This window comes from Mercenaria mercenaria, chromosome 16 (assembly GCF_021730395.1).
Source record: "Mercenaria mercenaria strain notata chromosome 16, MADL_Memer_1, whole genome shotgun sequence".
In the NCBI taxonomy this organism is placed as follows: domain Eukaryota; kingdom Metazoa; phylum Mollusca; class Bivalvia; order Venerida; family Veneridae; genus Mercenaria; species Mercenaria mercenaria.
In genome coordinates, this window is record NC_069376.1 from 9,422,406 (window position 1) to 9,494,494 (window position 72,089).

At 35.3% G+C, this 72,089-nt stretch overlaps 2 long non-coding RNA genes across 4 annotated transcripts in view; both read left to right on the forward strand.

The window, feature by feature from the left end:
• LOC128549460 (uncharacterized) overlaps positions 1-7,731 on the forward strand; it is a 10,069-nt gene extending 2,338 nt beyond the window's left edge. Inside the window, exons 3-4 of the long non-coding RNA XR_008367679.1 lie at positions 7,182-7,322; positions 7,678-7,731. This is a non-coding gene — a long non-coding RNA (uncharacterized LOC128549460). The remainder of the gene's footprint in view (positions 1-7,181; positions 7,323-7,677) is intronic.
• Positions 7,732-13,248: 5,517 nt separating this feature from the next.
• LOC128549459 (uncharacterized) lies at positions 13,249-45,961 on the forward strand. Of its 3 annotated transcripts, XR_008367677.1 has the most exons (6): positions 13,249-13,343; positions 23,437-23,528; positions 37,335-37,423; positions 38,583-38,646; positions 41,336-41,451; positions 42,839-45,961. It is a non-coding gene; the product is annotated as an uncharacterized LOC128549459 (long non-coding RNA). The 3 variants fall into 3 exon arrangements; XR_008367676.1 differs by lacking the exons at positions 13,249-13,343; positions 23,437-23,528 and having other exon boundaries at positions 34,518-37,423; XR_008367678.1 differs by lacking the exons at positions 13,249-13,343; positions 23,437-23,528; positions 38,583-38,646 and having other exon boundaries at positions 34,523-37,423.
• The last annotated feature ends 26,128 nt before the right edge of the window (positions 45,962-72,089 follow it).

The following is a 72,089-nucleotide window of genomic DNA, read 5'->3' on the forward strand; positions in this document are numbered from 1 at the left end:
CTCTGTTCGCCATTCAGTCAGTATCTTTTTGGTAAACATCTCTATTAACATTTGCTTAGTATATTCTTACAGTTGACTGTGCTTTACATTGTGTTGCAAATTTTTAAAAACTTTTACCATGCTGTTTTTTATAAAGTTTATATAATTAATGGTTGATTCTGTCTTAGCAATTAGTGTAGATCATGATCAGCCTACACCATCCTTGCAGTCTGATCAAGATCTGCTCTGTTCGCCATTCAGTCAGTATCTTTTTGGTAAACATCTCTATTAACAGTTAATGGTGCTGTCCAAATTGAATGATAGACAAGTGCATTATAAAAACTTAGCAGGGTAAAAATAATTTAAGAGTATCCGTAAACATTTTCATTTTTCCTTTCTGTTCAACAAATTTGCATTACATGCATTGATTTTGTAATTATTCAGATACGCAAAATAACGGGAAATTAATTTCAAGGAAAATCTAAAGTGACATAAATTTTGAACGGCGGTTATTTTAGGTATTGTTTTTAGCTCACCTGTCACATAGTGACAAGGTGAGCTTTTGTGATCACCCTTCGTCCGTCGTCAGCCCGTGCGTGCGTGCGTCCATCCGTGCGTCAACAATTTCGTGTCTGCACGATAGTGGTTTCGTTTATGATTTTATTTTAACCAAACTTGCACACAACTTGTATCACCATAAGATCACGGTTCCTTTCTTGAACTGGCCAGATCCCATTATGGGTTCCAGAGTTATGGCCCCTGAAAGGGCCAAAATTAGCTATTTTGACCTTGTCTGCACAATAGCAGTTTTATTTATGATTTGATTTTTATCAAACTGGCACACAACTTGTATCACCATAAGATCTTGGTTCCTTTCATTGAACTGGCCAGTTTCCATTATGGGTTCCAGAGTTATGGCCCCTGAAAGGGCCAGAATTAGCTATTTTGACCTTGTCTGCACAATAGCAGCTTCATTTATGATTTGAATTTAATCAAACTTGCACACAACTTGTATCACCATAAGATCTCGGTTCCTTTCTTGAACCGGCCAGATTCCTTAATGAGTTCCAGAGTTATGGTCCCTGAAAGGGCCAAAATTAGCTATTTTGACTTGTCTGCACAATAGCAGCTGCATTTATGATTTGATTTTAACCAAACTTGCACACAACTTGTATCACCACAAGATCTTGCTTCCTTTCTTGAACCGGCCAGATTCCTTCATGGGTTCCAGAGTTATGGCCCCTTAAAGGTCCAAAATTGGCTATTTTGACTTTTGCAGCCATATAGAGACTTCATTTATGGTTTTATTTGATACAAACTTTCAAAATATCTTCAACAACAATAAATCTTGGATTCCATGACAAATAAGATCCAATCGTAGGTTCCAGAGTTATTTTATATCTGATTACCTCCCCTGATTGTAATCAAAATGGATTTATATCAGTAAGTACTTATAGGACTTATTTGAAATTTCATTATTGTTATTAGTTGGACTGAGACAATCAGGGTAGATAACTATGGACTGATTTTATGTCAAATTACCTCCCTTTATTTCAAATTAAAATGGGTATATATGAAGATACTGATCTGAAATTTCATTTATGTCAACAGATTTATTTGGCAGATCCTTCTTGTGTTCACTTACAATATTTTTAGCTCACCTGTCACAAAGTGACAAGGTGAGCTTTTGTGATCGCGCGGTGTCCCTCGTCCGTCCGTGCGTCCATAAACTTTTGCTTGTGACCACTCTAGAGGTCACATTTTTCATGGGATCTTTATGAAAGTTGGTCAGAATGTTCATCTTGATGATATCTAGGTCAAGTTCGAAACTGGGTCACGTGCCATCAAAAACTAGGTCAGTAGGTCTAAAAATAGAAAAACCTTGTGACCTCTCTAGAGGCCATATATTTCACAAGATCTTCATGAAAATTGGTCAGAATGTTTATCTTGATGATATCTAGGTCAAGTTTGAAACTGGGTCATGTGCCATCAAAAACTAGGTCAGTAGGTCTAAAAATAGAAAAACCTTGTGACCTCTCTAGAGGCCATATATTTCACAAGATCTTCATGAAAATTGGTCAGAACTTTCACCTTGATGATATCTAGGTCAAGTTCGAAACTGGGTCACGTCCAGTTAAAAACTAGGTCAGTAGGTCAAATAATAGAAAAACCTTGTGACCTCTCTAAAGGCCATATTTTTCATGGGATCTGTATGAAAGTTGGTCTGATTGTTCATCTTGATGATATCTAGGTCAGTTTTGAAACTGGGTCACGTGCAGTTAAAAACTAGGTCAGTAGGTCTAAAAATAGAAAAACCTTGTGACCTCTCTAGAGGCCATATATTTCATGAGATCTTCATGAAAATTGGTCAAAATGTTCGTATTGATGATATCTAGGTCAAGTTCGAAAGTGGGTCACGTGCCATCAAAAACTAGGTCAGTAGGTCAAATAATAGAAAAACCTTGTGACCTCTCTAGAGGCCATATTTTTCATGGGATCTGTATGAAAGTTAGTCTGAATGTTCATCTTGATGATATCTAGGTCGAGTTCGAAAATGGGTCACGTACCTTCAAAAACTAGGTCAGTAGGTCAAATAATAGAAAAACCTTGTGACCTCTCTAAAGGCCATATTTTTCATGGGATCTGTATGAAAATTGGTCTGAATGTTCATCTTGATGATATCTAGGTCAAGTTCGAAACTTGGTCAACTGCGGTCAAAAACTAGGTCAGTAGGTCTAAAAATAGAAAAACTTTGTGACCTCTCTAGAGGCCATACTTGTGAATGGATCTTCATGAAAATTGGTCAGAATGTTCACCTTGATGATATCTAGATCAGTTTTGAAACTGGGTCACGTGCCTTAAAAAACTAGGTCAGTAGGTCAAATAATAATAAAACCTTGTGACCTCTCTAGAGGCCATACTTTTCATGGGATCTGTATGAAAGTTGGTCTGAATGTTCATCTTGATGATATCTAGATCAAATTTGAAACTGGGTCAACTGCGGTCAAAAACTAGGTCAGTAGGTCTAAAATTATTAAAATCTTTTGACCTCTCTAGAGGCCATATTTTTCAATGGATCTTCATAAAAATTGATCTGATGTTCACCTTGATGATATCTAGGTCAGTTTCGAAACTGGGTCACGTGCAGTCAAAAACTAGGTCAGTAGGTCTAAAAATAGAAAAACCTTGTGACCTCTCTAGAGGCCATATATTTCATGAGATCTTCATGAAAATTGGTCAGAATGTTCATCTTGATGATATCTAGGTCAAGTTCGAAAGTGGGTCACATGCCATCAAAAACTAGGTCAAATAATAGAAAATCCTTGTGACCTCTCTAGAGGCCATATATTTCATGGGATCTGTATGAAAGTTGGTCTGATTGTTCATCTTGATGATATCTAGGTCGAGTTTAAAAGTGGGTCACGTACCTTCAAAAACTAGGTCAGTAGGTCAAATAATAGAAAAAACCTTGTGACCTCTCTAAAGGCCATTTTTTTCTTGGGATCTGTATGAAAATTGGTCTGAATGTTCATCTTGATGATATCTAGGTCAAGTTCGAAACTGGGTCAACTGCGGTCAAAAACTAGGTCAGTAGGTCTAAAAATAGAAAAACCTTGTGACCTCTCTTGAGGCCATACTTGTGAATGGATCTTCATGAAAATTGGTCAGAATGTTCACCTTGATGATATCTAGATCAGTTTTGAAACTTGGTCACGTGCCTTAAAAAACTAGGTCAGTAGGTCAAATAATAAAAAAACCTTGTGACCTCTCTAGAGGCCATACTTTTCATGGGATCTGTATGAAAGTTGGTCTGAATGTTCATCTTGATGATATCTAGGTCAAATTTGAAACTGGGTCAACTGCGGTCAAAAACTAGGTCAGTAGGTCTAAAATTATAAAATCTTTTGACCTCTCTAGAGGCCATATTTTTCAATGGATCTTCATGAAAATTGATCTGATGTTCACCTTGATGATATCTAGGTTAGTTTCGAAACTGGGTCACGTGCGGTCAAAAACTAGGCCAGTAGGTATAAAAATAGAAAAACCTTGTGACCTCTCTAGAGGCCATATTTTTCATAAGATCTTTTGAAAATTAGTGAGAATGTTCACCTTGATGATATCTAGGTAAAGTTCAAAACAGGGTCACGTACCTTCGAAAACTAGGTCAATAGGTCAAATAATAGAAAAACCTTGTGACTTCTCTAGAGACCATATTTTTCAATGGATCTTCATGAAAATTGGTCAGAATTTTTATCTTGATAATACCTAGGTCATGTTCAAAACTAGGTCACTATGTCAAATAATAGAAAAAACGACGTCATACTCAAAACTGGGTCATGTGGGAAGAGGTGAGCGATTCAGGACCATCATGGTCCTCTTGTTTTTTATTACTTCCCTTTTACGTTACTATAAATAGCTTATTTTTAGTAACTTTTTTATAATTGGCTGTAGGGAAAAACCAAGACCACTTTACTATGGTACAACATGGATGGTACCTCCAATTTTTAGGTGTATTTTGACATATCTATACCTTGTAAGATTTTTTTTTTCTTTTTGGTTAAATTTCTTCCATGTTGTCCCTGTCCTTTGGACTTAGATATTTTTTCTGAGGGCCTTCTTGTCCTCAAGAGCAGTGATAACAGGTGAGCGATATAGGGCCATCATGGCCCTCTTGTTTCTTGTTTAGTCTTAACCTTTTACTTACTGACATAAATTTTGAATGGCAGTTATTTTAGGTATTGTTTTTTCTTGTTTAGTCTAAACCTTTTACTTACTGACATATTTTGAACGGCAGTTATTTTAGGTATTGTTTTTTCTTGTTTAGTCTAAACCTTTTACTTACTGACATAAATTTTGAACGCCAGTTATTTTAGGTATTGTTTTCTTGTTTAGTCTAAACCTTTTACTTACTGACATAAATTTTGAACGGCAGTTATTTTAGGTATTGTTTTTTCTTGTTTAGTCTAAACCTTTAACTTACTGACATAAATTTTGAACGGCAGTTATTTTAGGTATTGTTTTCTGGTTTAGTCTAAACCTTTTACTTACTGACATAAATTTTGAACAGCGGTTATTTTAGGTATTGTTTTTTTAGCTCACCTGTCACAAAGTGACAAGGTGAGCTTTTGTGATCGCGCGGTGTCCGTCGTCCGTCGTCAGTCCGTGCGTGCGTCCGTCCGTCCGTAAACTTTTGCTTGTGACCACTCTAGAGGTCACATTTTTCATGGGATCTTTATGAAAGTTGGTCAGAATGTTCATCTTGATGATATCTAGGTCAAGTTCGAAACTGGGTCACGTGCCATCAAAAACTAGGTCAGTAGGTCTAAAAATAGAAAAACCTTGTGACCTCTCTAGAGGCCATATATTTCACAAGATCTTCATGAAAATTGGTCAGAATGTTCACCTTGATGATATCTAGGTCAAGTTCGAAACTGGGTCACGTGCCATCAAAAACTAGGTCAGTAGGTCTAAAAATAGAAAAACCTTGTGACCTCTCTAGAGGCCATATATTTCATAAGATCTTCATGAAAATTGGTCAGAACGTTCACCTTGATGATATCTAGGTCAAGTTCGAAAGTGGGTCACATGCCGTCAAAAACTAGGTCAGTAGGTCAAATAATAGAAAAACCTTGTGACCTCTCTAAAGGCCATATTTTTTATGGGATCTGTATGAAAGTTGGTCTGAACGTTCATCTTGATGATATCTAGGTCATGTTTGAAACTGGGTCACGTGCGGTCAAAAACTAGGTCAGTAGGTCTAAAAATAGAAAAAACCTTGTGACCTCTCTAGAGGCCATATATTTCATGAGATCTTCATGAAAATTTGTTGGAATGTTCACCTTGATGATATCTAGGTCAGGTTCGAAAGTGGGTCACGTGCCTTCAAAAACTAGGTCAGTAGGTCAAATAATAGAAAAACCTTGTGACCTCTCTAGAGGCAATATTTTTCATGGGATCTGTATGAAAGTTGGTCTGATGTTCATCTTGATGATATCTAGGTCAAGTTTGAAAGTGGGTCACGTGCCTTCAAAACTAGGTCAGTAGGTCAAATAATAGAAAACCTTGTGACTCTCTAAAGGCCATATTTTTCATGGGATCTGTATGAAAATTGGTTGAATGTTCATCTTGATGATATCTAGGTCAAGTTCGAAACAGGGTCATGTGCGGTCAAAAACTAGGTCAGTAGGTCTAAAAATAGAAAAACCTTGTGACTCTCTAGAGGCCATACTTGTGAATGGATCTCCATAAAATTGGTCAGAATGTTCACCTTGATGATATCTAGGTCAAGTTCGAAACTGGGTCACGTGCCTTAAGAAACTAGGTCAGTAGGTCAAATAATAAAAAAACCTTGTGACCTCTCTTGAGGCCATACTTTTCATGGGATCTGTATGAAAGTTGGTCTGAATGTTTGTCTTGATGATATCTAGGTCAAGTTCGAAACTGGGTCAACTGCAGTCAAAAACTAGGTCAGTAGGTCTAAAATTATTAAAATCTTTTGACCTCTCTAGAGGCCATATTTTTCAATGGATCTTCATGAAAATTGGTCAGAATTTTTATCTTGATAATATCTAGGTCAGGTTCAAAACTGGGTCACATGAGCTCAAAAACTAGGTCACTATGTCAAATAATAGAAAAAACGACGTCATACTCAAAACTGGGTCATGTGGGAAGAGGTGAGCGATTCAGGACCATCATGGTCCTCTTGTCTTGTTTAGTCTAAGCCTTTTACTTACTGACATAAATTCTTTTTATTTGTTTGTTTTTGTTTTGGTTGGGTTTAACGTCGCACCGACACAAGTTTAGGTCATATGGAGACTTTCTAGCTTTGATGGTGGAGGAAGATCCCAAGTGCCCCTTCATGCATTATGTCATCACGAGCAGGCACCTGGGTAGAACCACCGACCTTCCGTAAGCCAGCTGGATGGCTTCCTGTTATGAAGAATTCAACACCCCGAGTGAGGCTCGAACCCACATCGATGAGGGGCAAGTGATTTAAAGTCAGCAACCTTAACCACTCAGCCACGGAGGCCCCTTGACATAGATTCACTTACGAATATCATTGCATGAAATTTCATAAAAGGAAACTTTTTATAGTTTCAAGTTACAAGTTAGGAGTTTTAGATGATTATCATTAAATTGTAAAATTGCTTCTCATAATATATTTCTTTCTAAACACTCTGAAAATGTCTCTTGTTTTGTAGTGTGAAGTAACAGTAAAGCAGAATGGCTACAGACAATTAGTTCAGAATTGAAGAAGAGATGCAGGTCTTTGTTCTATATGGTGTATGAGGGAACCATGGTGGAAATTTGGATTTCATGGCAGTCATAGAAATATCTAATAAGTAACCAGATAATTTTTGTTAAGAATAATTTACCACTTAAAAACTGCATTTAGAGTTACATAACAGCTGAACAGATACCAATACTTTAAAAAGCAGCAACAAATGTCCAATCTTCTGTAAAACAGATTTTACAATTGAAGGGAGCTAACTTAATTAAAAAAATACATACTGAAATGCCCTTGATTTCATAGAAATTTTCCTTACAGAATCTTAATCGGGTTTTTCTAGTTTTGGATTGAGTATGACTACACTGGTATTTTAAGAATTGATGGATGCTTCCATAATTACAGTAAATGCAGCATTATATTTTCATACCAATTAACCACTACCATACCGTATAATATTATTTCTACAGGTCTGTAGGAAAGTGATGTGTGTACCAGTCTGTCAGACTTTTACCTGTCTGCCCCAGTCGACAAATTCGCAATAGATGCTTTAGATTCTCAAAAATTTGGCAGAGTTTTCACAGTTACTAAGACAGATTGCAAAAGATTTTTGGTAAGTTTAGTCGACTATACAAAGTGTAGAGAGCTGCCCTGCCGACCCGGATCGGTGCCCTGTGTTGCACTTTTCTTTATCACTATAATTACTTGATGGATTTTTTTCAATTTTTAATGGTTATTGTCTCACCACTCAAACCCACAAGGGCCATAACTATAACCTCTCACCAATATTTCATGAATAATCCCCCTTTTACTTAGAACGTTTTGATGCGCTTTCACTCTTTCTCAGTATTACTAAATAGTTTCGATTCAAATTTAAAATATTTTCTCCCTAATCAGTCATATCATATGACACAAGGTCCATAACTCGGGTTTACCAATATTTCCTGAATTATGCCCCTTTTACTTAGAATTTCAGGTTAGATTTTTGGTGCACTTTTTTCTATCTCAGGTATTACAAAATGGATTTGATTCAGACTAAAATAGTTATTCAACATCATCACTTATATCATGTTACACAGGGGCCATAACACTTGCCACAATGTTTCATGAGTTATCCCCCTTTTATTTAGAATTTCAGATTTAAAGTTTGATGCTCTCAGAGCTCCAGATAAATTTAAGTTTAAAGGGTAATTTTATCCCTAGTTTTTTTTTCAAAAGGGTATTTTTTTCCCTAGTTATTTTTTAAAAAGCGTATTTTAGATTTTCTAAATGTTTTTTAAAAGTATTTGAAATCATTACAGGGGTAATAATAAAAACTGTTTGTATCATTTTCTAAAAATTCATGTGCTCGCTGATGTCCCTTTTGGGTCGACCAATGCTGTTTTCCTGAATATTCTTGAGCCTTCATTCAAGTAGTTTTAAATTTTTTTAAACTGCATACATTACATCTTATACTACATTTAATTTCAGTTACTTTATGGGGTCAACCCAGTATTGAAGTATTTTCCGGGGTTTCTTGTATCCTAGGAAGTAGTTTTTGAAATTTTGAAGTTCTTAGTTTAAGCCGTCCTACTTGACATGTTAAATTCTAAATGTATTTCGACACTGTACATTTTGTGCCATTTCTGATGTCTTTAACAGTTGTTTTGTCTGTGTTTTTCAGGACTATATTCCCTGTGCGGATAGTTAAAAACTATCCAGACTGGTAGACATGAAGTGTTTATTGGAAAATATGAACATGGACTTTAAAAATTTGGAATGTAGCAAAAAATTCTCGTTGTTTGATAGTGATTTTCTAAGCTATATTGACGGGAAACGGGGTGTTGTTTCTTTACAAATACAGAGCTGTGAATGCTGCATTTTGTTGTGAAAGTGAAAATCATGTCAGAAGGTGTTTTTTTACTATACAGAAAAGACGAAGAAATTGTACTGGGCCCGACACCTATATGGGAAATAGTTAATTTTGAATATCTCAGAAACCCAAAGGGTTTTACAGCATGGAACTTCACACACTAGTAGCTGATAAAATAGAAACCAGTGGCAAAAAGGATTTTATCAAGGTTTATGAAATTTTAATTTTTTTTGAATTTTTAAAATTGAATAGTTAATTTTTCATTTAATTAAGTAAACAGTCATTCCCATTGATTATTTGTCGTCTGCAATAGCGCAAAGACTTTGAACAAGAAAAAGACTATTAACTGGGCTATATAAGAGAAAATCATACAGATTTTTAATAATTTAAAAAAAAAAAATTAATTTGTTTATTTAAAAAAAAAACACTATTTTTGTGTATTGTTTTTTCGAACAGTTTTTTTTAGGATGGATGACGTTCTGGAACTTTTGCGCAACAAACTGCAGATAAACAAGTGTTTTGCATGAAAATGGAGAAATGTATTTTTTGGGGACCGGTTGTATTAACAATTTGGCTATGGCCAGTTTCGTTACAGGGTCCAAGAGACCCACCGTCTCCCGGTTATAAAACACAAACCAGTCACTGTGTTGCATAATGGTTCATTATAGAGATTTTGATATTTCAGCCAGTCAACAGGCACCCACGTTTTTGCAATAATAAACTGTGCAAAAATGTTAAAAACACCTTGTTTTTGAGGGAAACAGTACAAATAATTTAAGGAAAAATTGTTTTTCTCATTCTAGGTGTTATGGGCATTTTGATGTGGCAGGGCACCGCTTAGCAGACTGTCTAGTGCATTTATCAACACATTTACCATAGTTTTTTTTTCTGTTATTTTTTCTTTAATTTACAGCAGCGAAATGTCTGTATAACAATGAATTTAAGATGGATATAAGTTATGCCTGCTGTTTTGGTTGTTGTTTATGATTTAATTGCTTTTTTTCGAAATTTCAAAACTTTATTACGCAAAATGCATCTTATCTGGAGTTCTGTGCCATTTCTCTGTCTCAGGCATTACTGAATGGATTTGATTCAGACTGTATGTTTTTTGTTCCACCTTATCACCACATCATTTAAATTAAAGTCCAGAACTCTGGTTCAATATTCATGAATTATCACCCCCCCCACTTTTACCTTGAATTTTAGGTTAAAGTCTCGATGCAATTCCTCCATCTCTGTTACTTATAAATAGATTTGATTCAAACTTAAAGTAGTTTTTTCCACCTCATCACGCAATCCATATGACCCCAAGGTCCATGTCTTATATGGCCCATATTTCTAAAAATATGCACCCCCCCACCCTTTTACTGAGAGTTTCAGGTTAAGTTTGATGCATTTTCACTACATTCGGTTATTACTAAAGGAATTCATTCTTTTTATTCACTAGTTTAAAGCCTTTTTTCAGTTAAAACTGAGCACAAATGCTCTTTGTGAGTTTTAAAGGATCATTGGTGGTCGGGTCATCCATATATCATCAAAATTTCTCTAACTCCTTTTAACCACTATGCCATTTCAACAAACTTCACAGGATTTTTTTCTTGCTTTGGAGGTCTTATTTCAACCAAACTTCACAGGATTGTTTCTTTGCTTTGGATGTCTTATTTCAACCAAACTTCCAGAATTGTTTCCTTGCTTTGGAGGTCTTATTTCAGATTGCTAGACTATATATTTAGAATTCTTGTTGTGACGGCAATTTAAAATGAGAAACATTATAATATTCTTCCCAGAAGACATTTTGAAATACTATCCAAGAAATGTAAAAAAAAAAACAAAAACAAAAAACATAGGTCCGGGCTAATGTTCTTAGTTTAGTTATATGGAAAACTTTGGAAAAATCTTGTCAGAAATTGCTTCTCCAGTTTTAAAGTACCTACACAGCAGTTTTGCATTAAAACCATGTGGGGTGGGGCTGCGGGAGTAGGTTAGTGTGGGGTTGGGCGGGGTAGGTTTAGTGTGGGGTGGGTGAGGGGGTAGGTTAGTGTCGGTGGGTGAGGGGGTAGGTTAGTGTGGGTGGGTGAGGGGGTAGGTTAGTGTGGGGTGGGTGAGGGGGGTAGGTTAGTGTGGGGTGGGTGAGGGGTAGGTTGGTGGGGTGGGTGAGGAGGTAGGTTAGTGTGGAGGGGGGAGGGGGTATGTTAGTGTGAGGGGGTAGGTTAGTGTGGGGGGGGGCAGGGGGTAGGTTAGGGGTGGGTGGGTGGGGGGGGTAGGTTAGTGTGGGGGGGGTTTGAGGGGGGTAGGTTAGTGGGGGGTGGGTGAGGGGGTAGGTTAGTGTGGGTGAGAAGGGGGTAGGTTAGTGTGGGGTGGGTGAGGGGGTTTAGGTTAGTGTGGGGTGGGCAGGGGGTAGGTTAGTGTGGGGGCCTGAGGGGGTATGTTAGTGTGGGATGGGTGAGGGGGGTAGGTTAGTGTGGGGTGGGGTGGGTGAGGAGGTAGGTTAGTGTGGAGTGGGGGAGGGGGTAGGTTAGTGTGAGGGGGTAGGTTAGTGTGGGGTGGGCAGGGGGTAGGTTAGTGTGGGGTGGCCCGGGGCAGGGGGTAGGTTAGTGTGGGGTGGGTGAGGGGGTAGGTTGTGTGGGGTGCGAAGGGGGTAGGTTAGTGTGGGGTGGGTGAGGGGTTTAGGTTAGTGTGGGGTGGGCAGGGGGGTAGGTTAGTATGGGGGGGGGGGCCGGGGGGTAGGTTAGTTTTCCCAATATTGTTGTATAGAAACTTTGGAAAATCTTCAGCTTTGAAACTTTGGGTTTGATTTGAAATGATCTAAAAAGCATTGTTCCTTGTAAAGCCATTTGCCAAACCCAATTCCTTTAATAATTCTGTTTCATTAAAGCTCATGACTGCTAGGAGGTGGTTAAAGTTTTTCCGGCAATTTTTTTTCTTTGTCACTATTGCGTATATCTTACTTGAACTTCACATTAACTTGTTCAGCATTCAAAAATGTATGTGCAGAGGCTGTGCCTAAATAGGAACAAGATCACAGTAAACTTGCTCTTGGTTGACCGCAAAAAGGGAAGTTGTAACATAGAAAATAGTTCCTCTTTTTGATGGTGAATACAAAAATCCCCATTGGAAAATTTTGGGTGAAGTGAAAAACCTGCAATAAATGAATGCATAATTAATAGAGGAGATTAAAATAATAGGTACATGTAAAATTTGACAATGAAATGTCAGATATGCATAACATGACTTTTTGAAAAGCCAGTTTGCCTGTTTGCGGACATCATTCTAGAGAGTATTCTTTATACGCATGTGATCTGGTTCAAAACGGTTGAAAAAAGTGCCATTCAAACCACATGTTTATTGTGGCTGGAATTTTTTCTCTTGAACACTTCTGTTGAGTTCAGGTATTTTAGTGGGTTGGAATGCATGCAAAAATGCATTAGTGTCCATTGCCAATATAGAACATATAGTAAAAAAACTTAGGTCTTAGGCCTAAATTTAATGGAAAATTCAGAAAGTAAATTGTCAATATTTTTTTTTATTTTGCAATCTACATGTTGTAATTTTGATGGAGAATGGCTGGTTGGCATTAGAAATCTGGAAATTACCTGGGAAATAATTTTTTACAATTGCTGAAATAGCTTCAGTTTTAGTAAAAAATACATGCTTGAAAAATGTGAAAATCCTACTTTCAGCTTACATATTTCTGAAAAATGTTCTAATTTGCAGGTTTTCATGATAAATGCATTTGTATAAGTTCTATGTTTGAAAACCCTTTGTGGAAAACAAAATGGTGTATTACAAATGCTGCCATGGATTTTTAGAAATTTGAAACTGCGGCGAGGAAATCTGACCTGGAGTCGGGTATTATATATGAGCGGGCCATGACAAAACCAACATAGTGGGTTTTTTGATCAGCATGGATCCAGACCAGCTGCGGAATTTTTGTAATCATAAAACCGTGAAGAAAAAACAGTTTACGGACTTGAAATGAACCCGATCAGGCCTGAAATTGGCATATTTCAATAGTTTTAAGGAAAACAGGCAGATTTTCACACACTAGACTTGAAAATTGGTTTCCTTAAATGCTACAGTGGCATAAATCATCATATTTGGGTCCTAAATTGTATTTTTACTTATTTTGTTGGATTTCTTATATTTTCAGTACCCAAACCCTGAAATGAGAGGGGCTTTTAACAATGTGAGTTTGTCGCATAGAAGGGGATTGACCGCCTTTGTGTATATAAGTCTACAACTTCTCAGATTTGACTGAAGACAATTGTTTGGTGTTGTGAATAGGTAAATAATTCCTTTGTAAAATTTTAATAAAATCAGGTACTTTTCCGTGATACTGTAAAATTTAATAGACTTCGTTTAAATTGCAACGGCAATTGAAAGACAGGTAGAAATTAGAATTATAGTGGAATAACATTATTTCAGCCAGTTTTACCATAATGACTACATTCTGAAGCATGTGTGGTAGTGAGATTACATTAGTAATCTGTTACTTTGAAATTGGACAGGACTTTGTTCATAATAATTGATACAGTAAGCTGTATTCCAAGTGAGAATTATTAGGTCAGATTGCAGTCAGTTTTAAGCTACGATCTGACCTATATATATTCTCACTTGGAATACAGCTTACTGTACTAATTTTACCTGAAAAAAAGTTAACATTGCTTCAGATTGGAAGTCAATAAAGGAAGCAATTTGAACAGACCCTTGTAATTGATACTTTTGGTTTTTCAAGTGTTTGTTATGACACATTTTCATAAGACTTGATTTTTAAGTTTTATATTACATTATGACAGTTTCAGTATGGGGAAAGGGGATTGTGATGTAATGTTCATAGAAAAGTTGCTTAGAGGGACACTTTTCTACATTTCACACTTTCTTTGCAGTCATATTGTTTTGAAATATATTTTGCACATACATGCAATCATTTAAACTGAATAAGTATTCAATCTGAGATATTATGACTAGCTTGAGGCATATTTTAGATGTGGTTCGGCCGCAGGCTTTCCATCACACAGAAGATACTGGTTCTATCACAAGAAGGGTCACATCAATTGATATTAGTCACTGGAAAAATTTGGAGAACCAGTTGTAGATTCTAAAGTTGAAATTTATATTTGCAGAAATTTAGCCAGTTTGGAACATTCAGTGATGTACATTAAAACCATTCTTTATATAGATGTAGATCAGGGCTGTTGTTCTTTATATACATGTAGATCAAAGGGATGTTGTTTATATATACATGTAGATCAGGGCTGTTGTTTTTTTTTGCCAGAAAGCTCAGCTGTGATACACAATTTAAAATTTTGTTCATTGTGAATGGACATAATGTCTGTCTGGATTTGTGTAATTTCACCTTAACAGCAAGGATTTCTTTATTATCACAAAGTCTTTCATCACTTGTTTCACTTAGTCATAATGGCTGACTGGTTTTGTGTAATTTCACCTTAAAAGCAGGGATTTCTTAAATTTTCACTAAGTCTTTCATCACTTGTTTCACTTGGTCATAATGGCTGTCTGGTTTTGTGTAATTTCACTTAACACCAGGGATTTCTTTATTATCACTAAGTCTTTCATCACTTGTTTCACTTAGTCTAATGGCTGACTGGTTTTGTGTAATTTCACCTTAACAGCAGGGATTTTTATTATTATCACTAAGGTCTTTCATCACTTGTTTCACTTAGTCATTATGGCTGTCTGGTTTTGTGTAATTTCCCTTAACACCAGGGATTTCTTTATTATCACTAAGTCTTTCATCACTTGTTTCACTTGGTCATAATGGCTGTCTGGTTTTGTGTAATTTCACCTTAACAGCAGGGATTTCTTTATTATCACTAAGTCTTTCATCACTTGTTTCACTTGGTCATAATGGCTGACTGGTTTTGTGTACTTTCACCTTAACAGCAGGGATTTCTTTATTATCACTAAGTCTTCATCACTTGTTCACTTGGTCATAATGGCTGACTGGTTTTGTGTAATTTCACCTTAACACCCGGGATTTCTTTATTTCACTAACTCTTTCATTTCCCTTTTTTCACTTAGTCATAATGGCTGACTGGTTTTGTGTAATCTCACCTTAACAGCAAGGATTTCTTTATTATCACTAAGTCTTTCATCACTTGTTTCACTTAGTCATAATGGTGACTGGTTTTGGGGTAATCTCACCTTAACAGCAAGGATTTCTTTATTTCACTAAGTCTTTCATCACTTGTTTCACTTAGTCATAAAGGTGACTGGTTTTGTGTAATTTCACCTTAACACAGGGATTTCTTTATTATCACTAGTCTTTCATCACTTGTTTCACTTGGTCATAATGGCTGTCTGGTTTTGTGTAATTTCCCTTAACACCAGGGATTTCTTTATTATCACTAAGTCTTTCATCACTTGTTTCGCTTAGTCATAATGGCTGTCTGGTTTTTTTGTAATTTCACCTTAACAGCAGGGATTTCTTTTTATCACTAAGCTTTTCATCAATTGTTTCGCTTAGTCATAATGGCTGTCTGGTTTTGTGTAATTTCACCTTAACAGCAGGGATTTCTTTATTTCACTAGTCTTTCATCACTTGTTTCACTGATCATAATGGCTGTTTGGTTTTGTGTAATTTCACCTTAAAAGCAGGGATTTCTTTATTATCACTAAGTCTTTCATCACTTGTTTCACTTGGTCATAATGGCTGTCTGGTTTTTTGTACTTTCACCTTAACACCAGGGATTTCTTTATTATCACTAAGTCTTTCATCACTTGTTTCACTTGGTCCGCTCTGCATCAGTCACAGACAGAACAAAATTGAAAACTGGGAAAGAACTGTTTGAATATTAAATGTTTTAAACAACATCACATACACAATGGAAACAGTTGCTACAAAGCACAATTCTGATATAACACTGGGGATATGTCTTTTAAAATATGCTTTGCATTAAAAAAGGAATTATCTTTTATGTACATCTGTGAGGAAATATTCTTTTTTGTAGAGAAAAAATAGAGGTAGGGCAGTTTTCCATAAACACAAAAAGAAGTTCACATTTGGTTGCACAGATTTGTGTCTCTCATGTGTGGAGTTGAAGGAATTGTTATAGGAAAAGTCTACGAATATGTAAGGATTAGGTATGTTCCTGCTGAAAAAAATTATGTAAACGAATCAATATTATAGGTTTGACTGTACAAAGATATGGAGAGTTATTCTTGTCTCTCTGACACAGGCTTTCATGTCTTCAGTTTTAAAAGCTAAAAGTTTCCTGAACTTATACTTCGTCTGTGTTATTACTTGATGGCTTTATTCACTGAAATTAGTTATTCCTCATAACCCAAAAAAAAAAAAAAAAAAAAAAAAACCCAATAAACACTGTCAATAAACTCCACTAAAACCATGATCTGCAAGCGAGTTGTTAATCCAACAAACACCATCAAAACCGTGTTCCAATTTCACATGCAAATGAGCTAATGGATCGCTAATTAACATAAATATGTCATTTAACAACACGCTAATGGAGCGCACAATAGATCGTATAATGGATCGCTAAACGGATCGCATAATGGATCGCTTAATGGAACACATATATAATAGATCGCTTAATAGATCACCAATGGGAATGGTTTCATCAAAATGATTTAAAATTCCTAATAGGGGGCTGTATTTAATTGAAACCTGATGCATTCAGTTTCGGCAAATCGTTTATGTGATGGGTATATAATATAGCCTGGATTTGCAGAGATATGCAGTAACTGTTGAAAAGGTTTTTTTTGTTTAAAATTATTCAAATTACGGTAATTTGTTAAAAAATGTATATAGCAATCATTCCCAAAATTTTCATGATCATTTGGAAAGGGAGTGTTTTACAAATCATTTGATAAATCCTGCAGCTAACAGAAATTCCCTCTTAAATTTTGTGAAATATGGGGTATAGCAAAGAGAAAATATATTTATTAACTAGTTTCAATATAAGAAAGTAATATACAGGTCATTAGAATCAGCATTTCAAAATTAACACATGCATATATGAAACTAAGACCATAAAATTTTTTGTATCAGTCTTTCCTGTCTGCCCTCAATTAAATAAATTTTCGGGTTGAAGTTTTGATAATTTTTTCACATGAATAATGCTTTGAAGTGCATTGTAAATTTATCTGTTTTATGAATTATATGGATAACCAAACACCTACATGTACATGTAGCCTTTTAAGATTAAGAAGAGGCAAAAAGTAAATAGTGTCCGATTCATGTCCGATCCATAACTGCCATTCTTCAAGGGATTTTTAAATTGATTGGCATAAATTTTCACAGTAATGGGGCAATGAGTCATGTGCAAGACTCAGACCCCAAGCACCAAGGACAAGGTCACACTTAGAGGTTCAGTGTTCTCATTGTATATTTCTTTTCCAGTCATCCATAAGGGATTTTCAAATTACCTGGCACAAATGTTCCCTTTAATAAGTTGATGTGTCACTCTGTAGACCAACATCCCTAGCTCAAAGTTCAGTGTCACAGATAGAGGTCAAAGGTTAACTTGGTCTTTTTCTTGTCCAGTCCATAGCTCTGCCATTTATAAAGGAATTTTAAAGTTATTTGGTACAAATTTTCCCTATCATGTCGTTGATATATCATATGCAAGATCCAGACTTCTAGCTCCAAGGTCAATGTCACAGATAGAGGTCAAAGGTTAACATGGTCTTGCTTCTTGTCCAGTCCATAGCTCTGACATTTATAAAGGAATTTTAAAGTTATTTGGCACAGATTTTCCCTATCATGTCGTTGATATATCATATCGAGGGCTAAGTGCCAGAAGGTGCTATGTACCATATTTTACGTTTTTCACTTTTTTGCATTTTCTGGTAGAGTTTTTCACGCTGCATATTTTGCACCAATTTGCGTAATTATATCATATTTCCTTCCTAAGTTATTTAATTGGGATCAAACCAGTCATTGCAGAATCCCTGTTAATACGTTATGCCAAAAACAGTTTTCGTTACATAGCATGTTATCAAAGTAAGTTTATCTTATTTGAAATGAACCAAAACAATCTATATACTAATAGCTGCTTTTGGCAGACTGCATTTTAGGGCTTTGAGAGGATTTTTCAAAATCCATAACATGATATGTAAAGATAGCACGTTTTAGCAGAGCAGTTATCTACATATTATGTATTAACCCAACTGAGCCAGAAAAAGTCATGTAAAGATAGGTCCTAAATCTACTGATGTTTTACAGTAGTGCAACAGCCATATTGTGCTATGTTATGATAGAAGATTCTGGTTGAAGGCCCGGTAGTAAGATTGTTTGTCATTTGCATGTCAAGAAGCAGACATTCCACGATAGGTTTATTTGGCAGTGTCGACTTCTACTGTTTTTTCAATAATCAGGTGATGAAAACGGACTATCAAGTTTAGAGTGTGTAGCAGATATTGTATTTTGCACTGGAATGTTGAACATTCATCCTGTTTGAGTGGAAATTATTTAAAGTGAAGTACACTTACTGCTGTCAGCAAATGATCTTGGAAGAGGAAAAATAAAACCTTATTAATTGTAACTGTTTTTAATGAGCTAGTTGGAAACATATTGGCAAAGATCCTTCACATTTATGACACTCTTGAAGAAAAAATGGAAAAGTATATTGCCTTTGTGTTAAACTGGCATTATTCAGATTATGAAGAAATAACTGTAGTTTGATTACGTGTCAGTGGCAGACCTTTTCCCATTAGTACTGGCTAATTACACAAAGCGCAATTTTATGTTCCACACAAATAATGTTGAAGAGCCAGTCAGCACAATGAAACCAACCAAAAGTGATTCACTTGCCACTGCAGATAAAAGTAACTTCTATACATCCTTTCTGGAATTTTGGATCAGTTTGAAGGATTCCTTTAAAATCAAGACTCTGAAATATACTTTGCCTCGCAGTTACAAGATGGACATTTTGACTAACAGAAACAACAAATATACACCTACCACCAATGATAAATCAACTCCACAGAAAAGAGCTACATCAAGAAAACAGCAGTTTTTATAATGCCTGAGGAGTTCCATGCTAGAAAAGGAAAAGCAATACAAGAGACATGGAATCAATGTGAAAAAACGTTACAGGCTGTCAGGTGCAGAGTATAAATCAGCAGATGGAAAGCCAAGCACCACTAGTTGAGCCAGTAGGCTGTAGCAACTGCTGACAAAATGTGACACAAAAGTTACATCAGAACAAAGGCAATAATTCTTTAAACCAGATTGGTCGTTGACAAGTAATGATAGACAAAAAGATGTACAGGGGTAGAAGAGACAGACACTAAAACATATCAAAGCCAAATCAAAATGAAAACATGTGTCAAGAAGAATTTCTTTCGAAATTGAAGATTAAAAGTATTCAGTCTGTAAGACGTTTTTTTTAAAAGAAAATTTCAATAGGTAAGGCATAACTATATTTATCATACTTTGAAGAACAAAAAGGACGGACATTTTACAGGAAGAGAGGAAAACAAACCCTCATAACGTAATTTCTCAAAGTAGAGTAGATGCTGTGAAAAAGCATACTGAATCTTTCCCACCCATAAGTTCACATTATGTACGAGAAGGGAAAAGGAGACAGTTCCTTCATTTGCATCTCACACTGCCAAAAATGTATGACCTCTATCTGGAGGAGGAAAAAAATAAAAATAAAGCCAGTTTTATTGGAGGGATACAGATTAATGTTGTACCTAAGAAGAACCAGTGCAACAGATGTAATCAGTTTAACATGGCACAGCAAGAATGAATTATGATTTATGAACAAATAATACTTTTGAAAAAGAAAGAACCCAAACCAAAATGGCAAGCTTAATTAAGCTCGCATTAAAGTCGCAGCAGGATTGCAGTTGCGATCTTACCAATCATGCAGCAAGATTGCGATTGGAACCATCGCAACAATAATTTAAGCTTGCGCAAAGTAATTTGCGCGCTTCCTGCAACATATTTAAGATCTTGCAAGCTTTTAAGGTTGCACATGCTTGCGTTTGGAACCCTAGCGATCTTAATTGCAATCTTGCAAGTTTGCACAATCATAATAAGATTGCAAGCTTGCACAATCTTGCAAACTCGCACAATCATAACAAGATTGTAAGCTCGCGCAAACTTGCAAGCTTACACACACATATATCAATGTACTGAAAAACATTTTCGAGTCCCGTGCAACCTTATAAACATAACAAGGTTGCGCAAGCTTGCAAACTTCACTGTCTTCCTAAACATTGTTTAGGTTTATGAGACAGTTTTAATAAGTTTAGGGTGTAACAATTTAATTATAAACAATTTTATAAAACAATATTTGTAGTGGTCAGTAGATATTAAGACTCAACAATCAGGGTCAATAGTTTTTAGCTCGACTATTCATAGAATAGTGAGCTATTGCACTCGCCCATGCGTCGGCGTCCGCGTCGGCGTCCGCGTCCGCGTCCCGATTTTGGTTAAGGTTTTGTATGTAAGCTGGTATCTCAGTAACCACTTGTGGGAATGGATTGAAACTTCACACACTTATTCACTTTGACAAACTGACTTACATTGCACAGGTTCCATAACTCTATTTTGCTTTTTTACAAAATTATGCCCCTTTTTCGACTTAGAAATTTTTGGTTAAGGTTTTGTATGTAAGCTGGTAACTCAGTAACCACTTGTGGGAATGGATTGAAACTTCACACACTTATTCACTGTGATGAACTGATCTACATTGCACAGGTTCCATAACTCTATTTTGCTTTTTTACAAAATTATGCCCCTTTTTCGACTTAGAAATTTTTGGCTAAGGTTTTGTATGTAAGCTGGTATCTCAGTACTTACTAATGGGAATGGATTGAAACTTCACATACTTGTTCACTATCATGATCTGACATGCACTAAGCAAGTCCCATAACTCTACTCTCTTTTTTTTCAAAATTATGCCCCTTTTTCGACTTAGCAGTTTTTGGTTAAATTTTTGTATGTAATCTGATATCTCAATATCCACTAATTGGAATGGATTGAAACTTCACACACTTGTTCACTGTCATGATCTAACATGCACTGTGAAGGTCCCATAACTCTACTTGGCATTTTTACAAAATTATGCCCCTTTCACTTAGCAGTTTTTTGTTAAGTTTTTGTATGTAAGCTGGTATCTCAGTATCCACAAATTGGAAAGGATTGAAACTTCACACACTTGTTCACTGTCATGATATGACATGCAGTACAGAGGTTCAATACCTCTACTTTGCATTTTACAAAATTATGCCCCTTTTTCAACTTTTGTATTCATTCAATTGACAAGGCTGTTGAATAGTCGAGCGTTGCTGTCCTCCGACAGCTCTTGTTAAATTTATTATATTTATTTGGGTTTAACGGTGCACCAACAGAGTATAGTTTTTAAAACAACATACTTTGACATAAAAAGTTTAATATTTGGTTTTATATATAACCTCCCTTTTATATGTGAACAAAAAGAGTTTTAAAAAGCTTATAGGTAATGAATTTGAAAAACTGAAAATATTTCCCTCCAGAAGACAATAAGCATTATACTGTTGCCAATTAAGTATCATTCAAAGCTACCTATTTCTGCCGCAAAGAAAAGGTAACTATGCAAGAGTGGTAATATGCCTGAATATTTCCATGTATTACACGGCTTAAATTAACAGTCAAAACAGTATCAGAGATTGTTTACCAAATGCAGTTCAAGATTCAAGCAATGACTCCAATAGCAACTTAACACTGAGAGTCAGATAAATTTACCACTACATTTTGACAATGTGGTTCCCAAGACTTAGTGTGTGACAATAATGATAGTTACATAGATTACAGTCATAAACATGTGTAACAAACTTTATATCTCTATTAATGCAGTGTTTATATTTCATAACATTACATTAATGTATTATGAAATACATAAACACATTAACTAACACGTTGTAGATGATTCTTAATACATGATAAGACAGTCTAATAAGAGCTAAATGGAGCTATATACATATAGGCTATTTGTGACTTGAAAAGTCTTAAGCTAAAACAAAGAATGCATCACGCCATAAGAATCTATGTTTTTATAGAATGTATTTGTATGCCAAAAAACTTACATTTATGTCAACTTTGCATATGCTAGAAGATTCTATTGCTTTATAGAATGTTTTCGACACTTGCAAAAACTATGAAATGTAACACCTTCACCAGCTATCAATTTATAGCATGTTTTGGCTCAGTATTGTTTCGAAAGTTTTAACAGAATTGTACATGCCAAAACCAGATATCTTTCTATGGAATGTTTTAGTTATTCTGATATTTGCAACTAAATGGCCTTTTAGTTGTGCCAAAACAATTTTCTTGGATTTGACCTAATTTACTAAAGATATCAACAAAATACATATATCATGTATTAAATAATGCTAAAGTAAATAAAACCATAGCTTTGATATCTCAAAATACCCTACTATTAAAAAGAAAAAAGAAAAAAAAGCTCTCCTGTAAAATTAAAAAAAATGCACATAGCAGGTTCTGGCACTTACCCCTCGATATGCAAGATCCAGACCTCTAGGTCAAAGGTCAAGTTCACACATGGAGGTCAAAGGTTAACATGGTCTTGCTTCTTGTCCTATCCATTGCTCTGCAATTTGTCAAGGAATTTTAAAATCACTTAGCACAAATATTCCTCATTAAGAGGCAGTGTGTCATGCGCAAGACCAGGCCCCTGTTACAACAGTCAAGGTCACAGTTAGATGTTAACTTTACTTAAACAGTCACAAAAACAAATTATTTTGTTGCATGTAAGACTGACATCTAATGCAAGGTCAATGTCACCTATTGGGATTTTTGGTAATTTTGTCTGCTCTGTAACTTTTTGATGCAGTGGTGTTGGTATAAATATTCACCATTACAAGACATGGTGTCATATATACAAATTCGAGGTCACAGGCACCCTAGTTAATTTCTTTTTTCTGTTTGTACATGAAATTACTTCCCTTTTTATGATAAAGTACAATACATATGTACTTATATCAGTTTTCCCAGTAATTTAAAAATGAAAGTAAGATAATTTGTATTGACAGACTGTTTAGTACCATATAAACGTCATGTATTTCACTTGTTTATTAATTACCTCCCTTTAATATGACAAAATATTTCATTTTATTTTAATTAATTTCTTTTCTTATTTAAAGTTAAAAATACAGTAAACCATTACAATTCATATATAAGCATTTGAAAGCATTCACAAATTATAGATTTCCAGACATTTTCAAACTACATATCGTCTGTGTGAATTTTCTGATATATAGTTTTGATTTACATACATCTATAATAAGACCTTTGCTACAAGTTTTCTTTTGTTTTCTACAAGTAATTGATAACTTCTTCACATGACCTAGGGAGTAAACTTAACCTTGATGTTTTGCCTTACAGATAGCCAAACACCTTCCCCAGGATTCGATGCAGCAACCTTCTGATAGAAAGGTGTACCTGTTGTGCAACGGGATAAGCTGGCTTTGTGACAGGTATATTAGTACATATAAAACAGTAATAAAAATTACACAAACCTTATATGCATGTATAATTTTTAGCTCACCTATTGCTCAGGTGAGTTTTTGTGATCGCTCAATGTCCAGCATCTGTTGTCAGTCTGTCTCTCAACATTTAGCTTGTGTATGTGCTAGAGGCTGTATTTTTCAACTGATCTTCATGAAATTCTGTCAGAATGAATACCTTGTTAAAATCTAGGCCAGATTCGAAAATGGGTCATCTAGGATAAAAAACTAGGTCACAAGCTCAAATCAAAGAAAAGCATTGTGTATGAGATAAAGACTGTATTTTTCAATTGATCTTCATGAATTTTGGTCAGAATGATAACCCAGATGAAATCTAGGCTAAGTTTGATAATGGGTCATTTTGGGTCAAAAACTAGGTCACTAAGTCAGATCAAAGAAAAACCTTCTGTAAGCGATAAAGGCTGCATTTTTCAACTGATATTCATGAAATTTTGTCAGTATAAATGCCTCAATAAAATCTAGGCCAAGTTTGAAAATGGGTGAAAAACTAGGTCACTAGGTCAAATAAAAAAACCTTGTGTAAACAATAGGAGCTAAATTTTGGTCAGAATGATTGCGTTGAAATCTAGGTCAAGTTGGAATACGGGTCATCTTGGGTGAAAAACTATGTCACTAAGTCGTATCAAAGAAAATGCTTGTGTTTGCAGTAGGGACTGCATTTTACACTAAATCTTCATGAAATTTGAGCTGAATGTTTGTCTGCATGAAATCTAGGTCAAGTTGGAATGTGGGTCATCTGTGGTCAGAAACTATGTCACCCAGTTAAATTTTTTAAAAAATCTTGTGTATGCAATAGGGACTGCATTTTACCCTGGATATTCATAAAATTTAGTCGTCATAGGTTAATTTAAGTTTTGCGTGCAAATACATATAGCTGTCATTAAGGCATATAGATTTGAAACTTTTTTTTAGCTCACCTGAGCCAAAGGCTCATGGTGAGCTTTTGTGACCACTCAGTGTTTGTAGTTGCGCGTTGTCTGTCTGTCAACATTTTCTAAAAAACCGCTAGGCAGAATAACACCAAACCTCGGAGGAATGATTCTGGGAAGGTCCCCTTTCAAACAGTTGAATTTTTTTGCAGAAATTTGGTTTCCATGTCAGCCAAAAGGAAAAATATAGAAAATCTTCTTGTCGATAACCGCAAGACGTAAAGCTTTGATATTTTGCATGTGATATCATCTTATGGTCCTCTATCAAGATTTATGAAATTGTGCCCCAGGAGTGAAAAGAAACTCTGCCCCGGGGATCACAAGTTTTACATAGACTATATTGAAAAAAAAAACATTAAAATTCTTCTTGTTTAAAACCATAAAACCTAGGCCTTTGATATTTTGTATGTAGCATTGCTTTGTGGTTCTCTACCAAAATTGTTCAAAGTATGCCCTGGAGTGAAAAGAGGCCATGCCCCGGGGGGTCTCAGGTTTTTACATAGACTGATGACTGATATAGGAAAAACCTTTAATTATATTCCAATTTTTCAGTCGGTTTTATTTTTGCAGTAAATCTATTCTGTAATTTTCATTTGACATTTTACAAAGTGTTTGGAGAGCTATCCTACTCGCCCCGACGTTGGCGTCTTCCATGCCCATTTTTGGTTAAAGGCCGAGATTGGTAGCCCTGGAGAATTTTCCTTCGATTGGCATCTACCATTAACTCCTGTTAGTTTCGGGTCATAAAATCCTTCATCTTGCAGCATTTCAGTCATTATAATTTGCTCTCTAGAGCTAGCCACGGAATAACTACACCTGTATAAAGTCTTGTGGTCATTCACTGATTTTTCTGTGGAAACTGATCTAACTATCTGGGAACCTAACTGTGTAATTGTGCATTTACTGAATAGAATTGAATATACATTATTAAAATATTAACAATCCTGCATTGAGTGACTGCTACATTGGATACATTGTTATATTTTTTATGTTGGTAATGCATATTGTCGACTTGTATTCACCATCAAAGGATTATTTGTGGGACTTTTCTCAAACATATAACGTAGACTAAAGTCTGTCCCATCCCATCGGTTAGCATCAACTTAGATGCACGGTGACAAAACTGGTGCAGCTATCGGTAAAGTAAGTAGCGTTAATTAAACTACAAAAAAGTCAAAGTCGAGAATTTCAAGGATTTTTCTCTAAGTACTCGAATTGCTAAATGAATGCCACATATATTTTTCCACCGGCAGCTCACTGTTGTAAAAAATTGGCCGCCATTGGCGCTTACTCTTTAAAAAGGAGGAGAACATGAAAGTTCACTCTAGATGTGGCACTCAAGATGATATTCAGGCACCAATTGCACCATACATATGAAACAATGCGTTGATTACACCATTTTTCATACGCATGGTTAAAAAAATAACCTGTATTCTACGATTTAAAATCCTTCCTTCCCACTGAATGTATTTCAAAGAATTTAATTAAAACATTAAGAAACGAGATTTTTGACCGGCTATTTGTGTATTTAGTATAAATTTTAGATTTTTATAAAGAAAAAGATTAAATGACAAAGTTATCAAGACAAACTTCATGATAAAAATATCAGGTAACTGATATCCACTATTTAATTCGGGAATAAATACCAGTGCTTTTTCCGCTATGTCAATGGGGGACATTAGTCAGTTACTTCCCCTGATTATGTCCAAGATGTAGATTGGTCCTTCCTTGGTTTTTATCGTTGATTGCTTTGTAATTTTCAAAAGCAATATCTATACTAAATTTCATTGGATTGGAAAATGACTAAAGACAGGTTTTCTTTTAGTGGCCCTCAGTTAAATTTAGGTTGGATTAATCATTTTATTTAGAGACCCTTATAAAAAGCATATTTATTTTGACCAACCGCAACATCTTGGATAAATGTTATAACGAAAAAGTCAGAGGAATCCAACTGAAAGGGACCAATGTAATATTTGGTTATCGTTGCGCTTTATCATACAACAATTCAAGGGAAGTAACAAGCTAATGTTCCTCATTGGTTTATCCGCGGAAATCAGGAATCTTGTCCGTATTCTGTTCATAAGAATGTTCAAAGCGGCATCATCTCAGATATGTCATTTTGTTTTGTATTTAAAAATATGCAGGAAGGCAAGTTATATTTAAGTATTTTTTAAAAAATAAGAAAAATTCATAACGCAAAAACCGGCGACTAAGATACGTACGAGGTGAAATTAAGCTGGGCAAGGGAAGGTATAAGAGATTTTACCTTTTTCTGCTTTACAGGTAACATTAATCTTAAAATCAACCTAAATTTAGACAAGCTCTTCTTAGAAACATTTAGATCTACTAATGATTAATACTCAAACATCGAAAATATGTTTATTTTGTTTTGTTGGGTTTAACGTCGCACCGACACAATTTTAGGTCATATGGCGACTTTCCAGCTTTAATGGTGGAGGAAGACCCCAGGTGCCCCTCCGTGCACTATTTCATCACGAGTGGGCACCTGGGTAGAACCACCGACCTTCCGTAAGCCAGCTGGATGGCTTCCTCACGTGAAGAATTCTACGCCTCAAATGAGGTTTCGAACCCACATCGATGAGGGGCAAATGGTTTGAAGTCAACGACTCTAACCACTCGGCCACGGAGGCCCCTAAAAATATGTTTAAATTACTCTGTAAAACTGAAAGTTAAACATGCCAATTGTTCCCCGTATTATCTTCTATTAATAACATTTATTTGAATTCATAAAATAACAAGGATACTTTTTAGCAATACAGTGTGAACTCTGCCTAATACATTTAAACGTCGATAATTTTGAGTTGTCCCCTAAAAAAACTATTACAGGGGGCCGCCATGTTGTTTATATACAAGAAGCGATGCGATGTCATTTAGCATTACGGGCTATGGAGAAAAATACAAAAATGAACATATCAACTTCAAATTTTTTTTTTTTTTGAAAAAATGAAAAAAGTGCCTAGAGATATGGACCTGCACTATATAAAAACATATTTCAGGGCATCATTACCATATCATATCTTTAAAAATGATGTTAACCAGATTGATGGGACAGACTTTAGCTACTAGACTATAATATATTTAATCTGGTTCCCTGTCCAATATTGGTTCTCATTCAAAATGGCTTCCAATTATTGGATTAATCTGGTTCCTTGTCCAATATTGGTTCTCATTCAAAATGACTTCCAATTGTTGGATCAGGTAACCACCAAGCGAAATAGCCAAAATTGTGGCTAACAGACTGCGTCGTAAAATAATATTTGAACCGAGCTGATTTCCTAATCAAAATATATACCAGTCGGGCACCTGAATAGCTCGGCCAATCAGATAGTGTCTTAGACTTTACCAACCAATGAAATCGTCTCCTTGTTTCCAAGGTAAACAAAGAATGACATATCAGTAACAACAACTTGAAAACTTTTTCCCTCGATTCATTCTGAAAAATTTTAATTTCTATGACGAAAGTACTTCATTTCGTTGTATTTTATACATGATCATCAGAGAAAAACACAACTTATACTTCAAGTAATAATGTCTTTGTTCAACAAATGAAGAAAAGCTGCCAGAAAATGCTGCCCCCAAGTAAGGCATGCCAGTGACACATGTTGACTCTGGAATTCTGCCCAATAAAATTTATTAGATATTTACAAGTCTTGTTTTTTCAACATGAGTTCATAGATAAATGTGCAAAGTCCAAGCTTGTCGGATTATTAATGCATAAAATAGTCTTCCAACATTTATAATCATCACTTTTTTTATCAAAATGTGACAAAACCCTTACTTATTTTCATTTACCCCTGCAATAAATTCTCTCCCTAATCTCCTTCAAAACAAAACCACAGACTTGCAGTTAAAACCTGGAATTATTACTGAATGACCATTCACTTGAAAATGTCTATTTTGCATAAAATGCCAATTAAATGTACTATTAAATGACTCGCATGTCATGATCAAATACACCCATAGCTTACATTAATGTTTGTCATGCATATTCAATACAGGAATGTGCATGTTACATGAAGGCTGAAGACTGGTAATTTTCAATGGAATGCAGTTTATCAAAATGTGATACCTGCTATCAGGGCCACATCCAGGATTCTGGTTGATAAGGTTGCAAAATTTCCTGAAGATTCTAAGCATATGCACCCCTGGAACATTGTGCAAGGATGCCTGCATTGTTGCAACCTGACTATATTTGACGCAGTTTTAGCATGATTTTTTTTTTTACAAAATATCACAAGTAATTTTTCTGTATGAACAATCTGGCTAAGTGATGGCTTTTAACTTTGACAGCAAAAGTAAAGAGTAATGTAAATAAAGTTCTGTGAGTGATTCAGTGAAGCCATCTGAACTTTTGTCTAAAATGACTGATGCATTTTATGCTGTCAAAATTCAATGCTTGTTGTATTTTGGCCCCTTTCAGATCAGCCCATGCTTCTCCCAGTAAACATCACAGTGAGATGTGCACTTACTGCACAGCTATAACTCTGGACCAATTTTTCAGTCTTGCATATCACTTCAAAGAATATTTTTCTTTTATTATCTTTTTCTTCATTTAAGAATTATGACTAGGCCATATCTAAAAGATTTAACAAAACAGAATGTAAGTCAGTCTGTCAAAGTAAAAAGCTATTTTTGTACATTTACAGTTATTTCCATTTAAGTTTGTAAGCTTTAATACATCTAGGTACTTATAAACTATCCATCACAAGTATTTGGTAATTGTACATTTTTAAGATAAAGAAAAGCAACAATAAGTTACATAATGCAATAAGAACAGTCACATTTCATGGTGTGGGGTCCCTTAATTGTTATAAAAATGTATTGAGACAACAATGCTCATTTTTGGTGATTAATATGTAAGTACGATCATGAATTTATCATGTACAAGTATATTATTCTTTCATATTGTCCTTGTTGTACCAACAAATTATTGTGTGGGAAATTTAGAGAAAACCTGTTTATGTTTTATGGCTATCTATATTATTTCTCAAGGTGTATATCAAAACAAAATTGCATAAAAATATACAATTAATGACAAAAAAAATACACAATATTTTGTAAAGTCCAAATAAATATTTCTCATATACAAAGGCTTAGACCTCACATATAAGTTTTTTTCCTTTTTGTGAATTTTAGAGCGTTATTTCAAGTCTGGCATTTTTCAATGCTATTTACTCTTGAAAAAATGTTTTTATCAACATTAACTAAAATTATCTGTATGAGATGTATGTATTCTGTATGAATAAATAGCACATTTGGATAGAATTTACTTTAATTTATGCTGCTGTGCTGAACCATAAAAAATATACAAGAAAAAAACACATTATTATTATTATTATTATTATACCAGACCACATCGAGTCAGGGAAGGACAAACAGCAAAGTATGGGCCTAAATTAGTATAATTTTCTGAGTAATTGTAAACAGTGTGTTATACCTATTCAATAAAGGTTGGGGTTGGGGGGTGCTGAAAACTGGTTTTCTGTGAAGCCAGACATCTTCCTACATTCTTACAGTTATGGAGTGTGGAGTGTAGCAGGCATTTTTTTTCTCAAAACTGGAAAATACATCACTTTTGACAACATTTTGGCACAATAATCTTAAAATTTCACTCCAGTATATACTCCATTCCAGTATATATATTTAATTTAACTGTTTACATAACAGATTGGTCAACACATTCTGGTGTTCTCCAATGAAAAACTTACATATGGTCAATTTCATTTAAGAAACATGTAATATATGGCATTTATAATACTTTGCTTGCAGTGCATATAAATTAAAACCCAACTGACTTATAAAGGGAAAATGATTTTTTTAAACAATAAAAATTATAAAAAATATTGTTTTGTTTGCAGTGCTCTGATGTACATGTAGATGCTTTTCCCCCTATTCTGCCAACACAGACATGACAGAAATACAAAGAAAATTGAAGCTGTCAATATTTAGGCTAATAATGAATAAATTATGACATTCTACAGAAATAAGTAATTACTATTTTTTTCTGTATGCCAGGGCTTCCTGCTAGGATTTGAACCTAGAATTCTTACTGAAGTAAGCGTGTTTCTTTACACTACAAGAAGTAACCCCATAGCAATACAGACTTTTTATAGCATCTTAACACTTTCATTTGTACATAATATAAAAGTGCAATTAGTTTCCAAACCTGCAATAACAAATGATAACTGAAGACATACAAAACGGCAATCTACATTATATATGTGACGGTGATACTTGTAAATATTTCAACAAAACAAAATTTAATACATCATGAACTGCTGTGATATTTGCTGATAAATTTACAACACTTAGTAGTATGTACATATACAACTACAAAAAATAGCAAAATGAGCCGCACCAAGAGAAAACCAACATAGTGTGTTTGCAACCAGTATCCGTGCAGTCTGGTCAGGATCCATGCTGTTCGCTTTCAAAGCCTCTTGCAATCAGAGAAACCGTCAGTGAACAGCATGGATTCATGCTGGTTGCAAAATCACTATTTGGTTAGATCTATACGTACAGTTCTGAATTCGGCTACCCCTATTGGGCCTCAGTTAGACTAGCTCCTAGACTATGATATAATAATTATCTTTTTACAATTTTATGGTTGAATGTAGTGAACTGAGCCAGTCTATATCCTATGTCCAATATCATAGTCTAGTACAATCCAAAAATTCACAAACCTCTTTTTAGGTTTGTTATCAATCAATGTCAAGAACTGACCACAGCCTAACTGATAGAGATCAATGGTTTACTGCCACATGTTTATGCAATTTATTTAGACCATCTGGTAGATGGGATTTACAACTGCAGGCGTCAGCTAAGTTGAAATTTTACCAGAAATGAATTTTCATTTCTCTGTATTGGTACTTGCTGTTAGATTGGAAAATCTGAAAGATTCACATTCCTATGGCTTGTCATAAAATGGACATAACTTATAATGAATTAAACTGTAATTGAACAATAAAGAAGTAGAACAGATGTGTTTTTCCTGAACTGGTAGCGGAAAAAGTTAGCTTTTGCGATAATTGTGTTGAAACCTTGAACATTAATAGACGGAATGCACATATAATATAGTGGTATCACCTCTTGGTGCATGAATGAACATAACCCAGGTTCAGGGGCTGAATAATGCATATTGAAGTTTTTTATTTGAAAGACAGTGAAACACAAGTACAGGCACATAAATCTGCAATCTTGCTCTGAGAATATTCTGACAGAGTACTTTCATTTCTTGTTATCCTGTATTCTGTTAGTTAAAAGGTCTATGACTAGCTTTTCTGAGGAATTTTTAGCTTTAAAAATCTATATGTAAATACATGATAACACATTTTTTTACATCAAAATTGGTATTTCTGCAGAAGATAGAATCGTCTCAAAGTAAGATATACATTTAAGCTTCTAAGTCTTGTGTTTCTTATTTGTGCAAATTACGCATGTTGCATACTTATATAATATTCCTTAGTCAATTAGTTAATTCCAGTTAGTTAACTACTATTATACAAATCAAGAAAACCCCAAACTTGTATAATCTTTAGTAAAGATTAGCACAGTCAAATGTTTTAAAATAAAAATTAATTGATTTGTGAAAAATATGAGCCACGCCATGAGAAAACCAACATAGTGGCTTTGTGACCAGCATGGATCCAGACCAGCCTGCGCATCTGCACAGTCTTGCCAGGATTCATGCTGTTCGCTTTCAAAACCTATTGCAATTAGTGTAACTGTTAGCTTCATTTTAACGTTAAAATGTTTAATACTTTAAAGTACAAGTTAGCATTTGATATTTCGCATAAAATATATAGCAGTAGGAGTTAACATTATAACTCGGCGCTTTCATTTGAAAAATGCCACATGCCAAATGCAAAATATTTAATGTCAAATGCTAGATCTTAAACATTGAGTCATAATTGTCAAATGCGATAGCAAAACAATACTGTGGAAGGACGGTGCGCCGTGCTAATTGCAAAATCAGTGCTCCAGCTAGCTATTTTTAGCAGGGCGCATCGCCCGTTCCGAAATTCGTTCCGCCCTGTTGCCCTGCCAGGCACCCTGCCCGTTTTACAACCATTCATTTCCTTTTTAGCCAACATTCCCCTTTTTGCCTCAGTGGTTATAATAAACTGCTTTATTGCACCTTTTTATCAGCTGATACACGCCCGGGGGGCATTGACATAATTGGCAAACAATTACCTGCTGTAATCCGATTATCTGCCCAATTTAGTCTGCTACACCAGCTTTAAAATCGCTGAAGCGTTGTGTTAAAACAATATCTAACCAGTCTGAAAATTATCTTCATTTTCGTGGCGCCTGTCGAACTGTACTTTCGGTTTCGGTCACGGACGTAAATGTCCGTTTATACACAATTAAAACTAAAGTCCAGACAACAGACATATAAATCTAATTGATAAAAATCGATCACAATCAAATCTAAATTGGAAATTTTTTTACCTTGATCATTTTAAAAGTTTTTGAAATCGAAAGTAGATTGTCGTCTGCTGTATAAAATTGCCGATTTTTCATGAACATTTCTTTGAAATTAGATTAATAAGATGTAATGACACTGTAAACTTTAAAGTCATACACTGTAAAATGCTGTTAAACTGACTTTGCATCATAATAATTTTTCAAAAATATTGTTTAAAAATGATTTTTTAAATGCTAATGAGATATAATTTAATAAAAATGGCATTTAGCATTAAATAATAATTATGTGTTTAGCGTAAAGTTACTGGCATTTAGCATTAAAATTGACATTTGGCAATTAGCATGACAAACCGGCCCTCCATACAAAGCTGAATGCTAACATGCATTGTCCGATGCTGGCATGACATGGTAGAAGATGCTTCAAATCAGATTCATAAAACTTGATGCAGATCTTTATTTCATAAAATCAAAGGACAATTAGCATTATCTTTCAGCATTATAAACATTAGATATTTGAAATTTTCGCATTTATTATGAGTAAGAATATTGTATTTAGCGAATAGCATTAGATATTTGGCAATAAGAATGGTGCACCAGCCTTCCATATATGCATTGACCTTCAATAGTTTTGTTTTTTATCAATCTTTGTTAAGAAAATAAAAGGTCATTTTTGTTTGGTGCTGCAGTGACTGCAGTATGGTGCTTGGTCACTGAATAGAAACTTTATGCTGACACTTGTATTTCTTTTAATTTTGGTACAGCTTTCTCATAATTTTGCCTATATCTACTGGCTTTCCATTGGGACAACACGCCTCGGTTTTATTATTAACACCTTTGGAAAGTTTTATATGATAGCAATCATAATCTCTTTTTTTTGCCACATATTATACAAAGCAGTTTCTTTATCGTTTGAATAAACTTGAACTCGACATATTTTTTAAAATGTGCCTTTGACAAAGACATGCTGTAATAAATTTTAAAATCCATTTTTCATTGTCAGAATTTTAATGACTAGAATAATCCTTTAAATAAGATAAACATATTATTGTTAATAAATATATTTGCAAGATAACCCATCAAGATTTCAAAAGTAGCAAAATGGTTTATTCTAGATGAGAAGGGTTCTTCAACTATCACCATTAAAAATCAGTTAGGTAAACAGATTTATGATCAGCAGCATAGCACTTGACCACTGGCATTATGTACCAAATTATCCATGGGTAATCTAATAGCCATAGGTGCCAATCATCTCTCTGAGAGCATTTCGGATTGTACTAGACTGATAATTTCAACATCAGTCCTGTGTGAAGATATCTCTAAAATAGACTGGCTTTTGTCTCTATGAAATTTAATTTGTCAAAAAAGGGAAAAATATAGAAATATAGTTATTATCAGTCTAGTGGCTAGTCTAGGCCTCAGTCAGATACAATACATGTGATCAGCTGTTTAGATGGCATTGAAGCTATGACTACATTTCATATTTGCTCTTCTCATGGTGCAACTCAAACAAAAGTGAATTTTGTTGTAGTTTTTGAATCTAGAAGTGTCAAAATTAAAAATATAAACAAATGGATGCAGTAACTGAATCCCTAGATTCTATGTCTACCGGTATGGGCATAAATTTAAAATCATAAATTATAATGTTATTTACTGGAAATTGTCATTGTGAAATCTGAAGTAAGTTATCATCAAAATTGCATCTTTTCATTTGTTATTAAAGAATCTGTACATTTGTATGAGGGCATTAGACTTGAACTAAGATTATTAATTAAATGATTAAATTAATTATTTGGGGACGAATTGTAAAAACAAGTGCGAGTTGACTGGGGGCAAATCAGCAGTATGCCATCATTTACGCATATTTTTTAACACCTTCGTCTAGTTAACATTAAACAAACATGAAGTACAGTAAATCTATAACATTTAAATGGAATTTAATTTGTAACTGACTGTATTGATTTGAGACAAACCTACATTTCGTCAGAAAATAAAAACTCTCGGTAGCTTACCTCGCAGCCGCCGCCATATTTGTTTACCAAAATCCCATTAGCCAATCAGGCCACAGAAGTCGCTGGTGGTTACCTGTCGTACTTTTTTAAAGTTCGCAGGGGACCAGTCTGTAATATATTTCCCATCTCTTTCTTGACTAGTTTATATTTTGAGTACAATATAACATCAGTACCACTTTTTGCAATAGAAAATTTTGTCTATAGAAATAGATAAGTGAAAATAAATCCTCTTTTACACAAAATTGATTACCATCTAGTAACAAGTCTACAGTTTACCTGGGGTAATGAGCTGACTGTAAAAATCAGACAGTTAACAGGTTCAAATATTGTTCATGTCTAAGTAAACTTGGCATATACCAATTATTAAAAGAGGACCAAAATGGTCCTGGGTCCCTTACCCAGGGAAAGGGGACAATATATGTCATTTCAGGAGCCATAAATCTGGCGGCAATGATCTACTGTGACTGCTTCAAGAAGCAAACAAAGGACTTACAAGAGACAAGTTTGGTCAAAATCAAAATAAATAGACGTACTATTGCGCACACAGAAATACTGTGTACAGACGGAAAACAGACAACAGCTAAACAACATACATGTACAAAAAGCTGCACATGTTGGTGAGCTAAAACACATCTTGCAGCTAACTCCAGCCAAATAGTGGTTCTAAACTATGGTATCGGCTATTAATATTTTTTAAACAATATCAGACAGTTTTACATTTATCGTGAGACCCTGGCACCGTGTTCACAAAACATTTTCAGTCTGAGCTGAGTTTGATAATGAAAATTTATTTGTTATTTATATCTAAATGTCATGATTAAAACTAAATTTTAAGTTAATAACTATTGTCAAGTGACTATTCAGTAATGACGGTCAGTCTCAGGTGGTATTTAACCTTGAAGTTTTAGTAAAATTGATGTTAAAATATCAAACTCAAACTCAGCTGAGACCAAAACATGTTTTGTGAACACGGGGCCAGCTGATAGTAAGCACAATACATTTAATCTTGGAAAATAGTGATTTTTCACACCGTATTAAAAAAGAGCCAAAACAAAAGTACATTGTACATGAAATGGTATAATAGCAGCAATAAATACACAGAATGATATAATTATGAACATACTATAATGTACAGGTCATCTTTTTGTAAAATCAATGGCCCAGTATAATACTATTTCAGCATGTATATACAAACCATATTACTCATGAAGCCTAATTTTCTTCCTCATTATGATCTACATCACCAACATTTTCATTGGATTGACCTGCATTATATACATGTACATCACCATAATATCTATTATCATATCAGCACTACTAATAGTGTGTAAAATGTAAAATGCATATACCCATGTACATGTATAAAACATTCTATTTGTTTATAGTTATTTTTGGTCCCAAACTATTCTCTTTACCTGTAAACACAGATTCAAGAAAAATCTTTGTGGTAATAAAACCATTAATTTTCTGAGAGAATGTGTTACAGCATGAAGTCTTGCTGTGGTCAGTTAAGGGCAGCAAGTAATTTCTTTACAGTTAATGTCATTCACAGAATAGTTCTCCAGTTCTCCAATCTCGGCCTTTAAAGTTTTTTTTACAGTTTCCCTATTTCCTCTTTATCTCTGAAATTACTTGATTGATTTGCTTTTAATTTTAAAAGCTATTCCCCACCACTATCCACATCATTCAGCTTGAGGGCCATAACTCTCATGCCAGTATTTCATTAATTTTCCCTCCTTTTCACTTCAAGTTAAATTTTTTGTGCATTTTCACTGTGGCCCAGTTATTACTGTATGGATTTTATTCAAATTTAAAATAGTTGCTCCACATCATCACCCACATCATACGACACAAAGTCCATAACTCTGGCACCAATTTTTCATGAATTATGCCCCCTTTTACTTGAAATTTAAGGTAAATTTTGATGCATTTTCACTATATCTCAGTTGTTACTGGATGGATTTGATTCAGACTTGAAGTAGTTGTTCCACATTCATATGACACAAGATGCATAATTCTTGCACCAAAATTTTATAAATTATGCCCACTAGAATTATAGTTATTTAGTGTTTTTATACACTTTATCTTTATCTCTCTTATTACTTTTTATTTTGGACACAAACTAAAGTTATTGTGCAATATCTTTATCCACCATTAAAGTCATTTAACACTCAAGTGACAGCTCCAAATTCCTCAGATGTGCCAATTTTCACTTTCCAGGATCGAAATTGTTGGGCGTTCTGTTTCCTATAACAGCTCTTGTTATAGCAATGCAAGAAAATATGAACAATATTCAATAACGAAAGTAACAACATACTGCATGAGATATCACATGAAGTCATTAATATTTCTTCAATCTTGATTTTCAGCAATAAAATGAGCAGGTTTTAAAAGTTGGCCTTTGGCAGTCTAAACTTAAAATGACTTGGGAACAGTCAAACTAACCAAAACATTGCAGGTAAGCATGCAGAAATATTGTTCAGTTTATAGATATTTTTATTCGCCCGTCTGAAAAAAAACAGGATGTATTATGGGAATGTTGCAGGAGGGAGGGGGCGCGGGCGGCATCCACAGACTTTGTCCGGAGCATATCTTCTGCATGGATTGAGGGATTTCGATGAAACTTGACACAACTGTTCACCATTATGAGACGGAGTGTCTTACGCAAGAACCAGGTCCCTAGGTCTAAGATCAAGGTCACACTTAGAGGTCAAATATCAAAGTCAAGAATGACTTTGTCTGGAGCATAATTGCTTCATGCACGGAGGGATTTTGATGTAGCTTGGCACAATGAGATGGAGTGCCATGCGCTAGTCCCTTATTTAAAATTACTTCCCTTTGTTGTTACTATAAATAGCTTATGTTGTTACTTGTTTGTTACTAGTGGTAGGAAAAAATGGAGACCTCTTTTCTGTAGTACATCACACATGTTACATCCAATTTTGAGGTGTGTTTTAACCTAGTTCTACCTGGTAAGGATTTTTGTGTGGACTTTGTTTTAAAGATTAGTTGTTAGAATCTACTATAAATAATTTATATTGTAATTTTTATAATTGACCGTAGGGAAAAACCAAGACCACTTTTCTGTGGTACAACATAGGTGTTACTTTCAAATTTTAGGTGTATTTTAAGGTATTTCTACTGGGTAAGGAGCTTTTTTGTTGACTTAGAAAAACAGAAAAATTACAATGATTAGTAAACAACCGCAAAATTAAAATTCCATTTGCAAATACAGGTTCTAGTATAAAGAAATTTGCTGTGAATGGCGTATATTGTGATATTCTGGCACTCTTGTTATATTTACCATTGTGTAACTTTCAATAAAGTTCTGGACAGCACAACTTTACATATTCTTTCTTTTCTATATAACATCATAACTTATCAAGTATGTTCAATATCGTATCAACAATGAAACAACCATTACTGAGACTATAATATAATCATTGTTTTTTAGTCGTATATTCTGATGAAAGTTCAATTATCATTCAGTGATCTTAAAATGTTATTCTGTTGGTAGCAGAAGCCTGACTGTCCAACTTTGATCACAAAAATACTTTGAAACACTAAACAGTGTGTTAGTCATATCTCACATGAAAACACTAAGTTGTGTTTTACAGTAATACAACATGAAGGAGAAAACAGCCCAGGTTTCATATACTGCCTCACCTTCCGGAAAACCAGGTAATATAAGTATGAAATATCCAAAACCATTATCCCCAACAACTTGTTAACATATCCATCAGAGATTTTTTCTTCATGTTTTTACGCATTTTTGTCCAATCTTATTGAAAATAGGTCAGAATATTTGTCTTCATGAAATCTCAGAAGGTTTAAAAATTGTGTCAGGCTGGGGCAAAAAAACTAGGTCACTAGACTAAATCGAAAAAAAATCAAACTTGTTTACACTCTAGAGGCCACATATTTGCTCCAATTTTCATGAAACTTGGTCAGAATGTTAATCTTCTTGAAAACTTGGGGTAGTTTAAAACTGGGTCATGTAATATCAAAACCTGGGTCACTAGGACAACCATGTGTACACTGATATGGTGTGTTACTCAGGTGAGCGAACTGTGGCAGTATTTTCTATTGTCGGTGCAGATATACTTTTCCTGGAATAAATATACTGATATGGGCAAATCTTTACCACAGATATGCTGTAATTGGACCCATTAATAATTGATAATTATTGTATGAAAATGAGTGACCTTTCTGCATGTTTACACTTTCCTTACCTGTTTGCACTTGGTATGAAACTCAGTGATTTTCTTGCTGCCAGCATTACCTTTGTGCACTGTCATGAAGTTCAGTAACTTTCTTGCTTCCAGCTCTACCTGTGTACATTGTCATGAAGCCAAGTGACTTTCATGCTACCAGCTATACCCCAGTACATTGTCATGAAGCCGAGTGACTTTCTTGCTACTAGCTTTACCTGAGTACATTGTCCTGAAGCCGAGTGACTTTCTTGCTGCCTGCTCTACCTGAGTACATTGTCATGAAGCCTAGTGACTTTCTTGCTGATAGCTCTACCTGTGTACATTGTCATGAAGCCGAGTGACTTTCTTGCTGATAGCTCTACCTGAGTACATTGTCATGAAGCCGAGTGACTTTCTTGCTACTAGCTTTACCTGAGTACATTGTCATGAAGCCTAGTGACTTTCTTGCTGCCTGCTCTACCTGTGTACATTGTCATGAAGCTCAGTGACTTTCTTGCTACTAGCTTTACGTGAGTACATTGTCATGAAGCCTAGTGACTTTCTTGCTGCCTGCTCTACCTGTGTACATTGTCATGAAGCTCAGTGACTTTCTTGCTACTAGCTTTACCTGTGTACAATGTCATGAAGCCTAGTGACTTTCTTGCTTCCAGCTCTACCTGTGTACATTGTCATGAAGCCAAGCGACTTTCTTGCTGCCAGCTTTACCAGGTTACTTTGTCATGAAGCTGAGTGACTTTCATGCTACCAGCTATACCCCAGTACATTGTCATGAAGCCGAGTGACTTTCTTGCTACTAGCTTTACCTGAGTACATTGTCCTGAAGCCGAGTGACTTTCTTGCTGCCTGCTCTACCTGAGTACATTGTCATGAAGCCTAGTGACTTTCTTGCTGATAGCTCTACCTGTGTACATTGTCATGAAGCCGAGTGACTTTCTTGCTACTAGCTTTACGTGAGTACATTGTCATGAAGCCAAGTGACTTTCTTGCTGATAGCTCTACCTGTGTACATTGTCATGAAGCCGAGTGACTTTCTTGCTACTAGCTTTACGTGAGTACATTGTCATGAAGCCGAGTGACTTTCTTGCTGATAACTCTACCTGTGTACATTGTCATGAAGCCGAGTGACTTTCTTGCTGATAGCTCTACCTGTGTACACTGTCATGAAGCCCAGTGACTTTCTTTCTTCCAGCTTTACCTGTGTACACTGTCATGAAGCTCAATGACTTTCTTCCTACAAGCTCTTCCTGTGAACATTGTCATGAAGCCGGCTGACTTTCTTGATTCCAGCTTTACCTGTGTACACTGTCATAAAGCTCAATGACTTCCTTGATGCCAGCTTTATCTGTGTACAATGTCATGAAGCCCAGTGACTTTCTTGATTTCAGCTGTCATGAAGCTCAGTGACTTTCTTGATGCCAGCTTTACCTGTGTACAATGTCATGAAGCCGAGTGACTTTCGTGATACCAGCTTTACCTGTGTACAATGTCATGAAGCCGAGTGACTTTCTTGATGCCAGCTTTACCTGTGTACAATATCATGAAGCCGAGTGACTTTCTTGATTCCAGCTCTACCTGTGTACACATTGTCATGAACCCCAGTGATTTTCTTGATTCCAGCTTTACCTGTGCACACTATCATGATGCCCAGTGAACTTCTTGCTACCAGCTCTACAGGTATACACTGTCATGAAGCTCAGTGACTTTCTTGATTGCAGCTTTACCTGTGTACACTGTCATGAAGCCCAGTGACTTTCGTGATACCAGCTTTACCTGTGTATAATGCAGTGGTACAATGTCATTAAGCCCAGTGACTTTCTTGCTGCCAGCTCTACCTGTGAACACTGTCATGAAGCCGAGTGACATTTTCAATGCCAGCTCTACCTGTGTACACTGTCACGAAGCCGAGTGTCTTTCTTGCTACAAGCTCTACCTGTGTAAACTGTCATGAAGCTCAGTGACTTTCTTGCTACCAGCTTTACCTGTGTACACTGCCATATAATTAATAAATAATAATATTGAAGTTGATTATTGAGTTTTAAAGTTAAAGTCCATAACATCTCCATAAACGAAATGTCAAGCTTTTTAATTTTCTCTGACTTTCAATCATAAGTTTTCACATATATAATACGTATATAATAATATTACAACATTTTCAGGCCAGTTGAAACCAGAGACTACCGGTACATTTTTTGGTGATCATTTGACGAAGCCAGTTGTAGTGCTTTTACAGTTAGGGAGAGTGAGTTTACATTTTGCTGGAACCTTGTTACAGGTATTTCTCTATTACAAAAAGGAACCAAAGGCATGGAAGACTGTTTATGCCTACAAATAATGACATACATATATATATATATATATATATATATATATATATATATATATATATATATATATATATATATACACACGTATATGTTAGTAAATTCATCTACACGTATATGTTAGTAAATTCATCCATGCTAAGCACTTAGTGTTTTGAGTTTTCACTTTTAAACAGTTCAAGGAATTCCAGTGATACCTTACACAGATGAAATCATGTTGAGAAATTGTGTGCTATGTACATGAATCAGATTTTTACATCAAAAGTCAAGGTCACAGCCAAGGGCACTGCAGTTCATGGGTGTTCATTTTTAATTCACATATTCATTTTAGCTTAATTGTGATGGAATCTTTAAGCTTATTTGAACCACATCTGTGTCCACAGTATTGATGTCATAATGTAGGGATAACGCATGTTTTTTCGTGTTATAGCATCTGCAGAATCCTGAGGGATTGGTTGGTACCCAAGCCCGTTAGGGCGAAGGTACCAACGATTCCTGAGGGATTCTGAAGATGTTATAACATGAAAAGAACATGCGCTAACGCTTTTCTAGCAGAAAAGGCGTAAAAAACATGTGAATTAATATATTGTCCCTCAACGTCATTGAATTTCCATGAAATGCGCGGTAAAGTCTACGTTGTTTTGTCACGTTGACGTCATTTCATTTTGAATTATCCGTTTTGGGGCTGTAATGCGTTTACGCTTTGCCACGGAACGTGGATATATAAAAAGATGTTATAAGAGCACGTGAGCACGAGAATCTCTCTGTTAACACATGTTTTCTCTCCTGTTAAAACACCCCCGAAAAGTGACAATAACAGCAGTTTTATGCTAGAATAGAGGATGTGTTCTTGAGTATCAAATCCATGACCCCCGGGGTGATCAACACGACACCTTAACCATTATACTACCGCTCCCCCACCTCATGTTTACTAATGACCTCTCTTGTTCAATCTACACATATGATACACATTCTGTTTGTGCTCTGCCTTTCACCAGTAGGCATGTGGAAACACCATGAAAAAGGGTACAAAAATAATGTAAACATTTCATTTGAAAATATTTTTTTTGTATATTTAATGGTATTATACAAATGTAATATCATTTCATTTTGACATTCTTGTCAACCATATACACAGTAAACATTTTATATGTCATTTCTGCAAGAAAGCTATTACTATATTAATAGATAATAACTTGGAAGTCTTTGTTATTCTTAAAAGAAATTAGAATATTAGATGTCATATGTCTGCATTAAACAGCCAAAAACACAAAATTGTATTGTGACAATATTTTATGATTCTGTTGTATTTCATATTCATACCAATTGTATTTTCAGGTACATGTATATACTCTGGTTACAGATTGCAGTATCAGCCAGAAACCACAGCCATTCTAAATATAGGACGAACACAATCAGACAAGCTGGCAAGATGATTTTTACGTTCAGGAGTGTTGACATTCTGCCCAAGATTCTAGTCTGGAGATACCATCGGCGATCTTAGAATTTTTTTTAAAGATTTAAGTTTAAAAATGTGATATTGACTTTTAAAAGACTACATTAATATTTTATACTGTTTTCAGTCAAAGGTTTTAAACTTCTTTTTTGGGGGGAGGGGGGATAACTGTACTGGAGACAATTTTGTATGGCAAAATAAAACAAAGAAAAATATTTTTATGTTAAAAATACCTTTTTTATATATGAATACTTATGAATTGACTTTTTCATGTCTCTAAGATACGCAAGATTGCAGTGATTGCTTGTTAGCTCATCAGAGCACGAAGTATTCAAGGTGAGCAATTGTGACCGGTCATTGTCAGTTGTGTGTCGTCCGTCAACATTTGCTTTGTTAACACTTCAGAGGCCATATTTGTGACCCAATCTTTATGAAACTTGGTCACAATTTTTTTCTTGATAATTTCTAGGTCAAGTTTGAAACAGGGTCATGAGGGGACTTAAACCAGGGCAGCAGGCAGATCAAAGGAAAAGCTTGTGAATAATTTAGAAGCAGAACGTTTGTCTTGATGATTTCTAGGTCAAGTTTGAATCTGGGTCATTTGTGGTTTAAAAACTAGGTCACCCGTTCAAATTGAAGGAAAACCTTGTGAACACTTTAGAGACCACAGTTGTAACTCAATCTTTATGAAGCTTGGTCAGAATGCTTGTCTTGATGATTGCTAGGTCAAGTTTGAAACTGGAATATGTTGGATCAAAACTAGGTCACCAGGCCAGATCAAAGGAAAATCTTGTGAACACTCGAGAGACTGCAATTAAAGTTTGAAACTCATGAGAATTGGTCAGAATGTAAGTCAGAATGAGTATTAGTCAGAATGTAGGTCACTCAGTCAAATCAAAGGAAATGTTGTGCTACAGTTGTGACCAATTCTTTATGAAATTCGGTAAGAATGTTTGTCTTGATGATATCTAGGTCAAGTTTGTAACTGAGTTATGTGGGCCATAAACTAGGTCACTAGGCCAGATCAAAGGAAAATCTTGAGAACTCTCTAGAGACCACAATTTAAATTTGAAACTCATGAGAAAGCTTGTGAATATCAATAGGCCACAGTTGTGAATATAACTTGTCCAATAAACTTGGACACAATGTTTGTCTTGATCATCTCTAGGTCAAGTACGAATCTGGGTCACATGGTTTCAAAAACTAAGTAAGGAAGAATGGACTATTGACTTGTTTCCCAGATAAATCTGCTTATGTCTAGGTTGAGGTCAATTGTTCATATTTCAAGGGTTTTAATAAAGGATTATGTAGCTTATTTTGTAGAACCTCTTTTGTTCAGTTCCCTTCCAGTCAAATAAACACTATTATAATGATGTATAATATTTTTGATACATTTTGTCTTTTAACTAGAAACCTTTCAATAGCTGTAAGCATTGTTACATGATTGCTGATGTAATGTAAGTGCCTTACTAGATTTGACCTGTTGTTTAATGTACAAAAATGATAGCTAAATCTTAAATATGTTTGAATGGTATAGTTTGTCATTTACTCTGTCGTTGGAAAAGTACAATTTGTATGCATTGATTGAAATGAGAATAGACATGAATGTTTATGCAGTAAAAAAACAAGAATGATAACTGTATTTATCTCCCCTCCTACAAAATTCTTGCATTTCTATTGGTCAATAGACGTCAAGTGGAGACAGGATATATTCCATTATCCTGCTAGTACATTTCAGATATGAATTTTTATTATATACCTATATAAATTGTGTAAGAAATCGGCTTGTATTTCATAATTAAATATGAACAGACAGACAAAAATTCTGTATTGTACCTTTTAAATTCCGTATTGTACCTTCCGTATTGTATGCTGCCGAACTATTTTCATAAATATGCATGACCCGACATATTTCTATAAAGAACGCACATAAAAACTTCACTAAGTTCCATTTAATATCGATAAACATTGAAGATTTCGTTCAAGAACAAAACAAGAATCAAAATGGTAAAGGTATATAATAAAAGGGTCATTATAACAGTAGCTAGATCTGGGACTTTGTATTCGGCTCTCGTGGATTTTGCAAGGTCCCATCACACTCGGCGCTTGCGTGCCTCGTGAGATCCGAGCTGGCAAAATCCACTCGAGTCAAATACTGCATCCCAGATTAATCTACTGTTATAATAACCCTATTTGATTAAAAACAAAATGACTGCCGTATCGCTAGCGTAATTGAATCAAGTCAGATTACAAGCTATAGATATCGATTCCGAGATAAAAAATTTAGTCTTTTCTTGCAGTTCTCATTTTACTTATCTAATTTAGGTTTGTGAAGTTAGCCGTAAGTAAAAGGAAGAACCGTAACTCTGTAAGGCACAGCCGTGATGGATTACCAGGTCAAATGTTGTTATTATTTGCCGGCTTCGGATTGGTTGAAGCATTCGTAGCATTCAATGAGACTTCACCTGAATGGTTAAAAATGTGTTGCTTTGAATCATGAAAATATCCTTAAAATATGGAAATGAAATGTTTTCTGTGCATTTTGAAGTATTTTATAGCTGCCTGGCTATATATTTAACTGTGAAATTAGCAATTTAGTACTTGTTGGAATTCGCCACTAAATTCCATGCACAGTTCAGGGTGGTTGTCTTTGAATGGAAATAGAAAAAAATGGATAGGGCATGCCCATGTGAAAATGTTATTTTTTGGTGTCTGGAAGTCTATTTGACAGAGTAAATGGCATCTCATGTGTCAACAAAAGTTTTGAAGGGGTCATACAGAGTCATTTCTTACAATGTAAGCCTATGGAAAAATTAATAGCAGTGTCTGACCACCAGGTTGAAATCTTGTTTGAGTTAAATCATCAAAAAGGAAAGGAATTAACATATTTGTAAGAAGCAGTTTATTGTAGGATCATTTAATCTACTTGCAAGGTAAAGGAATTAGCAGGAAACGGGACGAAAGCCAAAGTTTTGAGACATTTATGACATCGTGTAATCTGATTTTTTTTTTGAAAGGATAAAACATAAGGTTTCCAAAACCAGTACTTTTAACCTGTTAAATAGCTTCTGTTTTTTGGGGTTTTCGGGAAAAAATTCAGTTAAATTTTGCTTTTTAAAAGGCTTTTTTAAAATCAACTATAATCAAAGCAGAAAACCCTTAAAAATTTCCCGGTTTCCCCCATTCGGGCCCTTAAGTACTCCCTTTTAATATAAAAAAAAAAAATGTCAGTTATATTTAAAAGAAAAAGGGTTTCCCGCAAGAAAAAAATCATTAACACGCTTGTTTTTTGGGGAAACCCGGTTTAAAACCTGTCCTCGAAAATCTTATCAGGCGGAGCTGAGCTACCTCCCCCGTCTAAATTTTGATTTTTTTAAAACACGATATCACGAATCCTGTAACAACAATAACCATGATATATTTCCAAAAATTTTGGTGGATAAGTTTCCCTATATTCTAAATGTCTAAACATGCCGGGGTTAGCACCTCCAAAGGGTCTGTTTTCCCAATAAAGTTCTCATCCCAAAAAAAATCTTTAAAATTTAAAACCATAAAATTACAAATGATTTAAATGCGGGGCAAACATTACTTCTTAGAGGCGGGAATTTTTTGGATATCATTTTGGGGCATAAAAAAAATTGTTTTTTGTTTAAATTAAATTGAATAAAAATTTTATTGGTTACTTTTTTTTTGGGGATTTTTTTCCTTTCGATTGAGCCAACCAAAAATTTTAAAAAAATTTAAATCCCGGAAACAAACAAAAAATTTTCACATTCTTTTTTTTGGGTTTTAAAATCGATAAAATAATTCATTTTTTTTCTTTTCCCTTTTTGCAGGGTTGGGTTATAAATAATAAAAAAAATAGTCACATTGCTCTAGCTTTGAAATTAGCAGAATAGCCCCTTTTAATTCTAAAGATTTTTTTTGGGTTTGTATAACGTACCCTTTGACTTTTTTGTTTTTAAAAATTTGTATTTTGTTTTGGGGGGATTTTGAAAACCCGGGCTTTCCTAAAGGGAACGGTCATTATGATAAAAAAATTTTGAAGAAAAAAAAACCCTTTTTTTTGCCAATGAAAGAATAAAATTTTATATCCCAAATGAAATGCAAAAATTTTCGCGTTGTGAAATTAATACATTTTGTTAACATACAATTCCCAATTTTAAACCTTATTCCATTCAGTCTTGTTTTTAAGACCCCCTTTGCTTACTTTGGTATTTTGGGGTTAAACAACGCAGGTCTTTAGTTCGATCCTCGGGGGGGGCGATTTTTTTTTTCTCCGTGACCATTTGAAAAAACACATTTTTCCCTGAAATCATTAGCCTCCACCTCTGTTCATGGGGGAAATTGGGCTTTTAACTTCGGAGAACTTTTTGGGTACGGACAAAATCCGGGAACACTAGGTGGGTTTAACTGCCCGCCGTTACAAAAAACTGAAATACTTTTGAAAAATGGTTTTAAAACCCCAAAAACAAAAAAACAAAGATTATTTTTCCCAAAATGGGCCTTTCTATAATTTATATTTTTCCAATTTGGGTTTAATTTTTTTTTGTTCTCCCCTTATTTTTTTTTTAAACTTTTGTAATCGCACAGCTCCGTCGTCCGTGCTGCAAAAAAAAAAAAACCTTTTTTTTTTTTTTTGCCCCCAAAAACAGGTCAGTTTTTTAAAAAATAGAATATCATTTGACCTCCTGAGGCCATATTTTTAAATTGGGGTTTTTTTCATGAAAATTAATGAGAATGTTCACCGGATGATACTAGTCATTTTGAAACTGGTCTTTTTCCGGTCCAAAACTAGGTCAGTAGATCTAAAAAAAAAAAAACCCTTTTTTGTCCCCCTTTTCTCTAAGGCCATTTTTTTTCTGGGATATTTATCAATTTGTCAGTAGGTTCACCCTCGGTGTTATCTAGGTCAAGTTCGAAACGGGTTAATTTTGGGGTCAAAACTGTGTCATAGGCTAAAAATAAAAAATCCCTTTGTGACACCCCTAAGGCCATATTTTTGAGGGGATCTTTTCATAAAGTTGGGCCCAAAAGGGTTTCACCTTGTTTAAACCGGTCAAGTTTAAAAATTAGATTACATGGGGTTTTTAAAACTGGAAAATGGGTTTAAAAAAATAACAATCCTTGTGACCCCCCTAGGGGCCAACTTTTCATGAATTTTCATGAAAATTGGTGAAAAAAGTTCCCTTGATAAAGCAGTTTCCGAAACGGGGTAAGTGCCTTAAAAAGGGGTCATTAGGTCAAAAATGAAAACCTTTTAACCTCAAATGGAGGCCAAATTTTTCAAGGGGATTTTCCTAAAAATTTGGCGGGAATTTTTTTACCCTTGATGATTCTGGGTTTCAAGCTAAAAATTTGGGGGTCACTTTAAGCTAAAAAAACTAGGCACTATGTAAAATAAAAAAATACTTTAAATCCCCCAGTTCAAAACGGGCCCATTTGGGGAAACAGGGACGTTTCCGGAAACAACAAGGGTCCTCTTTTTTCAAATTACAGAGGGCAGGAACGTTTAGTTAATTTTTTGCCATAATTTGAATTTTCCCAATAAAGCTTTCTTTTCCGTACTTTTTTTCTGTGTTCCCTAAAAACCCTCGTGCAATTTTTCCCAAATTGTTTTTTTTCCGCTGAGCCCGGGAATCTAAATGATTTTTATTTTTGTTTTGGGGTTTACTTGGGCCTTTTAATCTAAAGACCTTTGGACTGGAACAATTTTAAATTTTAAATTCCCCTTTTTTAAGCCCCCGCCATGATGGTGGGGGGGGGTTATAAAAATGGTCCCCCATCCGTTGGGCCTTTTTGTCCCCCTTTCCCTTCCGCTGTCTGAAACCCTTTTCGTGTCGCTCTATATTTTTTAAAAACCCCCTTGAAGGATTTTTATAAAACTTCAATGATCATCTCTAAAGGTAAAGGTGCAAAATTTTATGAGTAAACCTTTCCGCCCAAAAGGTTTCAAGGTCCCCCAAAGTTTGGGGCCTTTCTTTAAATGTGCCCGCTCTGTATCCCTTTAAACCCCCTTTGGGAAAAAGGGGTTTTTTTTCCATGAAATTTTGGGTCAAATGACAGCTCATAAAGAGCCGGGTTGCCTAAAGGGTAAAGGGCCCAAAACTTGGGGTCAAAGGCTTGACCCTTTCCCAATTGTTTTTTCCCTCTGTATCTCCAAATCCTCTTAAAGGGGGGGTTCTTAAAACCCAAGACATTTTCAAAACTCTTGTGTCACCCATCCCCAGCTCGGGGTTTAAAGGTCACAAAGGTTGGGTTTTCCATTTTTTTTCCCAACTCTGTACCCTCCAAAAACCCCTTTGAATCATAACATTTTTGTGAAATAAACCCACCTCATAAATATCATGTGCGGGGCAGAAACGAAATTTTACCGTCTTTTCCCTTGCATAAAAAATTTTTTAAAGGGCCAAAGGGTTTTAAACAACCCTCAAAAACGAAAATATGATAAATGTCATATTGCCCTTAGTTTGGGAACGCATGAGGCATCATGTCATTGCATAAAAATTATTAAAGGGAAAAGGGTTAAAAACACATCTCAAAACGTAAATAAAAATTTGTCTTTTTCTTATGTGTGGGCCCGAAAAACCAACGTTTAAAAATTTTCTATAAGGAATTAAATTAGTTTAAAATTAAAAATTCAGGGGGGGTTGACGCCCATAAATGTAAAAACAAAAAGTATCGTCATAATGATTGACGTCATGAAAAGTCAAGCTCGTAACTTGTAACACAGGGTCAACTCGTTTTTTGGGACATTCTCTTCATAATTAGTTTCGAGCTTTAGTTTTACTAAATTAAAAATACTTCTAAAAACTCTGATAAAAAAACAAATACTATACGTTAAAAGGGGCTTTTGCTTTTTTTCAAACCCATGGGGGGAAAATTGTAATAGCATTTTACCCAAAAGACGTATTCCGCTGAAAATGTAGTACTGTAAAATGCGAATTTTTTGCGTTGTTAGAATCGAAAAAATAAAAATGTTCCAATAATTTTATAAAATTAATAAAACATGGGCAGTCATTGGATGGGGAAAATTTAAAATCCCTAGTGTTTTAATTTTTAAACGCCTCCAAACACCTGCCCATATTTTTTAAAACTATGAGTCTCTAAAATATGGGAGCAGATTTTATTTTTTTAATTAAATTTTCATTTACTCTATACATCTAGACTAAGTTACCCGGGGGAAATTTCCTGTCCTTTTTCCCGGAAATTCCCCCTCGCCCCCATCCCCCAGTCAGATTTAAAACGTGCCCTACTTTTTTAAAAGGAGATTTGGTGAGTGCCCTGAATTTAAAACGTTTTTGAACGTTCAAGTTTCTTTTGGGAAAAACCCAGAACACAACCAATATTAAAACATTTGGGAGCAGTTCTTTTTGGACTAAGAGGCAGGGAAATATACAACACACTTCTTGTCCGACCTATTCCCAACACAGATTGTTTTGGAACTTGACCGAATTTCGGAATTTCTTGTGTTTCCATAAACTATTTTCAATGGATAAAGCGCCAAATTTTTTCTCCAAAAAACAACCCCAATTTCCTAATATCACCTTTCCTTTTGTTTTAATTTTGGACCCTCTTAGATTTTGTGGATATGGGGGGGGGGGGGGGGAGGTCCCAGACAGTGTAGGTTACTGTTACTGCTAACGGTTTGCATTTCTACTTTCCCTTGGTAAGCAAAAAAATTGAAGGTTCCCTTAAGATCAAAAAGTCGGACGACGTATAAATTTTTATTTTATACAAATTTTGTTTTGCCGATTGTGATGAAAGCTTTAACCCTTATTGTAACCACTCGCTTAATCCGCTTCCGGGAAAAAAACCCGTCGGGTGTCATAAAAAGTCATGGCCCCTCCCCCCGGGGGCCGAACCCACGACCCCTGATTGAGCGGCCAGCCCCTTTAATCCCTAGCCCACCGCTCCCCTTGTGCCTTTTTGGGGGAAAAAAACAGGATAAAAAAACCCCGTTTGGTGCCTCCCCCTTAAAGCCCTGCGAGTGTTGCAAAATGTTGCAGACAACTGGAATAAAAAATGAACCGCGGGCAGAAAGGGAAATGCCCTTTTACAACATTAACGCTTTGGGGCATCGACCCCCTAGAAGTCGCGAATTTTTCCAAAAAATTTTTTGGCAACCATTGTAAATGAGTATGAACCTTTTAAACTTTGGGGACAGGGCTATTGGTAGGCCCTGCGAGTCTTCCTCAATTGTATCAAAAACAAGTGCAAAAAAACAGGAGCCTACTTTAAGATTTAACAGGAGAGAAAAGTGGTTTGAAAACCCCTTTAAAGTCTGCAGTTTTTTCTGCAAGCTTTTGCAATCATCCTATGAAGTTAGACGACTGAAAAGGTAAAAAGCTTTTTTTTTTAAAAAATTTAGGGGAAAATCGTTTTCATTCCGAAGTTTTTTTTTGACTTCTGACTCTTTTACCCCGAAAACAAAAGTCATCTACTGACCCCGGCAGATACTTCAAAACTTTAAACCCCTAGGGGATTGAAAGACAAATGAAAGCGATTATCACAAACATTATCAAGTACTTTAATTTTTTATTTTTTGTCTCACCCAGCTTATGTTTTTTCCATTCCCTGAATGTGTCCCAAAGGAAAACAAAAAACCCTCCAAAAGGGAAAGCCAGGGCTTTTTTTCTTTGTTCATTTTTGAAATGCGCTTTTTCAGACAGGGGGGCTTTAAACCCAACACAACGATAGTTCAGAGGGTGATGACACGACAGTACAAAAACCATGATAAAGATGGACGAAGGCACGAAGACAAAGACCAAAGTAATAGCGAATTTTTTGCACGGCTGTCGTAGCATCACTCAAAACCCGGGATCGTAGCATCGTGTCTTCGTGATCTTTCCTTCGCGTCTTCGCCCTCGAACCTTCGCGTCTTCGCATCTTTATTTCTCTCCCACCTTCGTACTTTTACAAGGCCCAAAGGGGAAAACCTAAAAAACCCTGTACATCTTCGAAATTTTACTAGGGGATAACATATTTTTGGGTGATAGAGTTAAAGCGGGGTGGTGCACAGAAAAATCGGTGCTACCTTTAATATTTGTCTGGGCCATTTCGTAAAAATTTCATCGCCCTTTTGTCATTAAAATGTCACTAAAGTCATCAAAAAATTTTAAAAAATTTAAATAATTAAACCACGCCCAAAACCCTTTTTTTCCCCAAGACACAAAAGATGGGGGAAAGGGGTGACTTTTTATATAATCGGGAAAAAATCTTTTTAAATGTCCTTTTTTTAATACGGGACAGAAAAAAACAACAGAACACAAACTTGTACATTGTTTGATATAAAAATCCAGGGGTACTTTCAATTCAAATAAACAGGGGGGAATAACATGTACGAAGTCTAAAAAAAATGTATAGTTTTACCATTTTTGGGCGGGTTTTCCCATACATTCCCAAAAAGGTATTGTTTACGGGTTATACATAAAAAAAAAAAAAAAGAAAAAAAAAAAAAAAAAGACAAAAAAAGACTGGGAAATTTTAATACTTTTTATCCCGAAATCACACTAGGTAAACCCAAATTAATTTTGGATCCCCTCTTCGCATTTTACCGTCCCCAATACCTCGAGCGTGGGCCCAAGGGCCCCCCGGGGCAGAAAAAACCCAAGCCATTTTCAAGAACTGAGTTTAGTAAGTAAAAGCCCCGTTTTTTTTAAAGAATAAATGTTCGGGAGTCTGCCTTCACGGAACTTGCTATATAAATGTTGGGGGGGGGGGTTTTCCAAAAGGAATTTTCTAAAAAAGTTCGGGAGTCGGGCCTTTCAGGGAAATTTGCAAAAAATTTTTTTCCCGGGATTCCCCCTTCAGGGAACTTCCCTTAATATATTTTTTTAAAAATACTGGCTAAAAAAAAAAATTTAAAAAGGGGAAAAATTTTTCAAAAAATAATAAAGCATTTGGGACAATTGAAAGTTTTTCAGGGGTCGTAAACATGCACTTTTTACCGCATTTTTTAAATACAAAACCGTTCCGCCGGGGAAGTTGGGGGCTAATCCTTCCCCTTTGGCTACATACTTTCCCTGTAAAAATATACGGTCCTTTCGGGTCACTTGAAACCCTACAGCACAGGGGCAAATAGAATAAAAACAAAATTTAAAACGACACCGGAGTCCTAAAAAACGTTGCAGCCCGGAGCCCGGGAACCCTTTGGGCGTGATGTCCAGTTTAATAAAGTTTAGCTCCCCTATGATTAAGTTTTTTAAAATAGGGAAATTTAACTTTAAAATTAAACCCTTGGGGGACATTTCGGTCAATTTTTGAAATTTTTTATCATTTTTTGGTTTTTTTTAAACAAAAAGGAGAAAAATTTTGTTTCCAAAAACATTTGACATTTAAAGAAAAACGCCATTTGTCCCCCTTTCCTTAGAAAAGTCGCAATATGAGCATTGCATAATGACAAGAAATGGGGGAGCTAAAAAAAATTCTGCTTGGAAAAACATTATCAAAAAATATTTCCCAACTTTCTGCACAAACTAGGTTGTTTGGGGTTATTGAAATGGAAAGTGTTAAAAAAAGGGGTTTAAATAAAAAAAAAAAAAAAAAAAAAAAAAAAAAAAAGGAAAATTCTGCTTATTTGAATCATGGGCCAGGGTTCCCTTTTCAAAACGTTGCTTTTGCACAAACAACAAATTGATAATCGAATTTCCTAAAATTTCTATGTAAAATTCTTCTTTCCCTAAATACAACACTATCAAAATTCAAAAAAAAAAATTTCTCCGAATATTTTTTTTTTAAATTTTAATCTTTTTTGGGGGAGAAATGGGTTTTGGAATTAACTTTGGGTTTGCCTAGGGGAAAAAATACAACTTCTTTGATTATGAAAACGAAACTTGAATTTGAAAATTTTTTTGTCATTTAGAAAGCCGCTTTAAATATGTTTCGGGTACAAATATCAAAAAAGAAATCTAAAATTCGCCATGGGGAAAAGAGAAAACTCCTTTATCTATTTTTTGGGGAGATAACTAAAATTGAAAAAAAAAAATTTGGGGGGGAGGTTATCAAAAGGAAATTTTTTTAGAACTATTTTTATTTGTCAAATTTACCTTATTTCTATCTTTTAAACATTTTAAAAGCTTAAAATTAAACCAATTTTTGTACCTTTTGGTGAAAATTGAGGCCATTAACTAGGGGTAGTCTCCCAAAGGGTTTTAAAATTTGTGGTTTTTTTCCCCCTCACATCTGTCATTTATCGAAACAGGAGACTAAATTTCGTATAATTTTTTGTTTTAAAAAAAATAACGTTCTGTATGTACTCACTAGTGACCAACCCCCCATGGCCCGGGTTGTTTTAAATTTCCCGGGGCAAAAAATTTCCTCGAAAAATGAGTGACAAAGCCTGTCTTTTAAAATTTTTAAAAAAGCCCATTAGGGGAAAACTCCCCGTTCTGGAATTATTTCCCCGAACGGAAAGCTTTTTGGGAATATGTCCCCGACTGTTTTTACATGTGGCAGATCTTTAAGCTTTGACTGAGGCTCACCCATGGAATTTTTTTACCACCCCATATTGGGGCCGCGAAACGAAAAAACCCAAACCGAAATTTTGTTTTGGGCCGCCCCGGCATGGATCCAGACCACCTCCCGCATCTCCTTTTTTTTCTTTAAAAGCCTTTTGGAAATTTGGGAGTGTGCGAATGCCTAGGCTGGTCTGGATCCATGCGGCCCGCCTAACGCACTATGTTTTTTTTTTTCTAAAGGCGCGGCTCAAATTTTTGAATTTTTTTAATATCGCAAACCTAAGATTTTCCTTTCGAACTTTTCGTCGCAGTAAAACATTTAATGCAATCGTAGTTAGTTTCATAAAAAATTCCCGAACGTCCACTGCGCCCTTTATCCCGTTTTAAGCCCCGTTTATAGTAAGTTCAAAAACATCCCGATACGGCCCCACTGCGCCCTTTAAACCCTTTTGAAGTCCGTTTTAGAAATTTTCATAAACTCCTCAAAACGCCCACGGGCGCCCTTTACCCGTCTGAAGCCCGTTAATAAGTTCATAAAACAGTTCTCGAAAACTTTCCACTGCTTTTTAACCCCGACTGAATCCGTTTAAGTAAGTTAAATAAACATTTTCTCGATACGTCCACTCTTTTTTTTCCCGCCCTGAAGTCCTTTTAAATAGTGTTCATAAACATTTCCGATACGTCCACTGCGTTTTTAAAACCCGTCGAAGTCCGAAAAAGTAATTTTTCATAAACATTTTCTCGATACTCCCGCGTCTTATCCCCGTCTGAAGTCCGTTTATAGAATTCATAAACATTTCCCTCGATAGGTCCACTGCGTTTTTAAATCCCGTCTAAAGTCCTTTTATAGAAATTTCCCAAAAAACATTTTTCTCGATCCCTTCCACGCTCTTTATTCCCGTCTGAATTTTTTTAAATGTTAGTTTCAAAAAATTTCTCGATAACCCACGGGCGTCTTTATCCCTCAAGGGCCGTTTAAAGTAAGTTCATAAACGTTTTTGGGAAACGTCCACTGCGCTTTTCCCGCTAAATTCCTTTTTAATGTAAGTTCATAAACAGTTCCCCCGGATACCCCCACTGCGTTTTTAATTCCTCTGAAGCCCCTTTTATATTTTAGTTCAAAACAGTTCTCGATACGTCCCACTGCTTTTTTAAATTCCCGTCTGAAGTCCTTTATGTAATTTCATACTCCACTGCGCCCTTTACCCCCCGCTAAAGTCCGTTTATAGTAATTTTAAAGTTTGGGAAAGATAATTGCCCGTTCCCTCATGTGCCCCCTTTTTGTGGGGCATCCATTTCCTTTTGTAGTCAATTAAAGAAGTTAGAAACTAGTCCTTTTTCGTTCCGATACGTTCTAACTATTTTTAAAACCCCCCCCAAACCTTTCCCCAGACATTTTAAAAACCTCTTTCTGATTAGGGGTTTATCCCCTCCCAGAAAACTTTCAAAACGAAAATTGCAATCACTTTCTGGCCCGGGGCTTTTAAAAACCCAGTTCTTGTTTGCTCAATACAAAAAAAAAAAAAACCACAGCTAAAAGGCAATATCAAACAGAAACAGGGTGAAAAAGTTTTTAAGCAAAAAAAGACCGATGCTGACAAAGCCGATAAAGAGTCTCCTGAGTCCCCCCTGAAATTTGGGGAGGATGAGCGTCTTTAATTAAATTTTCCCTGAAACCGTCTGAAGCCTCTATCCGGATAAAGGGGGACAGAATCAAAACCAAAAAAAAAAAAAAGCAAAAGCTAAGCCCTTTTCTAAAAATTTTGTCAAAATCAAACCCTTTCGGCAAAAGCGTTTTATTTAATCACCTCACTTGTTTTCTGTTTAAAAGGGTTTAAAAAAAAAATCCGGTTTAGTGTGGGGCACATACGAAATTTAAAGCCCCACGCGTAAGTCATAACATGTCTCTATACGGTTTGAAGTACGGCGGTTCAGTTCTTAGTAGGGCCATCTCGTTTTTTGTACGTTTTCAGTCCCCTCTAACCGGGAGGACGGAAAGACGGGAGAAAATTTTGAAAGTTCAGCAAACCCTTCCCGGGTTTAACTCCTTTTAGCCAGCCCCCTTTAAATTTTAGACAGACTGCAGAACGTCGTAAATTTCCCTCATTTCGTTTTCCACACAGTTTTGAGCCCGATGGCACATTTTTTTGAACTTCTGAAAACGAGCTAGGTGTGAGGGTATATTATTTTTTTCAAACTACCGTTTTAGGGGAAAAATTTCCTGCATGTTTTTCTTTGTTAAAATTTGAAGATTTTAGTTTCAAAAATTTAAATTTTCCCCTTTTTTTGCCTCTTGATTTTTTTAAAATAAAATTGGGTTTTTCCCAAAGGGGAAAAGGGAAAAAAAGCCACAATTTTTAAATTAAAAAACGGCGGGAATATATGTTTTCGGAAAAAACAACGTCCTTTATTTCTGAACCCCAAAATACCACCGGGGTTTTAAAAAAAAAGTAAAAACCCCAAAATTATTTTTAAAGGGGAAAAAAACTGCTTTTTTAGTGAATTATTGGCATACATTGAAAATAATCTGGAATTTTAAAAATGAAAAAAAATCAAATCAATTTTTCCCCCTTTAAGAAATTCAGTATTGGTAAAGGGAAATTTTGCCAAACATGAAAAAGTTTGATAGTTTGTTTGTTTTCAATGTTTTAAAAAATTATCACTCACTCCTGAACCCACATCTTACTTTCCCGAGAAACATCCACACGTGGGAAAAATGCCCTCAGTATTCAGACTTGTGAAATATTTTTCAGTCCCCACACTGAAACAAACAATATCCCCTTTTTCCGATTTTTTTCCCCGCCTTCACACTCCCTTTCCCCCCAGCTTTGCCCCAAAAGGGGACATCCCAATATATTATGTTAAACTAAACCCCATTTTTTTTCTAAGAGAAACTATTTATTTATTTTTTTTCAAGGGGCGCGATAAATGCTTTTACGATGTTTAGCAGACCCCGCTGTCCCGACGAAAAATTCCCACTTGACGAAAACAACAATTTCCTACCGTCATAGTTTTGGACTCTGGAAAAATTTACGAGAACGAAAAAATATCTTTTTCGACTACAAAAACCCCCTATTACCACAACAACTGTAGATACAGCAGAAAAACTTTGGGGGCCCAAATAATGAAGCAAAACACGGGTGTAACCTTTACGAAAGTATCAGTTAAGTCTCTTAATTTAAATCATGATTTTGGGGGAAATTTGTGTAATTTTTTTTCAAACGCCCCCCAAACAAATGGCTGGGCTACATCCACAGAGTTCAAGCGACACTCGGCGTCGCAAATATTCACCTCGAAAGGGATGCGGGGATTTTTAAGTGAAAATTTCCCGCAACTCTAAATTCCGTGCAACCCTTTCCCAAATCAAAATGATATCAGGTGTACGAAATTTTTTTCCCGTTAACCTCGTGTTTTTTAAAAACCCTCAACCCAAAATGTTAAAATCAGACAAAACATGGCATTTTACTTATTTATGTGTTTTTTAGTTTTTAAAAAGTTTCCCGTGGGCCCAAACAACTTAAAAGTGTCCGGGGTCATACATCTTAAAGGTTTTTTCCGGGGTGAAAACCCTCTTAAAGGGGTCCCCGGGGCTATTTTATTTTAACAATTTTCAGGTGCCAAAAGGACCCCGTGCTTGTGAAAATATAGTTTCCTTATGGTTAAAGGGCCTTTTTCCCATTCTGGGAGCACTTTTCTGAATGGTCATTTTGGACTGTGCGGGGGAAAAATTTTTAAATATTTCACAAACCCGCAAAGGGGTTTTGGGAGTTAGCAGTTGCAGCAGTTACCCGCAGTTTAAATGTTAGAACTGCTGGGGTTACCGCATTAACTGCTAGAACTTCTAGCATTTTCAGCAGTTAACTGCTTACAACGCCAGCAGTTACCGCAGTTAACGCTACAAAAGCCAGCATTTACAGCAGTTTTTTACAATTTCAATGTAAAGAAAAATTTTAAAAATTTCCAAAACTGAAAAAAAAACAAAACTTTTTGTAAGAATGTAACCTTTACAATGGATACATTTTTAAGTAGCATAAACCTACGGGGCAAACCCGGGAAATTTTCACTTGAGTAGTAAATTGCAGTTTTTTTTCTGCTTTTTGGGGTTTTAAATTTTCATTTTCGGGGAAAAACCGTGTTCTTTATCTAGACTGTTGTAACAACCCAAAAATTAAAATTAAAAGAATCCCTGTACTTTTACTACAACTCCCCTACTTTAACCAAATATTTTTCATGTTTTTTCATAAACACCAGATATGGGGAATTTAATTTTTTGATAAAAGAACGTTGTCTTGCCCCTCATTGAATTAAAACATACAAAAAATAAAACGCATCAGAATTCCCCGAGACATAGCAAGAGTCTTTATAAATTTTTCTTGTCGTTTTTAAACGGGGTTTTTTTAAACCCCTTTTTTTTTAAAATCTTTTTTTTTTTTTGCCGGAGTCCATGTTTTTTAGCTGTGGGCTCCCCGTGGCCCCGCGCTTTGAGGGGCTTGGGAAAGGGAAAAAACGCCACGAGGTTCCTTTTTGGAATTTACAAAACCCTGAAAACAAAGATAACTTGAAAAAAACCTATACTGTTCAGAATTAAAATTTTGAAAAAAACTATAAAATTTCTTAAAATTAATGGAAAAAAGACGTAAATTTTTAACCCCGAAATTGGGGGTTTTTTCTGTTCAACATGTTCGCTTTAAAATTTTCCCCAAATAAGTGTTATTCAGGGAAAATCTTTTTATAAATTTTAAGAAAAATAAAAAAATTTTCTTTAAGGGATATCCAATTTGTATTTCCGGGGAATGATAAAAAAAAAAAAAATAATTTATTTTTCCCCCAAAAAACCCCAAACCATAATTTAACCCAAAAAGTTTTCCCTTTTCACCAGAAAAAGGGGCAATTTTTACATCTTTAATTTTTTAGTTTTATACCCTTTTTTTAAAAACAATTTAAAAATTTAAAAAATAAAATTCTTACGTTTCTTTTAACAGTGATTTAACAAGCAATTTCAAGCAAAAATAACAATGTGGGAAAATTAAAGTAGGTTGCACACTACAAAAGTCCTACAAGATACTTTTCAAAAAAAATGCATTTGCAGAAAGGAAGATAAAAAAAAATTTTGGGGCAAATCGTAAAACCCAAAAAGACAAAATTTTTAAAATTTTTTGATGACCCAAAGACCTAATTTAAAAAAATTTTTGTTAAATTTTTCCTTTCCAGTTTTTATTTTTTTTTAAAAAAGGGGCCCTTTTATATTTTAGCTTACAACTCAAAAGTTAAAACAAAAAAAAATATTTTACCTATTGTCGTTTTGTCTATCCAATCACGTTCCTATTTTTTCAGGGGGAATTTTTCACTAATCAAGCAACAGACAGGGTTTCAAACTACAAAACACAATTTACTTTAATTTTTACATAGATTTGGGATTTTGTAAGAGCACATGTAATTTAAAAACAATTTTTATACCCCTGGTGGGATTTCAATAATTTCTAAACTATCTCAGCCTGACGTGTCCTTAAGCGACACATATAACGTCATTTCCCTACAAAACCCCCACTGGGGGCGCGCAAGCTTTTTGGGTGTCGGGAGTTGTTTTTCCCCTTTTAAACGTGTAAGAACCGAAATAAAATCATACAGCAGGGCCTTTTGGAAAAAGGGGAGGGGGGTGGGTGGGTGGTCACCCCCCAATAATACATACAGCAGGGCCGGAAAAACAGGGGGAGGGGGCTGGGGGGTGGGGGGGGTCACCCCCAATAATTTGATAGATAAGGGAAAATTAAAATTTTGCAAATTTTTTTACCCGCGAGAAAATTTTTGCTGATTTTATAAGGGGGGCCCCCCTCCCCCCCCCAATCTGAAAATGCTTCCCACTTCCTGTACAGTGGTTTTTCCCTTTATTTAAAAACATTATTTGATTAATAAACCCAAGATATTACAGAAGGGTTTTATTTTGGCAACGTTAAAAAAGCAATCAATTAATCTTAAAGGTATTTTCATCAAATAATAAATATAAAATTTAAATAAACTGCTGCGGGAAAAAAAATTTAAAACCTAGGGAAAATCCTAAAATTTTAAAAATTTTGGGGGGAAATGATGTCTGCTACCGCCTAACAATTGTGCCCTTGGGGAGGGCAGCCTAACATACTAAAGAACTTCAATTTTTTGTCCCTGATTAATGTCACTTTGGGGTGTCAAGACGTAAAAACCCTCCCTTTGGTTTAGATCAGACCGGTTTCCGCCCGTTTTTTTTGTTTCAAATAACAAACATTAAGAAAATGTAAAACTTACTTTGGGCACGAAACCGTTTTTAATACAAAGGATAATTTTACATACCTAAAAATATTGAAATAAAAAAATAGGAGAAATCCCAGTGCGTCCTGCCGAGGGGGAAAGGGGCCTTCCCCGGAAAAAACTTTTTTATATTAAACGCAAATTTTCTGCATTCTGCTGGGTTTTAAAGAAAACTTTTTTAAAATGTACCTGATAATAATTTTTCGGTTTTGTCCTTTTTTTTTTGTTTTTTTTTTGCAAAAAGCCCCTCCTCCCAAAACCTTTTAAAAATAATGTGAGTTTTTGAGATAGTGCGAGAAAAGTGCGAGACACAGAATACGCTCCAAATTTCCAAAAATAAACAAAAGCCCCTCTGCCCCACCCCATCCCACCCCCCCCCCCCCACCCCCCCCCAACACCACCCCCAGAATATAAAATGGCCGGTCCCTATTTTTAAATAAAAAACCCCCCATTTTGCGTATAAAAAACTTTTTGATTCAAAAAAAATATTGAAATAAAAACACGGTATTCTAAACACGAGAGCTAAAATGAAACCAACATATTGGGTTGATTTCATTTAACCCGACAATTTGGGGTTTGACCCGATTTAAAGAATAAGATTTATGTAACTTAAAAATATGATTTTTGTAAGGATATTTATGCGGAAAATTTATTACAGAAAAAGTTTGATAAATTTTGGGATTTTATTTATAATATCAACCCAGAATATGCAGTTGACCAAACAGGTTGGGAAATTTGGAAATTTTTATTATTCAATAAACCCAGTTTTTCGTACTCTGAGTTGGGTATAAAAATATTTAAGGCTAATATTTAGCAAGAGTTTAATACAAAGTTTGGGTTTAAAACTTTTTAAAAAAATATTTTTTTGGGTTAAAAAATAAATTTATTAATTGACCGAAAAACTTTTAACCGTTTTAAATTTATAGGGATATCTTGAATACTTTCGAAAAAAAATGTAAAAACATATCTTTTATAAAAGCCCCCATGAGAAAACCAAAAGTGGGTTTGCGACCACAAAAAAAAAAAAAAAAAAAAGGGGGGAAAAAAAAAAAAAAAAAAAAACCCCCCCCCCCCCCCCCCCCGGAAAAAAAACCCCTGCGCATTAGCCAGGGGCTGGGCAGGACCATGCTGTTCGCTAACAGTTTTTTTCCCAAATTTTAGTAGGTTTTGAAAGCGACCGGCATTTTTCCTGACCAGACTTCCCCGGATGCACGGCTTTGGGCCCTTTATCCAGCTGGGGGCAAAGCCTTTGTTTGGTTTTTTCCCGACGCGGGTCTAAATTGTGTTACTGAACCCTTCCCATCATTTTTTAACAATAATTTTTACGCTATAAATTTTTTTTTTGAATTAAAAATTAAATTTTGGGCTTCGGGGGGGATGAAGGGGGGAATTCGCCGGCCCCCTATGTTTCCGTGGGCCACTCGAAGGGGTCCATATCAATATATTTTTGCAATTTTCCCCCCAATAAAGGGGCATTTTCATGCCAGAAAACAAGCTTTTTTTTGAAAAGCTCGAAAATAAAAAGGGGTTTGCAGATCAGATGATTCAAGCTACGTTATGCTTCAAAAATCGATTTGAAGCTTCCTGGTAAAATTTTAAAAAGAAAATTTGTATTTCCTGTGTCTAAATTACGCCTATTTTTATCACGTGGGCTCGTCCCGTGACCAAATTTTCACTGCATTATGGGGCAACCCCATGAGACCAAGGGGAAATCCGCCGAAATTTAAAACCTAATTCTCGATAAAATTTTGTTATAAGTTGTTAATTTTACTAAAAAAAAATAGCGGAGGCCCTTTTAATTTCATTTTATACTTCTTTAAAAATTTCAAAAATTACGTGCGCAAGGGGTTGATTTCGCATTTGGGGGATTTTAGATGGCTAACCGCAATTTTTTGCTAGAAAGTTTAAATCTAACGCCCCTAAAATTAGTAATTATTTTCCCCCCCCTAGTTTTTAAACAAACCCCATTATATAATATGAGGAAAATTGATAGACCTCTCCAGCAAGCGGTTTTCCGCAACTCTTAGAATAAAGAGACGTGGGGTCCCCCAAATGTAAAGTTTTCTGTTTACTACATTTACAGTATTTTATTTAATTTGAAAAAATGGGTTCAATTTTTGGTGTAAATTTAAAAAAGGATTTATCAAAAGGATTTCCCCCATGCCAGCGATGTTTCCCCATCTTTTCAGATCGCATTTGGGAACTTTGTTTACCCAAAGCGATCGCACATGTAACAGGGGTACAAAACGATCGCATATTTAAAAAAGGTTAACAAATGAGATCGCATTTTTAACAGGTGTAACAAAAAGATCGCCTTTAAAAGGTGTAACAAAAAGAATCGCTATGTAAAAATTTTAACAAAAAAGATCCATAGTAAAGGGGTAACAAATTTAGATCGCATATTAAAAATTTAAAAAATGAATCGCATATGTAAAAGTAAAACAAGCACTTTTTAACAATTTTTGGGGACGAAATTTTAAACGATGCCGATGTTTATGTGACAACTGATACATTTGAAAAAAATGGCGTTTTTTTGGGGCGGGAAAAATGAAAAAAAAAATTGCATTTTTTCCTTTTAAACAAAATTTTGGGAATCTTTTTAGGCAAAAGTACGAATTGAAATAAAGCTATTGTGATCCCCTTTTAAAGTCTCCCCCGGCTGCCCCTCCCCTTCACATTTTTTTTTGTGAATACGAAAGAGGGCAACATTTAAAAAATTTTATTTTGACAAACCTTTCACAAAAATTTTTTAGTAGTGTATGAAAACTCATTTCTTTTTGAAAAACATCTTATCACCTTTTTCGCTTTGGGGTGCAAAACTAGTCAGTAAAAGCTTTTCTTTTTTGGGTTTTTTTTTCATTTTTTTTTTAATCGAATTCCCACCTTCGAGCAAAAATCAAAAATTTAAATTTCCCGACTTGGAAATTTTGGGTGTTTGGGGCTGGCTCAAGTTCAAAGGGGGGAGCACAAAGTTTTAATTTTGAAAGTTTTAATTTTAAACTCGGCCGGGTTGAAATTTTAAAACTGGGTAGGGTTTTTTCGATTTTCGTCTTCCGGGGTGTCAGTGCCGACTTTTTCCGGGGCTAAATAAATCATTGTTTACTTTCCTTTTTTTTTTTTGGTTCGGGTTTTGGTTTCCCTTAAATTACGAATAACGTTGATACTGTATTATGATTGTTGTTTATAACTTAAAGGGACATACCCAGCCGGTCTGTAATTTTTTCAGTATTTTTGGGGCCACAATTTACATGTTTTAAAAACCCGGGCAATTAATTCGAAACAAAGTTCAAGTTTCAAATATGGAAAATTTTTTCTCCATGTAAAAATCGTTAAGAGGGTTTTTCCAAAAAAATGATTTTTAAATCGTTTTTTTTCCTCAAAAAACGGGGGTCGAACAAGCTTGAATACAATATCATTATTTTACCAGCTAATCACAAACAATGTTTAAAAAAAGCCAAGTCCCGAATTACAAATCAGTTCTTTTTTTCACACTGTAAAGAAATATGGGGGGAGTATAATTTTCATTATTTAATTATTTTTGTCCTTTGAAACGAAAAGAGGGGGGAAAAAAAAACCCCGCCCGGCGGTACTTTGTTCAAATTCCACAAAAAGAAAAAACCAAATTTCTTTTTGCAAAGGGAAATTGAAAAGGCAGTTTTTTACTTTAGACTTTGTTCCTCATTTACAAAAAAAGTTTAGGCTGCTATAGGCTGCCAACTTTAACGCTGCTAGGCTGCCACTGGGTAATTTCACGCACATTAATCTTTTTTTTCCTTTCCACTGCCCTTTTTCCCCAACAACAAACGTGTTTTTCTTCCCAAAACCCCACCCCTGATTCAGTATGTACCTTTGCAAAAACCATCGAAATCGGGATGTTTTTTGTAGCAGGGGACACTCCGATTTTTTCCCCCGTCAATACTTTTGATAAATTTAAAATTCCCGGGTTTTGGATGTCTTGTAAGTTTTAAAATGAAAGATAATTTTTGTTAAATTTTTTAGATTTTTTAAAAACCCGATACATGTAAAATTCTGATGTCATTGTAAAACTAACTGCTGGTAAACTTTTTTATGAATCGATTATTTACCATTGGGTCGAAAAAATTTAAATTATGAAGGGTCCCTGCTTTTTAAAATTTATACTCCCCGGGAAAATTTTTTTATTTTGTGAAAAAACAAAAGAATAATACTCCCATTCCTTTTAAAAACCTTTTAAAATTAGTAGCAAAAAAAATTTTTACATTGTTCCTCAATAGGACATTGAAAGGGGTTCAAAATTTGCAAAAATTTATAAATTTTGGGCATGGTTTTTTTTAATGGATGGGGTAAAATTTTTCCCTTTTTTTGACTTTTGTATTCCCTTTTCCTTGGGCTTGTCATTAAATAAAAACACAAAACAAGCACAAAAATATAAAATTGCCACTCTGATTTTAAACCCTTTGGGAAGTTCACTAATTTCTACCCCGCTACATTGACAGAGGGGGGGCTATGCCCAAAATTTTCGCATCTAAGTGTACCCCCGCACCCTTTTCCCATTATTGCATGCAGGTAAAATCGGGGAAAAATGGCGGCGTGAAAAAATTTATGGGGAAAGTAAATTGAAAGAAGCGGAAAAGGATTAAATTTCACGGGTTTTATTTAAAAGAAATGGATTTTCTTAATAAATAAAAGTTTAAAAACTCCTTTTTTTTTTGTTTTTCTAAAGCCTAAAGCCTTTATTGGGGAAATTTCGTTTCAGAAAATTTATAATCTAGAAAATGTCGAAAAACTTTTTATGAAATAAAAATTTTTTTAAAAAAAACTTCCCAATTTTTGTGGGGTTCAGCCTTTTTAAAAAAGTCCCACCCTCCGATTTGGGGATTTTCTCAAAATTAGATATAAAAAATTTTAAATACAGCCAAATAATGCTGAACAGGGAAAGCAAATAAACAACGCTGACCGGGACTGAAAACAGGCCTTTCCCCAACTAAGGGATTTTGCTTTAACGCCCTAGTCTAAAATTCACAATGTAATAAAAACCTTTAAAATTTACCGTGACCTTTAATTTTGTACCAAAATACATTACGTGAACCCGGGAAAAAATTTTTTAACCCAAAGACAATTTTGGGTACTCCCCGGGGTTTCGGGGTGTTACTTTTTTGAGCTTTTTTGAGGAAAATAAAATATATTAAAAACTATCTTTTCAACATTTTCCAAAATCGGGCAAAAAATAAAATTTTATTTCTAAAGACTTTAGAATACCACAAAAATAAAGCCCCCAAAAACCGGTTTTTTTTTATTTGCCCCTTTAATAGCCGACGAAAAGGATTTTTAAAAATACTCTAAAAACACATAAGATCTTAAGATTTTTTTGTCAATCTTTGTTTTAAAACGATTATCAATTTTTCCCTCCGCCCGCCCAGCCAAAAGGGCAAACCCCCCCCATCGCGGGGACGTGAGTTTTGTCTTCCCAGCGGGGAGTATTTCTCCGTGAGGATTTGATAAAAAAAATTGTGTCTGAAATGATTTGTTTTTCCCAAACCCTGATTCATTTGGGGGAAATTGGCAGGGTTTCTTTTGGGTTTTGGAAAAAAAGGGTTTTTTCTGGGAAAAAATCCAGGAACACTGGTTAAAGGGAAAAATTTCCTTTCCAAAAAATTAAAAAATCGTTTAAAAACGCTCAAAAAAACCCCAAAAAACAAAATAAAAAATTGATTAAACAGGGCATAAAAAAATTCCCCAAAAATGAAGTCCATTGTTATGTTTAACTCGCTACAGGGGTGTTTACCTTGCAAAAACAAATAGGCGACGAACTCTTGTACTGTTAAGTTACAGTGAACAAATTTACGCATCCAAGCCTCATTACCGCCCAATGCGTAGGTGCCCTCGGGACGGATATTTCAATCCGATTCGTAAACACATGACAGAATTAATCTACAGAGCGCGCCGATCTTCTGACACAAGTAAATGTATTATTTCGTAGTAATAGAAGGGAAACATGTATGATATAAAAGCTTTGTGTTAGAAAACGAGCAACGTCTTTAAAAATTACCTATACGTTAGGCCTACATACATTTTGACCATTCTGTTCCGTGGAATTGGATACTTAAACTATTCTTAAAAGAGTTGTCCCCCTTTAAAAAATGGAATGCCATTTGTAAAGAACTAAAAGTAAACAATTATCAAAAACGATGTTTAACCTAGTTATGTAATGTGTAAGTACTGGTACATTGTTGCAAGTGCACGCTGAAGACGGAGACATGTGACAGCTTTTTAAAATGGTGAGCTTTTTCAAAGGCGTTGAACTGTCCAGAAGTGTGCCCCCTTCATACGTAGTTCTGCCTGAGATAATAGGTAAGCTAAGACCCCTTGGAAGCACAGAGCACTAAAAACAAGGCCCCAGGGCCACGAATTTGCTAAGTAGGACTAAAACAAACAGAAGCTATAATGGAAAAATATTCAGACGGGTTGCTTCAAACATCTAACAAGTACACATTAATTAACGGGACACGTTTCTTTACCTGGCGAAAATATAACAAAATGTATCGCCTAGGGAGTACGATCGCTGGACTGCAAAAAGTGTTTTTCTATAAATGAAAAAGAGGACGCGTTAGAATACTATAATTTCGAAATTTTGACCCTTTATATGTGTGTGTGTGTGTAGGTATGCATGTTCTAGTTTGTATATAATTATACGTGTATATACATATATTTTTAAACATGGGTGATAACGAGAGCACAGCCGTTGCCAGGATACGATCGTCCATAAATCCCGACACTATGAAAGTCTGCGACAAAAGTCATTGTCGTAAATCATTCGCAAATGAAATGTACGAGCTTCAGAAATCACATAAACAGCTTCCCGCCACAGTGATAAACTTCCTGGTGAAAGATATAGCGTACGCTACTGAGTAAAACAAGGGAAAGACAGATGCACTGAGAGCCTCACTTCTAGCTAGTGTGCCACCGGCATTCGGTCAACATGACCAGTGTAACAAAGACTGGTGCGGATACTTGCAAAATCCAGAATACTCCTGATACAAGTAAGTCAATTATATTTGTAGATGTTTTATTCTCGCTTGCACATGTGCTCTTGTCGATAGAATATATGAGCCGTGCCATGAGAAAATCAACATAGTGGTTTGCGACCAGCATAGATCCAGACCAGCCTGCGCATCCGCGCAGTCTGGTCAGGATCCATGCTGATCGCTAAAGGTTTCTCTAATTGCAGTAGGTTTTAAAAGCGAACAGCATGGATCCTGACCAGACTGCGCGGATGTGCAGGCTGGTCTTGATCCATGCTGGTCGCAAACCCACTATGTTGGTTTTCTCATGGCACGGCTCATATGTTATTTCTGATCAGAAGATCGAAATGTCCACTAGGCAATATTTTCGATAATTTTCGTAGGAAAATGCGTGTAGATCTTACATTTATCAAGTTGAAAATTCTTTACCAATTAGATGTTATACATTTATTAAATGTCTTGCCAGTCTATTGTTAGAACTATTGCCCGGTGTCAGAAACAGGTATTATCTTTTACATTTTTGTCGAAACCGCTTGCGGAAGCGATTACCTAGTCGTCAAAATGGCTGGTCGGTGTTTGTGCATGCGTCATGTTAGATGTTGTCCGACCTATAACTTTGGTTTGCATTGAGGAAATCTTGTTTATATTTGGCATGAATCTTTAACCTGTTGAGATGAAGTGTCATGTACACACTCCAGGCTCCTTTCAAGGTCACTGTTAGGTATCAAAGGGCGTGCTTGTTTATTGTAATTAGCTAATATATATCACGGAAGTAGTCAGAATAAATAGTACTTTCAAGTGGCAACCAAATGCATGCAGATGATATACTTTTTGAAATGCAGAACTCTTCCATACGGCAAGCCGTTTACAGGACAAAAACTCTTTAACAATCTCACCAAATTGTTTCAAAGAAAGACAGAAGAGTCGCAATCCTTGTCACAGCTAGGAAATTCCAAAGGAAATGAATCCTTAAATCAAATAATATCAACAAAGGCCCCGGAATGGAAACACTTCAGAGGCAGTTCTTCACTGAATTTCCAAGTGACATCGGGTATACCACAAAAGAATGTCGGAAAGAAATATTTATCAGAGGTATTAATTAATTAAATATTGAATTATTTTATATAGAGAAAAATATTTAGAATTAAACTGTTACCATTACTGTTATAAATATCAAGACATATAAATGTAAAAGTTAATGTTTGATTTTCATTTATAATACTTTTTCACAAGTTACTCACGGTTAAATAAAGTAATGAACAAATGATTTTACGGACCTTATGTACATAAAAAATAAATTACCTATTCTCTTTGAGGATCGTATCTGTGACCAGCAGCAGTCTAGTCTATAATCCTCAAGATTTCGATGATACTGGATCACTGTATACATTATTACGTCTATTGATCACAGTGCTGATTTAGCTCGAACTTTACAACTTGTAGTACAGATGGCGAATGATTTGATGCAAAACTCTCAGTGCGGAGATCGAACCTGCTCATCTTACTTGAAATCTGATTAGCAAACTGGATACGCTTCAGTAAAACAAACCTGTTATTTAATAGAATTTTCCTCTGAAACACGTGAACAAACGAATGTTCCTCTTGCTAGGAAAATTTACGGGCAGTGCTGCAGCTCGATTGTCAAAAAAGCGAGCACTTGAAAAAAAAAAGGAAGCAAGCAGAACGTAGTTTTAAACGGCGTAGACTCCTAAAGAAACCAAGAAAAAGAAACACTCTTAGGGCAGCAGAAGTCAGAGAATGCCCAACATATCAGACGGAAGTTGGACATTTACAAGAGGTTGATTTAAACGAGATTCCTGTTCCAGCAGTTCAGTAGCCACTAAGCAGATCCACAGGGCCGCTAAAAACGGTGTTCTTTGACCCTACTGGTTCCGGTATGTTTACTTGATCTTGCTATGTTGGAGGGTACTAGATCTATATCTATTCTATAGATTCTACTCAATACTTATGGAAATACACTGGACGTTGTGGAAGACTCATTAACTAATTAACATATGCAAGAACTTTACAATAATGGTTTTAAAAGCAGGAATTCAAATTTATTGTTACATGAAGTGAATTTTGCGAGCCATATGTATTTTTTTCTCAAAAAGTATGTGATAAATTAGTTTTTATTGGGGATACGATTTATTGTCCAGAGTAACAAACTATATCTCATGATTGGACCACAACTGAATTTAAGAATTAGGTATACAGACACTAAAAAGCAAAATGTCGCGAAACAAATGGCGGATTTAGATACTCTTCATTTGTTTTGTTTGGTAGAGCTGTTTTCCTAATACTTTCTTTGCATTTTTGTTTCTGAATCACATGGCATATCTATATCTAGGCTTGACATGCAGGTTGCAGCTACATAATAGAATAATAATATGACAGAATTTGTCAGTGAACCTTAAATCAAACACCACTACTACAATTTTAACCAATTTTGAAGTTTGTGTGTTTGACTGAAATTATTTTTCTCGCACAAACATGACCCCCATTGCTGTCTTGATTTTTAAGTTTTCATCAGCACGCACTAGCTGACGTATACGCTTGTTTCACATTAGATACTTTTCATGTCGTATCATTCTGTGACCTCCGACAAGTTTGACAGGCGTTCAGTTTAGATACTTTTCATGTCGTATCATTCTGTGACCTCTGACAAGTTTGACAGGCGTTCAGTTTAGATACTTTTCATGTCGTATCGTTCTGTGACCTCCGACAAGTTTGACAGGCGTTCAGTTTAGATACTTTTCATGTCGTATCATTCTGTGACCTCTGACAAGTTTAAAAGGCGTTCAGTTTAGATACTTTTCATGTCGTATCGTTCTGTGACCTCTGACAAGTTTAAAAGGCGTTCAGTTTAGATACTTTTCATGTCGTATCGTTCTGTGACCTCTGACAAGTTTGACAGGCGTTCAGTTTAGATACTTTTCATGTCGTATCATTCTGTGACCTCCGACAAGTTTGACAGGCGTTCAGTTTAGATACTTTTCATGTCGTATCGTTCTGTGACCTCCGACAAGTTTGACAGGCGTTCAGTTTAGATACTTTTCATGTCGTATCGTTCTGTGACCTCCGACAAGTTTGACAGGCGTTCAGTTTAGATACTTTTCATGTCGTATCGTTCTGTGACCTCCGACAAGTTTGACAGGCGTTCAGTTTAGATACTTTTCATGTCGTATCATTCTGTGACCTCCGACAAGTTTGACAGGCGTTCAGTTTAGATACTTTTCATGTCGTATCGTTCTGTGACCTCCGACAAGTTTGACAGGCGTTCAGTTTAGATACTTTTCATGTCGTATCGTTCTGTGACCTCCGACAAGTTTGACAGGCGTTCAGTTTAGATACTTTTCATGTCGTATCGTTCTGTGACCTCCGACAAGTTTGACAGGCGTTCAGTTTAGATACTTTTCATGTCGTATCGTTCTGTGACCTCTGACAAGTTTGACAGGCGTTCAGTCCGTTTTTCCCGTATCTGTAACATTTCTCTTTATGTGTCGTTTCAGAGCACAATGCCTACATTGTCCAGATCGCGGCATTATATGGAGAAGAATGTTTTGAACTCTACATCTTACCGCCGAAGGAACTAAAACCCAATGGCATCAAAAGCAACCCATCTTACTGTACAAAATAATAAATTGTATCACAGGAACGAGGTAGTCAATACGTGTCCACTGAACAGTGCCTTTAAAGATTTCATTGAGTTTTATTGTTTCCGAACTCACTATCGGTATTAACATGTTAAACAATTGTTACTGACAACATCTCAACAAGTACCAAATGCGGGTACGTCCATTTGTCCGATGTTCAAAAACGAAAGCCTTAGTGTCAGTTGTTGAATCTTTCTAGTTAACTGTTTGAGTTTGCCTAGATTCAACTGATTCGACTGTTCCAAAAGATAAATAATCATTACCAACTTTTAGTAACATCTCGAAACCGATAAAGCGGGACAGATCTACCTATCATAAAAATCAATAAAACCAATAATCCGATATATTCGCTACCAGACGAATTCCCGTACTAACTGTTGTTGTTGTAGTAACACGGGAGAAAATCGATAATTAAGAGCTTTAGTCATTATCTGATGCATTTACAGGCGGGAGGTTTACTAAACGATATACTTGAATTTAATGAAGTTTAGATAATTATTAAAGTGAAAATCGGAACAAGTCGAAAATTTATATAATACTTTATTAATACATGAAACATCATGTTAACGTATATCTATGTACAGAAAAGAAATATTTACGCACAAGAAACTGTCTGTAAATAAAATAAATATTCAAGAATATGAATGTTTTATCTAAAATATTTAGAAAGCGTATATACTTCCTCTATACGCGCTTTCTTTCACATATTATGAACATTAGAATATGAGCTTTTGT